This window comes from Lactuca virosa, chromosome 2 (genome assembly GCF_052849685.1).
Source record: "Lactuca virosa cultivar CGN04683 chromosome 2, Lactuca_virosa_CGN04683_v6, whole genome shotgun sequence".
Lineage (NCBI taxonomy): Eukaryota > Viridiplantae > Streptophyta > Magnoliopsida > Asterales > Asteraceae > Lactuca > Lactuca virosa.
This window is the reverse complement of record NC_136427.1, coordinates 36,145,969-36,218,057: the sequence shown is the minus strand read 5'-3', so window position 1 is coordinate 36,218,057 and position 72,089 is coordinate 36,145,969. Positions and strand designations below refer to the sequence as shown.

Sequence of the window (72,089 nt, the reverse complement as noted above, 5' to 3'; positions counted from 1 at the left end):
GGAGGAAGAGAAAGGCTTGAGGAAACAAGTAAAGACGAAGGGAACCCGAGTTTGTGCACCTTCTGCAGCTCATTGAAGGTAAAAAGCTGTAACCTTGCTCATTCATTTGTAAGATCCCTCTTTGAGGTGATTTAGGGCTTTTATAAGCCATTTTTGGTGGCCAACCATGTTTGCAAACTTGGTTGGGGGTTTGAGCTTCTGAATCACGTCATTAAAGGAGTCACAAGACAGATTTGGGTTGCTTTTGCACCCAAGGAAGGCCCCATGCAACAAAAGAACCATTTTAGAGCCTTTTAAGCTCAAAAGTCCCATGCATGCACATAAAGTTTGTAACTTTACGTGCTAGATCGAGTTTAGGGGCTTGGATCTATCATTTGGACAAGTGTTGTACATCAGAAATCAAGGATTTAGAGTATGGACTTGACTGACTCGGCGAGTCCGTTCTTGGGACTCGGCGAGTCCAAGGCCTTGAGTCCCATATCTGTTGAGGGTCAAATGAACTCAGTGGGGTGTTAGAAAGGTTGTAGCAGGACAGAAAGAATGACCCAACACATTGGACTTAGTTTTTGAGCTGGAGTTCATGGGACTCGACGAGTGCTAGAACAGACTCGGCGAGTCCAAGGCAATTTTCTTAAGGATGAAGATGAACTCGTCGAGTTGTTCATCAACTCGGCGAGTCAAGGATAGAACGTGTTCTTCAGATGAAGGTGAACTCGACGAGTTGTTCATCAACTCGGCGAGTCGGATGAGTTTCATGAGATGTTCATGTGAGGGTGGAACTCGTCGAGTTGACGGCCCAACTCGACGAGTCGGGTCATGGATAAGGACGAGTAAAGGGTGAGGGACTCGGCGAGTTGACGGCTCAACTCGGCGAGTCGGGTCAATTTAAAGTTGACTTTGACTAGACGTGGACTGACCCTGTTTAGGGTTGTACTTGCTGTGTGATGACTTGAAGGTTGTCGTGTAGGGATCGAAGAGTCGAAGGGAGTCGACAAGTGCGCCGAGGATAATTCAAACACTGCACGACATTGAGGTGAGTTACCTTCCAGTAGGGGTGGGTCTAAGGCCACAATGTCGGCCCACCAGTAAGGGGTATCTAGAAGATAATGGTCTTTGTGATAATTATCTTGGTTTGTTTATGTGTCGGTTATGAGATTTATTTGGATGATATGTTATGTGTATAGTAGGGATTAGTTTCCCTAATAGAGGTCCGTAGGACCCAAGGGTAGGTCAGTACCCGGATATGCCTGACTGTATGTTTATGTCTATTGATTGTATGCTAGTGATAGGGGGTGAAATAGTCCCCAGTTACCGGTTGAAAGATACCGATGTTGATTACCGGTTGAAAGATACCGATGAAGGTTACCGGTTGAAAGATACCGATGAAGGTTACCGGTTGAAAGATACCGATGAAGGTTACCGGTTGAAAGATACCGACGATATTGTATGGTATGTGGTATGATGGGGGAACTCACTAAGCTTTGTGCTTACAGTTTTGGTTTTGGTTTCAGGTACCTCTTCGCCGAAGGGGAAGGAGCCGGCGGTGTATCAGCGCATCACACACACACATGGTTTCCGCATTGAGCTTCTGGGATTGTACTCTGATTTTTATTACTTTTGATGTCATAACATTATGATTTTGTAAGGCGTTCTTTTATCGACAATGTTTTGGTAAAATGTTTTAATTCAAAAATGAAATTTTCGGGCTTGAATTTTGGGATGTTACAAGTTGGTATCAGAGCCCTGGTTTGAGGGATTCGGACACACCCTCGGGATAGTCTGGACTCAAACTGAGGGACTAAAAGATTTTTACAAAGAAAACGGTTTTCTAAAATCTAAACGGAAGGATTTTGAGAAAGACGAAGTGTGTGATGCATGCGACCGGCCGGGCTCAAGTAAGTTTTCCCCAAGATACCCACACTTGCTATGTTATGTTATATGGTTCTGATTCGGAAAACTGCATGCTAGAATAGGACTAAGGATCTATGAGGATGCCTTGTGTGCCTGATATATGATTCTGAGAATTGCATGCTAGTTAGGGCTAAGGGTCTAGGAAGGATGCCTTATATGCCTGTTGTATGAGCTGTATGCTAGGACTGTTTAGTTAGTAGTAGGATGGCCTGAGTAGCTTATGCCTGATTTTTGGTTACCTAATGCACGAATGCTGCTTGCTTTGTGCTATGGGGGTTCTGGCCATCTTCTACTAACTAAGGAACGGATACGTAACAGTATCCGCAAGCTAGTTAGGGGGAGGTGGTGGAGACTCCTAGTGCAGCTGATGGCAGAGAGTAGGTCGGAGAGTGCCCTAGGGAAGCCTAGGATGAGGTCAGTAGAATGGGTATCGGTAAAAGGGACTTGGCGAAGTCGAAGCAATCCTTGAGGAAAGCACGGGTAGATGTGGAAGGTAGTATGGGCCCGTACTACTGAAAGCAGAGGACCCGTACTCGAATCAAGGAAGGCTGAGACAGAACCGGGAACCTTGGGAAGTGTGTTAGACCTCTCAAGAGTATGTGTGATCCTGACATTTTATGCGTGTATTTTCAGCATGGTGACCACGCGGCATGGAGCAGGAGGTTCCGGATCAGGATCAGGATCAGGCTCGGGTTCAGGATCTGAGCGGGTTGATGACGGGCTGCGCGAGTTCATCGCGTCTGAGATCACGAGAGGCATTCTTGAGTCTGTTGGATTAATGTCTAAGTCCATAACTATAATTGGTAAGACTTGACCCGACCCGACATGGTCCATTTGGGTTGCATGGCATCATGCATTTGGATAGACTATAATGAGAGAAATAACACTTAAGGTTGGTTAATATATTATAAGTTCTAATATATTAATAAGGTTATTTAATTAGTATTGATCAAGAATTAATTTGGAATTAATTAAGTGATCAAAAGGAGACTAATTAAATATATGGGTTGATTGTGTAAATCATTCATTCTTATATATGTGGGCTTGTGATCCAAGATTCCTTATGTTGGACTAAGTCCATGGGGTGACCCATGGATATTCCATGGATGTTAAAATCCATGGAGCATAAGGAATGGGTAAAGTTATGAGTTACATGGTGTAACCCTAATAGCCACCATATAAAAGAATCCCATGGCTCAAGAAATCGTGGACTAATGTGTGAATATGAGGGCTAGACGATTTCAAGGAGTGTTCCATTTCTCTCAAGTCATTCCATGTGAATTTGGTGTTGTGTGAACCATTTGAGGTGTCACACTTGGGGCACTAGGCACTCACGCTTCATGGAGACAAGCTACATCAAACAAAGATATGTATTCTATCCATTTGATTACCCAAGTATCAAGTATTGTATGCTAGATAGGATAATACCTTGGAAAGTTCATAATTGTATGTATAATAGAGAAAACATAGATCCAAGGTATTTAGGGTTGCATGTACACTTAGGAGTGTTAGAATGCTCAAAACCCATCAGTGGTATCAGAGCCAGGTTTTGTTTTCTTGTTATACTTGCAAAATTAGCTGAAAAATCGAATTGTATTAGTTTAAAAGTTATGCTAATTACTTGAAATTTTTTTTCATGTGAATTATCTTTGTTCATATGAGTTTATTAGATTAATAGAAAAGTTAATTGATTATGTGTTTTCAATCCATTTTAATCTAAGAGTTGATTCTAAAATGTGTTTTTGTAACTTGTCCTCAAGTTACATGAAAAGTCACATTTAAGTTTCATAAAACTCATAAAAAGTTGGCAATGGTTACAAAAATGAAGAGTCCTGTCCTCATTAAATGGTTTTATGACTCCATAACTTGTCCTCAAGTTATTGAGGTTCAAGAGTCACTTCATTAAATGATAAAATGTGTAACCTTAATTAGTTCCATAAGTTACAAAAATAAAGAAAAGTTACATTCTTTTATTAGTTTAAAGTCTTCCATAACTTGTCTTCAAGTTATGGAACTTGAAGAGTTTTTTTAATTATAACTACTTTAAACACATAAGTTATGGAATTAATTAGTTTTGAATATTTTCAGAACTTGCCCTCAATTTTTGGAATTTTTAAAGTTTTCCCCATGAATACTTTAATTCCAAGTTAGCCCTTAGAATTTTAAAAGTTAAAATTCAACCCTTATACTTTATAGTATTATAAGTTAATAATAAATATATGTATAAGAGCAAGTCAGTCTTACCGTTAGTAGGCCTCATTCACGAAGCCGGTCTATAAGGGGGGTATAAGGTTACTGCCTATAAAATGGCAGTTTAATGGGTGTCCACTCTCACCCACCGCTTCCTTGACTGGTGCAGGGTCGTTAGCCGAACGGGTACGACAAGGACTATAATTCTCTCTTCACTAAAAGTATTAATGATAAATACTAAGTAACTAAACACTTATAAATTCCCAATCTTAGTTACTTAGGAAAATGTGAATAAGGTGCTAATCCATGAAATTACACTTTGCACTTTGTTTAAACCGTTAGTGGAGCGTGTGTGGTTAACCGGCACACTAACCTGGATTTAACGAAGTAGGCAAAGGGTAACTTAATATTTATCATAGTATCGGTGGAGCTCGTGTGGTTAACCGGCACATCGATTGAGGGGTAAATATTAAGGGTACCAAGTATATTTGCATGGTTACTTCACACCTTGTTTTGTGATCCTCGGCATCCCAGTCACAAAACCTGAAGGGCACACTCGAGATTGAAACATGCCATTGAAAAGTTCAATGAATCTCAAAAGATCTAGGAGTTTCAAATCCAATTAAAAACCTAATTACATTATTTCGTTTTTCATGGTGGAAATTGGTAAATCGTCATTTACCTACCTTCAACTATTTTATAACTCGGATTACGGCATCCCTCTTCCAGTTATAAATAGGTTGTTGGATCCTAGCCTTAATATTTCATATTGGGTGTTATATTAAGGACTTTAGATCAACTATCTTGAATATCTCCCAAAAGATGTCTAGTTCAGACATCTATGATCTTCCCAAATCTCTTGGAACTTTACTTCCTCCACCTCCTCCAATTATTCTCCCTAACCCACAAGTTCAAGGTCACTCAAGCCCTAATGGCAAACAAGGTCTATGTATGATCACATCTTAGAGATGAAGTCACATATTGACAAGCTGGGAGAGTTGGGTGTCAAAGTCTTGAGAAAGTTGGATGTTCAATCACTTTCTAAGTCACATAGTGAGTTCCTTTGGGACTACTATGAAACAGACTATGACATGAACCTTAATGATCATATCTATTTGCTTGGTGCTGCTGAATCAGCAATGATTTGGAACGATAGTAAAGCAAATTTGATTAGAAGATCAACTTCCCAAAAACTTTATGGACAGTGACAATGGTGACACTGGAAATCCAGAAAAAGCATTCTCTTCCCAATGGAAAGGGATTGGCCATAGTCAACTCGGTTGACCAAATGGTAAAGAGAAAGGCTAAGTCTGAGATAGTCCCATTACCAAAGGGTCCATATGTTTATTTTGCCAAAGGAAGGGGCGTTGATTGCAAAGCTGCCAAATTTACCTAAGGATGTTAAAGTCAATAAGTTTGACTCTACATCAGGTAGAGCCCATTATCTAACTCTGTTAAGTTCTATTATGAGATCCTCATTACATGATGTGACTGGGTCACATGTTGATGTTTTAAGAATCAAAGAATAGAGAGAAATCTTAAAGGAAGTATATGTTGATTCTGATCGCGAAGGTGGATTTCGATCGCATCAGAATTTTGAGCAAGGAATAGATAACAACAATTTTCCATGTGGATTGTAAGGATAAGTTTTTCCGCAAAGTTTTAAAATAAAAGAAAATTGTTTAATTTTATTTATTTGAAGTATCCTTACAATGGCATTTGTGGAAAATTGTTGCTTATATGATTCCACTGACAGCAATTTTGGAAAATGGATTTGATTCTTTCATTTGTGGTAGTGTCTAAATTTACCAAATCAGGAAAGTTCCTCATCGCCCAAGTTTCAATTGGACCGAAACTTGGAATCATGCAAGTTGAATAGTATGATGAATGAGAACTTTCAAGCATTGGAAAATCAAGACTAATTACTTGTTCACATGGATGTGTGAGTCAAGTGAAGGACTAAAGGGATCGAGTACACATTCTTGTGCACTGGTCATGTCCACCACAAAAGATCGATAAGACTATTCGTCATAATTTACTATAGCTCAGTAAATATGGTTATACTTACAAGCTTAAGTGTAATTCTGAGACATTGGAAAGGGTTCCAATGTATGGCAGAGCGAATAAGAAGAATCAAATTAGACAGAAAGATAAAAGTTTTCTCAAATCTGAAAAGATGGAATAGTACTTTAGTATCATGTTTTGTGATCATATTAATGATTTAAGAACCACATCACAATTGGTCTTCTAAGGACATCTTAGTGCATTCTTATGACTAAGAAGAGGAGTCATGAATTGTTGAAATGGTTAAATCAAGAAGATGAGTCATACTTCGTTTCAAAACAAGTCTTAGAGTCATACTCCAAGACTATAAGTTGAGTGGCATATCTTAAAGAAAGGTTTATAACACTTGTCAAATGTAAGAGTAAAAGTGTCCTACTCTTGTACATTTGAAGTTGGTAAGTTGTGATGTTTTGGATTAAACAAAGACCAACTAAGGCCAATTGTATGAAGTGCTTGTCTTGATAAAGAATCCGCACTATCTCTTGAATATTTGGCAAGATAGTCTTATATGTCAAGAGGACAGTGGGAGTCTTAAAGATCCTAAAAAGAATTTCAAGAACTAATCAAGAATAAAACTTGAGGTTCTTCACTAGCACACGACTTGAGGTTTATAACCTATCATGTTGACATATTCTGTGCCCATTCCAGTTAAAGTTGGCTTTGCATAGGAGTTCTGAAAGTTCTCAATTGGTTGCATAACAACTTGGAAGCAATGGCAGGCCCTGTACTGCCAGGTGGCAAGAAGTTAAGATTGTATAAGTTCAGTCCATATGAGTTTGGATTTGTCATTATCCTTGTCTTGTGACTATGGTTTTGACGATTCACATGGATAAGAACACATACACCATAAAATCTAAGGGTCATAAGGTTTCTCTCCGATTCATGAAAATGATGGTGAGGAAACACTTCCACCAAGTAGATTTGAAGCAGATGGCAAAAGGTCTAAACAATTGAGACTATGATTACGGCATCCCTTTTCATAGTTCTGAAATTGTTTAGACACACATGCATGCTATCTAAGGAAAGGTGTATGATTTTGATAAAGTTTTATCAAAGCATCTCGTATCAGAAATCTGAACTTTGGTAAGAAAGTCAATAAAGTATTGATTTCTAGAAGTCCAGCTGATTTCTGAGTACATGTCAAAGCTAGTAGGAGCATAAGTGTTATGCTAATAATCATCATGTTAGTGGGAGCATGATAATTATTGTTAGTGTTGCAAGTTAGCAATGTTAATTATAGAAAACAAAAGTTTCAATTCGTGAGGCTGCAGGGATTGAAAAAGTTGTTTTGCTATAATTAAGGGAGAGGATATACTTCATTTCAGTTCTAAAGGCTTAGATTGAGACCTTAATCATCCTTAGTCAAGAATATATATATGAATTTCATGTTGGATTGGTTCAACTTAAGGAAATTCTATATATTGCGTTCTCAAAATTCGATTATGATTACGGCATCCCTCTTCATAGTCAAATTTTGAAAACATGGCAAATAAAAATATTGTAGCAAAAGACTGGTCTAGAATCATGTCTTTATGTGAGACATCATGAATCGTGTACCATTTACTTTGGGTACAGGAACGATTGCATGTGCTATAATATTTGTCATTTCTAAATTTTTCCAAATGCCCAGAGGCATTAAGAAGGGAAAAGGTCTAGAATTGGATATGACTAAAATGATTAAGCAATTGTCGAGGACAATCTGAGGTTTACCAAAGATTGGTTGCTCAGGGACAGTTGGAAGTATAGTGCTAATTTTGGAAGGACCATATTGACATATTCTGAAAAGAGGAATCTCTTATTCAGAAGTGATAGTCAAAATGAGAATATGGAGTTGTCTCCATAGGTGGAAGTTATCTGTGTAAGATTAGAAAACTTAATGCAAGAAGCATGTCCAAAGCAATGTACTTTGAATATGAGACTTAGTTTCCATGGAGTTGATCTCCATTGGAATACCTTATAATGACTGTTGACAAGTCTTTGTGACTTTGTACATATTCATTACAGGAGGGTCAGTGCATATAAGTTTAAAATCTAAACAGATTTCGATAAATGATAGGAATTTGAAATTCTCACATTTTTCGATAAGGATTTGGGAGTGTGAAATTAGAATCATTGAAATTATGTTCAATTGGTTTATTTCACAAAGTAAGGATCATAGACAAACATAGAGTGCATACTTGGTGTATGGCAAAGCTATTGTTTAAGAAAAACATAGTGTACATGCTTGGAGCATGGGACAACTAGTGTTTTTAATTCAAGTATAAAGTTGATAAAACCGAAACAATGAATAATGAGTAATCAGTATGGTGATAAATAAAAGTGTTTATTTATATTCATAGGGTTTGATACCATATTTGATTCATTTATTCTTGAGTTTCACTTTGCATGTTTTGACTTCCAGAATAACTAAGTCGCTCTTCCTGAATGATTAAGTTATTCAAACCATCCACAGTCGGTCATATGTTGGAAGTAGATATGAATCAAGACTGTCATGGGTTGGTTTGTAGAGGTCCAAGTTGGTGGACAAAGTGGTGCTACAACACTCATGAGTGCTCATAAGTTCTGAGTATTGGATTCAACCCGCGCTCATTTGAATCACTTCATGGATTTTATCACGAGTGATCATGAGACGATAATATCTTATATTCTTCAAACCTAGAGATATGAGTTGTTACTATGAGTTGGTTATACATTGATTGCACGAAAACGCATTGGTAACTCGATGTTATAAAACGTGCCTTTGTGTATGATTCAACAAGTAGTAGAACAAGCCATATGAGTCGAAGTTTATCCATTCCTTTTACCTTCGGGATAAAAGCGATATCTGTGGGCCCCTCGATTTTAAAGATGATACATGTGAGTGCTTGGCCAAGCCAGGACTGATTTGATCTGTTCAATCAGTCAGTCATCATGAATTGGAAATCGGGAAACAACAAATGGACAGAGAGAATGATTGATAATCCATGTCTCAGTCCATATGATATCTAGAATGGAGGAATATATGATCCCTTATCTAATGGACAACTCATTGACAAAGGTCAGAGTTCATCGACAAGGTCAGAGTTCGACAAAAGCTTTTGATAGCTACGATTGCTGATCGGTTCCTGAAGTCATACGTAATAATAGTTTTAGACTTATCCAAGTGGGAGACTGTTGGATTAATGTCTAAGTCCATAACTATAATTGGTAAGACTTGACCCGACCCGACATGGTCCATTTGGGTTGCATGGCATCATGCATTTGGATAGACTATAATGAGAGAAATAACACTTAAGGTTGGTTAATATATTATAAGTTCTAATATATTAATAAGGTTATTTAATTAGTATTGATCAAGAATTAATTTGGAATTAATTAAGTGATCAAAAGGAGACTAATTAAATATATGGGTTGATTGTGTAAATCATTCATTCTTATATATGTGGGCTTGTGATCCAAGATTCCTTATGTTGGACTAAGTCCATGGGGTGACCCATGGATATTCCATGGAGGTTAAAATCCATGGAGCATAAGGAATGGGTAAAGTTATGAGTTACATGGTGTAACCCTAATAGCCACCATATAAAAGAATCCCATGGCTCAAGAAATCGTGGACTAATGTGTTAATATGAGGGCTAGACGATTTCAAGGAGTGTTCCATTTCTCTCAAGTCATTCCATGTGCATTTGGTGTTGTGTGAACCATTTGAGGTGTCACACTTAGGGCACTAGGCACTCAAGCTTCATGGAGACAAGCTACATCAAACAAAGGTATGTATTCTATCCATTTGATTACCTAAGTATCAAGTATTGTATGCTAGATAGGGTAATACCTTCGAAAGTTCATAATTTCATGTATAATAGAGAAAACATAGATCCAAGGTATTTAGGGTTGCATGTACACTTAGGAGTGTTAGAATGCTCAAAACCCATCAGAGTCGACCCCTGTCATTTTCGGGTCGATCAAGGAAGGGATTGTTGAGCTGATGGAGGATCGCCTCCGAGCGTTCAGGAGTGACATGGCGTCTAGCCAGGCGGGTACGCGCACGCTGTCCTTCAAGGACTTTCGAGGGAGCGGTGCGCCAGATTTCCATGGGGCGAAGGACCCCATTGCTGCCAGACGATGGATTGCAGACATTGAGTCTGCACAGCTGACTAGCTTCTGTCCCGAGGGATCGAAGGTGAGGTATGCAGCATGATGTTTGAGGGACAGGGCCAGAGATTGGTGGGAGTCGGTTAGTGACTCTCTGGGAGCCTCGGCTGTTGAGGCTATGACATGGCCGGATTTTGTGACCCGGTTCAGGGCTGAGTTCGCACCTGCGGTGGAGCTTCAGCAGTTCGCCAGGGAGTTCCTGGATATGAGACAGACGATTGAGACAGTGGAGGAGATCACCGCCAAGTTCCGGGAGAGGGCGTTATTGGTACCCCAGTATGCGGGAGACGAGGACATGAGGAGGACCCGCTACCATGACATGCTACGAGCTGACATTCGGGAGCATGTTAGTTTCTCAGCTTGCCCTACCCTGGATTCCATGATTGCCAGGGCTAGGGAGAGGGAGATTGATCTGGAGCACATCCAGAAGAGGAAGGCAGTGGAGGGGCTGACGACGGGGGTTTCGGGGAAGAAGCCCAAAGGATCCGATGGTAGGCCGAAAGGCCAGTCAGGGCGGGACTGCTGTGGGAAATGCGGTCGGACACACGAGGGAGCTTGTCGCACTGGGCCGGGTTCAGGCTGCTATAAGTGTGGCAAGGTTGGGCATTTTGGCAGAGATTGTACTACCCTTACTCCTGCGATTCAGATATTTGACCTGATTTGCTTTCATTGCAATCAGAAGGGCCAAAAAAAGGCCAATTGCCCTAGATTGACAGCAGCAGCGGCGCCGGCGGTGGCGCCGACTTCAGCGACAGCACGAGTTGTGGATGGCCGGAAGGCCAAGGTGGAGGCTCCAGTGGTTCGGAGCCGAGCATTTCAGCTGACTGCCGAGGAGGCACGAGCTGCACCCGATGTGGTGACGGGTATGATTTCTTATTTTATGCTTTTATGTTATGTCGCTGTGGTTTTGATATATTATGTGCTTTGCTTAGGATCATTCCATGTGAACGGTATCGCAGTTCAGGTGTTGTTTGATTCGGGTGCCACTCGATCATTTGTCTCTCTTGCGCTCAGCAAGAAGTTTCCGGAGTCATCGGGCATGTTAGATTTCCCTCTAGAGGTCGAGATTGCGGACGACTGGTTGGTACGAGCATCAGAGGTCTACCGGGAGTGTGTTTTCAGGCTGTTCGAGGAACGTTACCTGGTGGACTTGGTTCCCAGACCTTTGCGGGGGAACAAGGTTATTATTGGCATGGATTGGCTGAGCCCCAATGGGGCAGTGATTGACTGCGCGCATCAGTCAGTACAGATTAGGACCCCTAGTGGGGGAGAGCTGGTGGTTCAGGGCGAAGGGCCACAGCGAGGACCAGCTTTATGTTCGGCAGCGAGGGCTAGGCGCTACCTCCAGCAGGGTTGCGCAGGATATGTCGCCTATGTTACGGATACCCGGGAGGCGGGTAGGGCGACGGTGGGCGATGTGCCCGTGGTACGAGAGTTCGCAGACGTATTCCCCGAAGAGTTGCCTGGGATACCTCCGGAGCGACAGGTGGAGTTCAGGATCGACTTGGTCCTTGGTGCGGCTCCGATAGCCAAGGCACCGTATCGGTTGGCTCCTCCTGAGATGCAGGAGTTGTCTATACAGCTGCAGGAGCTGTTAGATAAGGGATTCATTAGACCGAGTAGTTCTCCCTGGGGAGCCCCGATTCTGTTTGTGAAGAAGAACGACGGGTCGCATCGGATGTGTATAGATTATCGGGAGCTGAATAAGGTAACGGTGAAGAACCGTTACCCACTCCCGAGGATTGATGACCTCTTTGACCAGCTACAGGGAGCATCTTGGTTCTCCAAGATTGATTTGCGATCAGGGTATCATCAGATGAGGGTCAGAGAGGAGGATGTATAGAAGACTGCGTTCCGAACGCGCTACGGCCACTATGAGTTTGTGGTGATGCCTTTCGGGCTCACCAATGCTCCTGCCGCGTTCATGGACCTCATGAACCGCGTGTGTAGACCGATGTTAGACCGGTCTGTGATAGTGTTTATTGATGATATCTTGGTTTACTCCAAGACGCGAGAGCAGCATGAGGAGCATCTGCGAGAGGTTCTGGAGACTTTGAGGAGGGAGAGCTTGTATGCCAACTTCTCTAAGTGTGAGTTCTGGTTGCGCGAGGTGCAGTTTCTCGGGCACCTTGTCAACCAAAATGGGATATCGGTGGACCCGGGCAAGGTTGAGGCGGTGATGAGGTGGGAAGTCCCGAGGTCTCCATCTGAGATTCGAAGCTTTCTGGGATTGGCAGGCTACTATCGGAGATTCATTCAGGACTTCTCCAAGATAGCCGTGCCCCTGACCAGGCTGACGAGGAAAGTTGTGGTCTTTCGCTGGGGGCCTGAGCAGCAGGCCGCATTCGAGACATTGAGACAGAGATTGTGCGAGGCACCAATCTTGGCCCTGCCAGAGGGCGTGGAGGATTTTGTGGTATATTGTGATGCATCTATCTCAGGTATGGGCGCGGTGCTGATATAGAGAGGACATGTTATTGCATACGCTTCGAGGCAGCTGAAGCCTCACGAGGTGAATTACCCGACGCACGATTTGGAACTGGGGGCTGTTGTGTTCGCCCTCAAGATTTGGCGTCATTACCTCTATGGGGTTCGTTGTACGATTTACACGGACCACAAGAGCCTGAGGTATCTCATGGACCAGCCAAATCTGAATATGAGGCAGCGTCGGTGGCTTGATGTAGTAAAGGATTATGATTGCGAGATCCTTTATCACCCGGGGAAGGCCAATGTGGTGGCCCACGCGCTTAGCCGCAAGGAGGCGCCGATCAGGGATATTTGTCTGAGGATGACAGTGGTGACTCCGCTGTTGGAGCGGATTCGGGAGGCCCAGCAGGAGGCCATGAAGGAGGAACATCGGAAGAGCGAGCGGACCATCCAGACATTAGAGGATATGCTGCGGGCATATGGTTTAGACTTTGGAGGTAGCTGGGATACCTACCTTCCGTTGGCGGAGTTCTCGTATAATAATAACTATCATGCGAGTATTGACCGTCCTCCCTTCGAGATGTTATATGGGAGAAAGTGCAGGACCCCGATATGTTGGGGTGAGGTTGGCCAGAGGGTCATGGGGAGCACCGAAGTGGTGCTCAAGACGACAGAGAGGATTCAGCAGGTTCGGAGCAGACTTCAGACTGCTCAGAGTCGGCAGAAAAGTTATGCCGACAAAACGCCGATCGGACCTGGAATTTCAGGTCGGGGATATGGTTCTCCTGAAGGTGTCGCCATGGAAGGGCGTCATCTGATTCAGGAAATGGGGCAAGTTGGGTCCCAGGTATATTGGACCTTTCAGGGTTATAGCCCGGGTGGGCAAAGTGGCATATAGGTTGGATCTGCCAGCCGAACTCAGTCAGATTCATAGCACTTTTCACGTCTCCCAGTTACGGAAATGTTTGGCGGACGACTCGGCAGTGGTACCATTAGAGGATATTCAGGTCGATGACAGCCTGAATTACATTGAGCGGCCTGTGGCAATCCTCGACCGGAAGTCGAGGGATCTGAGAAACAAGAAAGTGGAACTCGTGAAGGTGCAATGGCAGCACCGAAAGGGCTCGGAATGGACTTGGGAGCCGATGGACGAGATGATGAAGCACTACCCAGAGCTGTTTCAGGGTCGAGCAACAGACTTCGAGGATGAAGTCTAAAATAAGTGGGGGAGATTTGTAGCACCAGGTTCCTGGTATGTATTTTATTTAAGTATTTGTGCATTTTTGGCCTTGGACTCGACGGGTTGAAGGACCAACTCGCCGAGTAGAAGCAGGACGAGACGCGGGGTTTAAGTGATGGACTCGTCGAGTTGGGTCCCGGACTCGACGAGTAGGCTCTGTCTGGACAAAAACCCTAATCTGAGGGTTTGCACCCTATTTAAACAACCTTATGCAGCCCCCATCGCCCCTTTATGCTTCCAGAAACCCCCTCATAGCAAACCCTAGCCGTTTTTGAGAAGAACTAAGGCATTTTGGTGGATCTTGCTAGTTGTGACCATAAGGAGGAAGAGAAAGGCTTGAGGAAACAAGTAAAGACGAAGGGAACCCGAGTTTGTGCACCTTCTGCAGCTCATTGAAGGTAAAAAGTTGTAACCTTGCTCATTCATTTGTAAGATCCCTCTTTGAGGTGATTTAGGGCTTTTATAAGCCATTTTTGGTGGCCAACCATGTTTGCAAACTTGGTTGGGGGTTTGAGCTTCTGAATCACGTCATTAAAGGAGTCACAAGACAGATTTGGGTTGCTTTTGCACCCAAGGAAGGCCCCATGCAACAAAAGAACCATTTTAGAGCCTTTTAAGCTCAAAAGTCCCATGCATGCACATAAAGTTTGTAACTTTACGTGCTAGATCGAGTTTAGGGGCTTGGATCTATCATTTGGACAAGTGTTGTACATCAGAAATCAAGGATTTAGAGTATGGACTTGACTGACTCGGCGAGTCCGTTCTTGGGACTCGGCGAGTCCAAGGCCTTGAGTCCCATATCTGTTGAGGGTCAAATGAACTCAGTGGGGTGTTAGAAAGGTTGTAGCAGGACAGAAAGAATGACCCAACACATTGGACTTAGTTTTTGAGCTGGAGTTCATGGGACTCGACGAGTGCTAGAACAGACTCGGCGAGTCCAAGGCAATTTTCTTAAGGATGAAGATGAACTCGTCGAGTTGTTCATCAACTCGGCGAGTCAAGGATAGAACGTGTTCTTCAGATGAAGGTGAACTTGACGAGTTGTTCATCAACTCGGCGAGTCGGATGAGTTTCATGAGATGTTCATGTGAGGGTGGAACTCGTCGAGTTGACGGCCCAACTCGACGAGTCGGGTCATGGATAAGGACGAGTAAAGGGTGAGGGACTCGGCGAGTTGACGGCTCAACTCGGCGAGTCGGGTCAATTTAAAGTTGACTTTGACTAGACGTGGACTGACCCTGTTTAGGGTTGTACTTGCTGTGTGATGACTTGAAGGTTGTCGTGTAGGGATCGAAGAGTTGAAGGGAGTCGACAAGTGCGCCGAGGATAATTCAAACACTGCACGACATTGAGGTGAGTTACCTTCCAGTAGGGGTGGGTCTAAGGCCACAATGTCGGCCCACCAGTAAGGGGTATCTAGAAGATAATGGTCTTTGTGATAATTATCTTGGTTTGTTTATGTGTCGGTTATGAGATTTATTTGGATGATATGTTATATGTATAGTAGGGATTAGTTTCCCTAATAGAGGTCCGTAGGACCCAAGGGTAGGTCAGTACCCGGATATGCCTGACTGTATGTTTATGTCTATTGATTGTATGCTAGTGATAGGGGGTGAAATAGTCCCCAGTTACCGGTTGAAAGATACCGATGTTGATTACCGGTTGCAAGATACCGATGTTGGTTACCGGTTGAAAGATACCGATGAAGGTTACCGGTTGAAAGATGCCGAGGAAGGTTACTGGTTGAAAGATACCGATGAAGGTTACCGACTGAAAGATACCGACAATATTGTATGGTATGTGGTATGATGGGGGAACTCACTAAGCTTCGTGCTTACAGTTTTGGTTTTGGTTTCAGGTACCTCTTCGTCGAAGGGGAAGGAGCCGGCGGTGTATCAGCGCATCACACACACACATGGTTTCCGCATTGAGCTTCTGGGATTGTACTCTGATTTTTATTACTTTTGATGTCATAACATTATGATTTTGTAAGGGGTTGTTTTATCGACAATGTTTTGGTAAAATGTTCTAATTCAAAAATGAAATTTTCGGGCTTGAATTTTGGTATGTTACAAGTTGGTATCAGAGCCCTGGTTTGAGGGATTCGGACACACCCTCGGGAGTGTCTGGACTCAAACTGAGGGACTAAAAGATTTTTACAAAGAAAACGGTTTTCTAAAATCTAAACGGAAGGATTTTGAGAAAGACGAAGTGTGTGATGCATGCGACCGGCCGGGCTCAAGTAAGTTTTCCCCAAGATACCCACACTTGCTATGTTATGTTATATGGTTCTGATTCGGAAAACTGCATGCTAGAATAGGACTAAGGATCTAGGAGGATGCCTTGTGTGCCTGATATATGATTCTGAGAATTGCATGCTAGTTAGGGCTAAGGGTCTAGGGAGGATGCCTTATATGCCTGTTGTATGAGCTGTATGCTAGGACTGTTTAGTTAGCAGTAGGATGGCCTGAGTAGGTTATGCCTGATTTTTGGTTGCCTAATGCACGAATGCTGCTTGCTTTGTGCTATGGGGGTTCTGGCCATCTTCTACTAACTAAGGAACGGATATGTAACAGTATCCGCAACCTAGTTAGGGGGAGGTGGTGGAGACTCCTAGTGCAGCTGATGGCAGAGGGTAGGTCGGAGAGTGCCCTAGGGAAGCCTAAGATGAGGTCAGTAGAATGGGTATCTGTAAAAGGGACTTGGCGAAGTCGAAGCAATCCTTGAGGAAAGCACGGGTAGATGTGGAAGGTAGTATGGGCCCGTACTACTGAAAGCAGAGGACCCGTACTCGAATCAAGGAAGGCTGAGACAGAACCGAGAACCTTGGGAAGTGTGTTAGACCTCTCAAGAGTATGTGTGATCCTGACATTTTATGCGTGTATTTTCAGCATGGTGACCACGCGGCATGGAGCAGGAGGTTCCGGATCAGGATCAGGATCAGGCTCGGGTTCAGGATCTGAGCGGGTTGATGACGGGCTGCGCAGTTCATCGCGTCTGAGATCACGAGAGGCATTCTTGAGTCGACCCCTGTCATTTTCGGGTCGATCAAGGAAGGGATTGTTGAGCTGATGGAGGATCGCCTCTGAGCGTTCAGGAGTGACATGGCGTCTTGCCAGGCGGGTACGCGCACGCTGTCCTTCAAGGACTTTCGAGGGAGCGGTGCGCCAGGTTTCCATGGGGCGAAGGACCCCATTGCTGCCAGACGATGGATTGCAGACATTGAGTCTGCACAGCTGACTAGCTTCTGTCCCGAGGGATCGAAGGTGAGGTATGCAGCAGGATGCTTGAGGGACAGGGCCAGAGATTCTAGGATTGTACTCTGATTTTTATTACTTTTGATGTCATAACATTATGATTTTGTAAGGGGTTGTTTTATCGACAATGTTTTGGTAAAATGTTTTAATTCAAAAATGAAATTTCCGGGCTTGAATTTTGGGATGTTACATATCAGTTTTTCTCGATCCACATTTCCGCATGCATCAATGTGATTCGATTTCATTTTTTTTAATCTAATTCTCGCATCCTTTTAATTCAATCTCATCTTCTCTGTTCTTATTTGATTCATTTTCTTCTTCAATTTATCTCGATTTCATAGTTTTTTCTTCGTGAATCATGGTTGTTGATCGATTCTACAACATATTCTAGTTGGTATAGAGTTAACTCCATGGTGATCACCTAGCTGTTGAATTGTCTTCATCGCAATATTGTTGAGAGTGTTTTTTTCCACTGCTTCAGAAATATGGAAAGAATTCAACCATCAATATGAGCAAACTGCTGGTGCTCTCATCTATTAGATACAACAACAACTGTATTCTCTTTCCCAAGGATCTTATGATTTCTCAACTTATTTTTACCAAATTAATGAAAAATTGGGATGAACTTCATATTGTTCAAGATCTTCCCGCATGCTTATGTAATGCTACTACATGTATTCGTGGATACCTTGAATTCAACATAAAATCCAGCTTCTTATGGGACATAATGACTCTTATAAATCTTTTTGAGGACAAGTTCTCATGATGTAACCACTTCCTAGTGTTGTTTCTGTAACATCCCAAAATTTAGGACCAAAAATTTTGTTTTTGATATAACAATTTAGAAAACATTTATAAGAAACATCATTAAGTCACATCATTTCATAAAACCATAATCTCACGTCTTAAAGTCGTATTATAAAATAGTAACAATGTCAGAGTACAATCCCAAGAAATCTCATAGTGCAGAATCCTGCGTGTGTGTGTAACGTGTCGTTACCACGCCGACTTTTTCCCCTTCGCTGAGGAGATACCTGAAACAAAACTGAAAACTGTAAGCACGAAGCTTAGTGAGTTCCCCCATCATACCACATACCATACAATCATATAGCATACAAACTGCCAGGCATATCTGGGTGCCTGACCTACCCCTTCGGCCCTCTCGACCGGTGACCTTGCCTAGCATATCTGGGTGCTGGTCTACCCCTTCGGTCCTTTCGACCGGTCTCGGGGGATTATCCCCCCTTACTACTATCACATATTATCATATAATCATACTCTGTCTAGCATGGCTGGGTACTAACTACCCCCTTCGACCCTATCAGCCGGTAACTTGGGGACTATCTCCCCCTACTGCTGCAATTATATAACATCATAACATGTTAACACATAAACATATCAAGTAACAGTAAACACAGACAATTATAACAAAGAAAATTGTATAACATACACTCCTACTAGTGGGCCGACATTGTGGCCGTAGACCCACCGCTACTGAAAGGTAACTCACCTCGTGATACCGCGTGTCTAATCCCGTGGAAAGTAGTCTGTAACAGCTGCTCCGATGAGTCCCAGCTATCATGGTCATATTAACACTAAATCAGCATCTATAACAATACGCGGGGTAAAATGACCATTTTACCCCTTGGTCCAATTTGAGAACATTCATAAGACCCCACTCTAGCGCATTAAATCCAACGCACCCGTGGCCCCCAAGACTCCCTAAAGGTCCACTAATGGCCCAATTTTCCAAATTGGGCCCAACCCTTCAAATGGGCCTTTTCACAATTTTTAATAAGTCTGTAGCCCCAAACAAAATAATCCTAAATGGCCCAATATGGCCCAATACTTCTGATTCCAGATTCCCAGGTCCAAATTATGCTTTATAGTGGGCTATGAGGCCCAACAGTCCAAGACCAACCCTCTAAGGCCCTAAAGCCCAAATGAATCAACTTTGCATGCGTACGCGAGGCGTACTTGGCATGCACGCCCGACGTACGCTGGCCTTGACCTCATACGGGAAGTTGACCCAGTACGCGCGGTGTACCAGGGAGTACACCCAACATACTAGCCAACTTCCTTGGGACTTCAATCATGACTTAATCCATTAAGCCTTTACGTCTAAAATGTAGATCCAGGTCCTTTGAGACCTCCTAAACCATAAAGTCACGAACTTTATGTGCTTGCATGCATGGTTGGGGTCCAATATGGTTTTGGGTCCTTTTAACAAACTTTAAAACCCACTAACACTTTCATGGTCGTGGCTTAACCATCAAGGTCTGATTTTTATGACTCTTAGTGTCTCTAAGAGTCCAAAAGGACAACTATTAAGGTCTGAAATCGTTAAGATGCAAGAAGCCTCAATAATGGAGTCCAAAAGTAACCTTAAACACCCCCTATTAGCAATCTAAGAATGTAATGACCAAGTTTGGGACTTGATACCTTAAATGGGGCAGAAATGATGCTAATCTTCTGGATCTACAAGTTCTTGGTGGATCCTAGCTCCTTCTTCAAGTTCCTTTCCCTTCTAAAGCACCAAAATCACACCAAAATGCACTCAAATGGTGTCACACCCCCAAACTGGAACAGCGGAAACGTTCGGGGGCGGAGGACGTCATGCGTAGTATCACAACAGTTGTATCATAACAAGCATAGTAAACACAACCAAACATTGAATACATATATGAAAAAGGTTTACATTGTTTTAGTACATAGTTTTGTTCATAACAAAAGTAAAATCTAAAGACGTGACTCTAACGCGCCAACTTCTCCAAAAGCCTGGAAGTACCTGTCTACTAAATCCCTGAGAATACAAGCAGTTTTGAAAGAATATCAGCATAAAGCTGGTGAGTTCATAAGCATTTAGTTTTTGGTGGAAAAAGGTTTCTTTGATCCTTTTGAAAGTGTTCCTCAAGAAAATCCTATATTTTCTTATGAAAAGCGTGTTTGAAAACCCATGCCTTCCATGACTTCCAGATTCATACAAGATATGTACAATCCAATGAGTCGTGGAATGAATATGAATATCCGTAGGTTGTAAAACAATCTGTTTTGAATAGCCGGTTTATCCCGGAAAATCCTATATTTTCCCTAAAGGTGATTTGTTGATTATCCGTTTTAAACTGAGGTTTGCAAGTATCTACCATACTCGTGTATATAAAAGCAGTTTTCTTTTAAAAACCCTGGTTACACCCAGAGAGGTATATTAGTCTTAAAAACTAAATAAAAGAAAAAAACGTGATGAACTAAGTCCTGAAGATATTATTATTAATACCCTCCAGTAATCTATCGGTCATTACTTTGAGGTTAGTTCACTTGATTCATTATTACAAAAGTAAATCTTTGTTACCTAGGTTTTGAGTTTCATGACCATAACTGACTGGATATAGCCCGCAACGGCCTGTATCCTTAATGACTTTGTCACCCGCAGACCTGCCGGTCCGACTGTAGCTAGCAGTGAGGTGCGGGATTGTCAGTCCCGTATAGATCTATACACAACAGTCACGCTCTCCCTACAAGAGACTCTGGTCACAAGTGCTAGTCCTACACTCTGATTCTGTGGGAGTGTTACCAAGGACGTGTCTCAAACTTAGCCTAACAAGTTTACAAGTAATAATACAGGAAATCCTGTTTATGGTTTGCATGAATCCTTTATAAAATAATACATTTTACTACATGATTCACAAGTTCGTTGTTCTAGTTTTGAAAACTGTTTCTACATGTTGATTTCTTAATCGGTTGGTAAGATTGTTTTCCGTGTTAAAAGCATACTGAAAATATAATTATCTTAAACAAAATAATATATTTGATCACAAGTTTCCTTGTACTTTTGCTTGTATTCCCCCCTGAAAACATGAAAAACTCGGAAAAAGTGTAGGGGTATGAACTCACCGTTGACGTGGGATCTGGGTGTATGATCGGTTACGAATGCTGAGTGTCAACCGATGTTTCGTACGCAAGTGGATCCTATTAACATGTGATAACACATATGTGTGTTAGAATTAGGGTGTTTCATGGCTAAATATGACGGGAAACCACCCTAAAGACTTGGAAATGCTTGTCGGGGCCCTATATGATCAAACAAGGGAGGTGTATGGTCATTAGGGTGTGTGTGCAGCCAGGGTGTGCGGCCAAGCTGTGTGTGCGGTTGCACACAGGAGTGTGCGGCCGTACAGGGGGTGTGTGCGGCCGTACACAGGAGTGTGCGGCCGTACACTCCTCATTTGTGCCCGAAATGTCGATTTTGAGGTGTTCTTGTGCTAATACCAAGTCCTACTAGTGAATGAAGACCAAACTCTTCACTTTGGAGAGCTTTAAGGTGTGTACGGCCACCTTATGAAGGTGTGCGGCCGTACACCTTCATGTGATGAAGAACATGATGAACTTTGGTGGTTAAGGGCTTAGATCAATGGGTCCTTCATGTATGATAAGCTAGGTGATGGAAAACTCACGTTTTTGAGGCCTTGAGAGCGTTCTTGGATGAAGTTCTTAGAGAGAGAAAGTAGAGAGAGAAAGTAGAGTGCAGCCAAATGAAAGGAATGAGTGAAGGGGTCATTCTATATAAATAGGGATGAGTGTGCGGCTGGAGGATGGGCGTGTGGCCGGAGGATGGGTGTGTGGCCGCACATGCGTGTGTGTGGCCGCACACTCGTGTGTGTGGCCGCACACTCGGGTGTGTGGCCGCACACTCGTGTGTGTGGCTGCACACTCGGGTGTGTGCGGTTGGGATGAGCGTGTGTAGCCGCACACCCATGTGTGCGGCCACACATTCCATATGTTGAAGTGTTTGGCTCAATTGCAAGGTGTAGAACTCATATACACTCATCCCAAGACCCATATCTTGATTTTACTAGGCTTAGAACACCCGAATAGAATCTAAACAAGGCTAAAAGATAGCGAAAATGAGTCTAACTTTGATGGAAAAAATGTCGACACACGATGTAAATTCCGGGTTGTCACATCATCCCCTGTTAGAGGAAATTTCGTCCCGAAATTCAAGGATAAGAATATAACTCGTGGTCTTGGAAAAGATGGAGGTACTTAGGGTTCATGGGACTCTCGTGCTCCCAAGTGAGTCCAAGTTCCTGTTTGACATTCTAGCGGACCTTCACTATCGAGATGTGACGTTATTTCGTTCGCTTGAATCCTCGATCCGTGAGCTCGGATGATTCTCTCACAAAGTGTAGACTCTCGTCTAACTCGAGGCTGTCGAGGGGAAATCGTAGGCGTCTCATCGGACGGACACTCATTTTGGTTCGACACGAGGAAGGAGGAATGGACTTTGTTGAGTTCTCGGGGTAACTAGAGTTTGTATGCTTATGGGACCGATCCCAGCAAGGATCTTGGATCGTCCCACATATCCTGATTTTAGCTTTCAACGCCTTCTGAAGCGTATCAAGCCTTTTCCAGGGCGAGACCTGCAAAAGACATGTCCACCAATCTGGAACTCCAATGGTTTTTGTCTCTCATCGGCGTAGCCCTTTCGTACGATCCTTTCAGTCGTATTACGGATGATTTTAGGACTCGTGCGAGTGTTGTCGGGGACTTGACTCTTGACTACTTGCGTGTCGCCCACCTTAGCCCAGCACAAAGGGGATCTGTAGTTACGACCATAGAGGGCTTCGAACGGTGCAACCTCGATACTGGGAAGGCCACCATCGTTTGCAAGAAGTTCAATTAAAGGTGGATGAGTGTCCCACGACGCATCTTCAATCGTATGAATCGCCTTCTTACTCTGTCCATCTCTCTGTGGATGATACTCTTCACATGAATACTTTCGGGTTTCGAAGAGAAATGAATTCTCCGAAGTACGCATCTAGTTTGTCGTCACGAGCGAAGGGAGTTTTGCGTTCGAACGTTTTAAAACAAAAGGATTCCTACTAGATCTTCATATGATTGCTTGGAGTATACAAGTCATGTATAAACACAACTGACTCCGGTGTATACACTAGGCTACCATAATTTACCCATTAGGGCATCAACTTTTAAAAGTGAGTTGTGATCTAATTTGGACGGGAAAGAAATCACGATTATGAATAATTATTGAAGTTTTTTTTTTTTTGAAAACGTACCAAAACATGGTAGGGTTCTTTGATGCTTCCCATTTTCTGAGGTCAGACTCCCCCTGTCTCCTCATCGTTCTTCTCTGTTGGGCAGTCTCTTTTGAAATGCCAAATTTTGCCACATGCACCGCACACTTGAACTATGCTAGCATCGGTAGTGGAAGTGATGTATTGAGTCCGGGTCTTCGCGAAGCGAGCTTCCTTGCCATCCTTAGCCCTTCGGCAATTTCTTTTGAAATGCCCTACACTAACACAGAGGTAACATGTTGGACTATCCCCAACACTGGTATTTAGAGTGACGAACTTGACTAGGGTCCTACATCTGCTGGAGGTGTGCCCCTTCCTGTTGCATCTGGTGCAATGCAGCACTCGACAGACTCCATGATGATGGTAGTTGCATTTGCATGAATCCTTTATAAAATAATACATTTTACTACATGATTCACAAGTTCATTGTTCTAGTTTTGAAAACTGTTTCTACGTGTTGATTTCTTAATCGGTTGGTAAGATTGTTTTCCGTGTTAAAAGCATACTGAAAATATAATTATCTTAAACAAAATAATATATTTGAGCACAAGTTTCCTTGTACTTTTGCTTGTATTCCCCCCTGAAAACATGAAAAACTCGGAAAAAGTGTAGGGGTATGAACTCACCGTTGACGTGGGATCTGGGTGTATGATCGGTTACGAATGCTGGGTGTCGACCGATGTTTCGTACGCAAGTGGATCCTATTAACATGTGATAACACATATGTGTGTTAGAATTAGGGTGTTTCATGGATAAACATGACGGGAAACCACCCTAAAGACTTGGAAATGCTTGTCGGGACCCTATATGATCAAACAAGGGAGGTGTATGGCCATTAGGGTGTGTGTGCGGCCAGGGTGTGCGGCCAGACTGTATGTGCGGTTGCACACAGGAGTGTGCGGCCGTACAGGGGGTGTGTGCGGCCGTACACTCCTCATTTATGCCCGAAATGTCGATTTTGAGGTGTTCTTGTGCTAATACCAAGTCCTACTAGTGAATGAAGGCCAAACTCTTCACTTTGGTGAGCTTTAATGTGTGTACGGCCACCTTATGAAGGTGTGCGGCCGTACACCTTCATGTGATGAAGAACATGATGAACTTTGGTGGTTAAGGGCTTAGATCAATGGGTCCTTCATGTATGATAATCTAGGTGATGGAAAACTCACGTTTTTGAGGCCTTGAGAGCGTTCTTGGATGAAGTTCTTAGAGAGAGAAAGTAGAGAGAGAAAGTAGAGTGCAGCTAAATGAAAGGAATGAGTGAAGGGGTCACCCTATATAAATAGGGATGAGTGTGCGGCTGGAGGATGGGTGTGTGGCCGCACACTCGTGTGTGTGGCCGCACACTCGTGTATGTGGCCGCACACTCGGGTGTGTGGCCGCAGACTCGGGTGTGTGGCCGCACACTCGTGTGTGTGGCTGCACACTCGGGTGTGTGCGTTTGGGATGAGCGTGTGTGGCCGCACACCCATGTGTGCGGCCACACATTCCATATGTTGGAGTGTTTGGCTCAATTGCAAGGTGTAGAACTCATATACACTCATCCCAAGACCCATATCTTGATTTTACTAGGCTTAGAACACCCGAATAGAATCTAAACAAGGCTAAAATATAGCAAAAATGAGTCTAACTTTGATGTAAAAGAATGTCGACACACGATATAAATTCCGGGTTGTCACAAATGGCCTCCAAATAACTAAGACACACCTAAGTGGGTTAGGGTCTTCGCGGTGATTGCTTAAGGGTGAAGGGAGGCTAAACAAACAGGGATAATGTTCTTTATATAGGGAGTAAACCCTAAGTTTTAGGGTTTAAAGGGCTGCACATGTATGATGGGCGTACTCCTGGTACGCTGGGCGTACATGCTTGGCTCCCGCGCTTCCTTTCCACGAGTACGCTGGGCGTACATGGCAATGTACGCCCCGCGTACGCTGCTTCCTCAGCCCATTAGCAAGGCCTAAAGGTCAATGCCTAACCAAACCACTCTACACTTCAATTAGGATGAATAATAATAATAATACCTGGAAAATCTCGGATGCTACAAATCTCCTCCACTTGAATTAGACTTCGTCCTCGAAGTCTGTTGCAACCACTGAAAATAACTCGGGGTAATGCTCTCTCATCTCATGCTCCGGCTCCCAAGTCCATTCCGAGCCTTTGCGGTGCTGCCACTGCACCTTCACTAGCTCTACTTCCTTGTTCCTCAGCGCCTTCCTCTTCCTATCTAAAATGGCTATCGGTCGCTCGATGTAGTTCAAGATATCATCTACCTGAATATCCTCGAGGGGTACCACTGCAGAGTCGTCTACTAAGCATTTCCGCAGCTGGGAGACGTGAAAGGTGCTATGAATCTGACTAAGCTCGGCTGGAAGATCCAGCCTATATGCCACCTTGCCCACCCGGGCAATGGCCCTGAAAGGACCGATGTACCTGGGGCCCAACTTTCCCCGCTTCCTGAACCGGATGACACCTTTCCAAGGTGACACCTTCAGGAGGACCATATCCCCGACCTGGAATTCCAGGTCTGAACGACGCTTGTCGGCATAACTTTTCTGCCGACTCTGAGCAGTCTGAAGCCTACTTCGGACCTGTTGGATCCTCTTCGTTGTCTTGAGTACCACTTCGATACTCCCCATGACTCTCTGCCCAACCTCACCCCAACAAATCGGGGTCCTGCACTTCCTCCCGTATAACATCTAGAAGGGAGGACGATCAATACTCGCATGATAACTGTTGTTGTAGGAGAACTCGGCTGATGGAAGGTAGGTATCCCAGATACCACCGAAGTCTAGAACGCATGCCCGCAACATATCCTCCAGAGTCTGGATAGTTCGCTCGCTCTGGCCATCTGTCTGCGGGTGAAAAGCGGTGCTAAAGTGTAGACGAGTACCAAACTCGTCATGGAATTTCTTCCAGAATTTGGATGTAAACCGCACATCTCTGTCAGAAATCACTGAGACTGGCACTCCATGTCGGGCCACAACCTCCCGAATGTAAATGTCGGCCAGCTTCTCGGCCGATATGCTCTCCTGGATCGGTATGAAATGGGCACTCTTGGTCAATCGATCCACGATGACCCATATGGAATCCACTCCCCGTGCAGTCCTGGGAGGTTTGGTGATGAAATCCATAGTAATATCTTCTCATTTCCACATGGGGATATCTAGTGGCTGCATCTTTCTGTGTGGCCTCTGGTGCTCGGCCTTGACCTTCCTGCAGGTCAAGCACCGCTCTACATACCATGCTACATTCCGCTTCATGCAGGGCCACCAGTAATCTAGACGAAGATCCCTGTACATCTTTGTCGCCCCCAGCATGGATAGAAAACATGGATTTGTGCGCCTCTTCCATCAATACCTAGCGCACACCTCCATGATATGGGACCCACACCCTCCGGTGAAGAGTCAACAATCCACGACTGTCATAGTCGAATGAGGAAACCTGACCCACAATACGCTCGCTCTTGCGATGTTCCTCCTTCATGGCCTCCTGTTGGGCCTCCCGAATCTGCTCCAACAGTGGAGTCACAACCGTCATCCTCATACAGATATCCCTGATCGGCGCTGCCTTGCGGCTAAGCGCATCGGCCATGACATTGGCCTTCCCCTGGTGGTAGAGGATCTCACAATCATAATCCTTTACCACATCAAGCCATCGACGCTGCCTCATATTCAGATTTGGCTGATCCATGAGGTACCTCAGGCTCTTGTGGTCCGTGTAAATGGTACAACGAACCCCATAGAGGTAATGACGCCAAATCCTGAGGGCAAAGACAACCGCCCCCAACTCCAAATCATGCGTCGGATAGTTCGCCTCGTGAGGCTTCAACTGCCTCGAAGCGTAGGCGATAACATGCCCTCTCTGCATCAGTACCGCACCCAAACCCGAGATGGACGCATCGCAATATACTACAAAATCATCCATGCCCTCTGGCAGGGCTAAGATTGGCGCCTCGCACAATCTCTGTCTCAATGTCTCAAATGCGGCCTGCTGCTCAGCCCCCCAACGAAAGACTACGACTTTCCTCGTCAACCAGGTCAGGGGTACGGCTATCTTGGAGAAGTCCTGAATGAATCTTCGATAATATCCTGCCAGTCCCTGAAAGCTCTGAATCTCAGATGGAGACCTCGGAACCTCCCACCTCATCACGGCCTCCACCTTGGCCGATCGACTAAAATCCCGTTCTGGTTGACAAGGTGCCCAAGGAACTGCACCTCGCGCAACCAGAACTCGCACTTGGAGAACTTAGCATACAAGCTCTCCCTCCTCAAAGTATCCAGAACGTCCCGCAAGTGCTCCTCATGCTACTCCTGCGTCTTGGAATAAATCAAGATGTCATCGATGAAAACTATCACAGACCAGTCTAACATTGGTCTTCACATGCGGTTCATGAGATCCATGAACGCGGCAGGAGCATTGGTGAGCGCGAAAGGCATCACCACGAACTCATAGTGACCATAATGCGTCCGAAAAGCAGTCTTCTGCACATCCTCCTCTCTGACCCTCATCTGCACATCCTCCTCTCTGACCCTCATCTGATGATAACCCTTATTGGTCTTCACATGTGTGTGTATTATCGAGTTGTACATTGTAATGGTATCAAAATAATAATAGAAATCTCGAAACCACCACCGTGAGGTGGTGGCTGCCACCTCCTGCCGCCACCGGCCGCCGTGTCGGATGGCGGTGTGCCTCGTTGTATGGTGACTTGTTTGTGGTGTTTGGACAAGGGACATAAACCCTAATGGGCCCAATGAAGCCCTAATTGACATTAAAGCCTAAACACGTGTCTAATGGGTTTAATGGACCCTAATGGATCTAAGGACTTAGCTAATGGGCCTATTGGGCTAAGTTGGGTTGGAAACCCTAAATAGGGTTTGGAAAACCCTAATGCCATGAAACCCTAATTTGGGGTTTATCGGGATCGCATCGGGATTAATTAATGAACTCATAATATTAATTAATAATCATTGCAATCAACCTAAGTCAACATTGGACTTAATGGATTAAGAAGGAAACTTAACCCTAATCACCATTTTATGAGAAACCCTAATTTCACTTGGGTCTATAATTGGGCCATAGTTGGGCCTTAATGATTATATGATGTTGGGCCTTAGAATAAGAGCATGTATAGGCCTGGGCCCAATTTGGAAAATTGGGCCATATGTTGGGCTTTGATTTCTAATTGACTTTGGGCCTATGGCTTGGGCCTTAGGCTTGAATAAGCCAAGCTAGGGGTAATGTAGTTATTACTCAAAGAATGTACTTATGGTTATGTAGTGGAACCCAATTATTAATTGGGTGATGTTTGATGTTGACAGTTCGGGAATCTGTCAGCCAGCAGCTGGGGTTGAGTCTGCGGGACTTCAGCAGTGTGGGATTGTGCCTACGGGACTTCAGCAGTGTGAGGTGACTTACCTTCCAGTAGGGGTGGGTCTAAGGCAACAATGCCGGCCCACCAACATGGGTAGTTGGTAGATAATTGTCTTTGTGATAATTATCTTGGTATGTTTATGAGATATGCTTATGTGATGTGCTTATGAGATATGTTTATGTGATATGCTATGTGTGTTAGTGGTAGTAGCAGGGAATACTTTTTCCCTGACTCGGTCGTTAGGATCGACGGATAGGTCAGTACCCCATAAATGCCTGACTGTATGATTATATCATGATATTACATGATAGTGGTAGGGGGTGAAATAGTCCCCGGTTACCGGTTGAAAGATACCGATGGCGGATACCGGTTGAAAGATACCGATGGCGGATACCTGTTGAAAGATACCGATGGCAGATACCGGTTGAAAGATACCAATGGCAGTTACCGGTTGAAAGATACCGAAGGGGTATACAGAACCTATGCAATGCTTATATGTATGTTTATGATATGTTAGTATGTGATCAATATGTTTTATGATATGTTAGTATGTGATTAGCATGTTTACGATGTTAGTACGTGATCAATATGTTTATGACATATTATTATGTGATAGTGGTAGGGGTGAAATAGTCCCCGGTTACCGGTTGAAAGATACCGATGGCAGTTACCGATTGAGAGATACCGATGGTATTATGTGGTATGTGGTATGATGGGGGAACTCACTAAGCTTCGTGCTTACGGTTTACTGTTTTGGTTTCAGGTGCTTTGTTTCAAAGGAAAGGAGCTGGCTTGGTCGCAGCGCATCACACTATGTTTTCCGCACACGAGATCCTTGGGATTATTCTCTGATATGGTTTCATAATATTATATTTTGATTATTCACACTTTGGTTTTATGTAATAACCTAATTAAAAATGAAATTTTTGGCCTTGAATTTTGGGATGTTACAAGTTGGTATCAGAGCCTTGGTTTGAGGGATTCAGGCACACTCTCGAGTGTTTCTGGACTCAAACTGAGGGCTTGGTATGAAAATTGTCAAAAGAAAATCATTTTATAAAAAGAATTTGAAAAGAATTTGGACGGAGAAAAGAACTTTGAAAAGAACAAGGTGTGTGATGCGTGCAATCAGCCGAGCTCAAGTAAGTTTTCCCCAAAATACGCATACATGTTATGTTATGATATGATATGATTATGAGAACTGCATTCTAGATTAGGGCTAAGGATCTAGGGAGGATGCCTTACATGCCTACTGTATGTGCTTGTTGAGCTGCATGATAGTACTGATCAATTAGTGATAGGATGGCCTGTTTAGGTTATGCATGATTGCGTGAGCCTTAGAATTGCATGCTATTATAGATCCCTGACAAGAGGATAGATTGATTTGATTGGAATATGTTGGTTAGATTTTTTTCATTGTCCGAATGCTGCTTGCTTTGTGCTTTGTGGAACTCTTAAGTGATGGGGGTCAGCTACTAAGTGGATGTGACGACATCCAGGAGGTAGATGACTGGCGTCGTGGAGAGTTCTTCAGCAGCTGATGGCAGGACGAGATCAAGAACCTAGGGAAGCCTAGGATATGATTCAGTGGGTTAGTAGTGAGGCTCAGTGAGACTTGGGTGTACCAATTAAGGAAGTGACTTGGCGGATCCAGGAGGATTACTGAGGAAAGTATGGATAGGTGTGGAAGGTAGTATTGGGCCCGTACTACTGAAAGTACAGGATCCATACTCGAATCAGTGAGAGTCTTGGAGAATCTAAGAAGCTTCAGGGAAGAGTTTGTGACCTAGTGTGGGGACAGAGGATGTTCCAGCTGTTGCAGCTTAGCCATTGGCAAGCGAGCTAGTGAGCGTGACAGGGTGTCAGACCCTGAAGGATATGATTTCCAAGAGGTTGCAAATGCGAGATCGATTTAGAGCACTTTAAGAAGAGAGGTTCGTGCTAGGTGCCTATAGTAGAAGGTCCCGGGAAGAGACCCATGACTTCTGATCATCGGGTGAAAGGCCAACAGGGCCTGAGTCAGTGCACCACGTACATGATAGTGCACAAGGGAGTTTGTCGCTCCAAGGGTTTAGGCTACTACAGGTGTGGCAGGGTTGATCATGTCAGCTGAAGGTGATCAGTATTCCTCCAGATGTTGCGGGTATGTCGTCTTCTACTGCTGCTAGATGGATGTTGGGAATACGTATCGCTTTGGAATTGTGAGTGAGTTTGGATAAGTCAGATCTCGGGATGGTTTTCTGCTAGTGTTTGGGTTATCAAGGATCATATATGCCATCCTGCATGCCGAAAGGTCCTTGATGAACCCACAGAGGGACGCATCTTGCGGAGTGGGTTCCGTGCGTACCATTATCATTCCAGATCTTTGTCGGGATCTATGCAGGAGTATTATTTAAAGGATACTCGGTTAGGGTTGGAGTGATAGTTCCCCAGTGAAGTCAACGTTCAGGGGTTCTATCCTGGTTCAGGTATGGTCGGTAATTGTCTATGGATGAACTTTGGAGTTCAAGGCACTACTGTTGCTAGGACAGGACTGGTAACATGAAGAGGGTAGTGTCAGTTGCGGGTGCTAGGCGCATAAGTGGTTGGTCATCGGATGTTCAAGAGAATTGTATTTTTGCATGGGATGTGTTCGGTTAGAGTTCAGTGCTACTGCAAGATTGGAAGTGGGAACGAGGATTCGTCAGCCGGAGTAAAGATTGAGACCTTCAATTGACAGCATGGGAGATGGATTGAGGTGTCAGATTGGACCAGATTTCAAGAGTACTCTTCAAGATTTCAGAGGATGGGCGATCTTAAGGTTTAATCGGTGATTAAACACTAGCATTGGTAAGCACAGGTCGTCATCAGTGGGATATTAGAAAGCGAGACGGATTGGGAATCCTTCAATTCTCGCATGCCGTGAAGACTTAGTCGAATCTAAGTAGGGGAGAGACTTTTTATAAAGTTCTCCAACTGTGAGTTCTGGTTGCGCAAGGTGCAATCTCTTGGGCACCTTGTCAACCAGAAGGGTATTCTGGTCGATCCGGCCAAGATAGAGGCCGCGATGCAGTGGGAGATTCCGAGATCTCCAACTGAGATTTGGAGCTTCCCGGGTCTAGCGGGATATTACCGGAGATTTATACGGGATTTCTCCGAGATTTAGGTACCTTTGACCCGACTGACCAAGAAGTCGGTGGCCTTTAGTTGGGGGCCTGAGCAGCAAGCAACCTTCAAGACTCTCAGACAGTAGTTATGCGAGGCATCGATTCTCACCCGGCCAGAGGGTGTAGATGATTTCGTGGTTTACTGTGACGCTTTGATCACAGGCATGGGTACGGTACTGATACAATGGGGTCACGAGATAGCAGGTTTCAGGAACCAGGTTAGAGTTCCGGTTAGGACTCAAGTTCAGTTGTGTGTTAGGTCGAGTGCGTGTTCGACCCACTATGGAAAGTGTTGTAAGACTACGGGGGTAGCCATAGCATTCACTAGTAGTCAGATAGTTTGAAAAGTGTTGTAAGACTACGGGGGTAGCCGTAGCATTCACTAGCAGTCAGATAGTTTGGAAAGTGTTGTAAGACTACGGGGGTAGCCGTAGCATTCACTAGCAGTCAGATAGTATTAGAGTGTTGTAAGTCTGCGGGTGTAGCCGTAGCATTCACTAGGTTGGTAGTTAGCATGAGTGCGTTGTTAGGACGCGAAAGGAACGAGAGTACACACCAGTTCGGGTGCAGCAGTGAGGATATGGAAATCCACGGATTGGATTTTGGGATTACCCAATGGATTAGATCTGGTTGAGCCAACGATATGACAGTTGGAACGTCACTACAGTTATGAGATCAGGGAAGCAATGTATTGCTTAGGTTCGTGTATGATATAAGGCTACCGATGTTCATGGAGCCATCACTTTTAGCCTTGGGTTTGGTGACGTCAGGATTCGACGCATGGAACCGATCGGTTAGATCATAAGTTGTTAGAGTCACAGTGGCAGGATAACTAGTGGCAACTAGTTCTAGAGAAGGATATCGTTTGGAAGTCGTGTGAGACGACTAAGTGGGAGCCATTTGGTTCCGCAGCCGGGCCAGAACCCGGAATTTCAGATGATTGGTGAATAAATTGAGACCAGGGAGGTCTTGATAGGTTTTGGCAAGCGGCCAAGAGGCAAAATACTGCTTCAGGCAGTTTAGTGTTCGGGCAGTTTCAGCACTTGTGCAATGTTAGTATTTGTGTTTTAGGTTGCAAATACAGACGTAATAGCTGGTTGATTGGGAAGTGACAAGTCACTCACAGCGAGATCAGCTGAGCCTTGACCAAGTATGAGTTATATGCAAGGGTATTTGGATCTGTGACCCTGTTTTATAGTGGGAACCGCGAGTACTCAGAAGTTAAGTATTCAGTTGTGGGATAAACAGACTGGACTCATCGATGATGATTCAGTATGAGTGGTCTGTCAGGGAATCAGACCATCTCGAGATAGTAGATTCAAACGAAGTGGATGTGATCCTGTTGCGAGGAATTCGTTCATATGAGGATATTAGGGCTTTGCGAAGATTGGTCACAATTACCCTGGGAAGGCTAGGGTGGGCCCGAGACGGTGATCATGCTACTAGAAGTGGTTTGGCATATAAGAAATAGTAAGGAGTGATTTCGAGGACGAAATCTAATTTAAGTGGGGGAGAGTTGTAACACCCGTTTATTTATTAGTTAAATAAATAAATAATTATATATGCAGTGTGTTGGGTTCGAGGAGTTAATTGTCACATTTTTAGAAGTCGGGGGTTAAAAGCGTGAGTTTAGGACTCACTTTATAAATATTTATGAGGGCAAGGGCTCCGTGGTAATGATCGAGATTTATTTTAAAAAGAAATGAGGTGGAAGGGCTGAATATGTTATAATTAAGACATTGGGGGACTGTTTGGTAACTTGTGTACCTAAGTTGTAAGGGATTTTTATGGTGAGGGTTCAAAGGGTAATTAATGGATTTATTTTGAAAGGAAATCGGATGGGAGGGACCTATCCTGCCATTATGAAAATATGTTTGTGTGTGTCGGGTATATATATGTGCTAAGAAACCCTAACCTTAAGGAATACCATTCAGCCGCCACCTTCATGTTAACCCGGCTGCCACCCTCCTTCACTTCCGATAACCGCCACTACCAATGGAACCCTCTCCGGCCACCGATTCCACCACCGAATCCGACCACTGTGCCTCCTCCTACTGCTCGAGAATTCATTGGCAACCAAATCCGGGACGAGGAACGTTAGCATGAGGGCTGTGAAACCTCCTCAGTCGCTGTCCCGCTACCTGATGCCGCCTGTGACGCTGTGAATGGCCGGAGAACCCCACCGAAACCAAAGTGTAACCCGTGAACGGCCAAGAGGACTACCAGGTTCGTAACCACCGCCATGGCGTGCGCTACTGATGTTGCGTTTCGACGACGACGAGACTGCCTCCTGCTGCCTTGGTATTGAGCGCCTTCGCAGTGGGGTTGTCGGGGGCGTAACCAAATCGTAAAGGTGTCGCCGCCACCTCCTTCTTTCCTGTTGCGTCGTCACAGGTCTACTGTCGCCGTTAGCTGCTTTTGTGACACCTTCGAGCTCCATCCGTTGCTGCCATCAATGATTGTATGTGCTACCGTCGCTGTCGGCCGCCATACGCCACCAAGAGGGTGGCTGGGTTATTTTTGCAACCGGGTGAGTGTATGTAGCTGTATTTCCACTGTTGGTGTGTGATGTGTGTACTTGGGAGGTTTGTTTCGCCGGAAAGCAAGTGCACCACCATGGCAGCCAACCATGGTGGTTGCCGCCGGTTATAACTTTTCTGCCACCACCGACCACCATAGGGATGGCTGTGTGTATGCGCGTGTGTTATTTTTAGTGTGTATGTGTGTGTCTATTATCGAGTTGTACATTGTAATGGTGTCAAAATGATAATAGAAATCTCGAAACCACCACCGTGAGGTGGTGGCTGCCGCCTCCTGCCGCCACCGGCCGCCGTGTCGGGTGGCGGTGTGCCTCGTTGTATGGTGACTCGTTTGTGGTGTTTGGACAAGGGACATAAACCCTAATGGGCCCAATGAAGCCCTAATTGACATTAAAGCCCAAACACGTGTCTAATGGGTTTAATGGACCCTAATGGATCTAAGGACTTAGCTAATGGGCCTATTGGGCTAAGTTGGGTTGGAAACCCTAAATAGGGTTTGGAAAACCCTAATGCCATGAAACCCTAATTTGGGGTTTATCGGGATCGCATCGGGATTAATTAATGAACTCATAATATTAATTAAAAATCATTGCAATCAACCTCAGTCAACATTGGACTTAATGGATTAAGTAGGAAACTTAACCCTAATCACCATTTTATGAGAAACCCTAATTTCACTTGGGTCTATAATTGGGCCATAGTTGGGCCTTAATGATTATATGATGTTGGGCCTTAGAATAAGAGCATGTATAGGCCTGGGCCCAATTTGGAAAATTGGGCCATATGTTGGTCTTTGATTTCTAATTGACTTTGGGCCTATGGCTTGGGCCTTGGGCTTGAATAAGCCAAGTTAGGGGTAATGTAGTTATTACCCAAAGAATGTACTTATGGTTATGTAGTGGAACCCAATTATTAATTGGGTGATGTTTGATGTTGACAGTTCGGGAATCTGTCAGCCAGCAGTTGGGGTTGAGTCTGCGGGACTTCAGCAGTGTGGGATTGTGCCTACGGGACTTCAGCAGTGTGAGGTGAGTTACCTTCCAGTAGGGGTGGGTCTAAGGCCACAATGCCGACCCACCAATAGGGGTAGTTGGTAGATAATTGTCTTTGTGATAATTATCTTGGTATGTTTATGAGATATGCTTATGTGATGTGCTTATGAGATATGTTTATGTGATATGCTATGTGTGTTAGTGGTAGTAGCAGGGAATAGTTTTTCCCTGACTCGGTCGTTAGGATCGAAGGGTAGGTCAGTACCCCATAAATGCCTGACTGTATGATTATATCATGATATTATATGATAGTGGTAGGGGGTGAAATAGTCCTCGAATACCGGTTAAAAGATACCGATGGCGGATACCGGTTGAAAGATACCGATGGCAGTTACCGGTTGAAAGATACCGAAGGGGTATACAGAACCCATGCAATGCTTATCTGTATGTTTATGATATGTTAGTATGTGATAAGTATGTTTTATGATATGTTAGTATGTGATTAGCATGTTTATGATGTTAGTACGTGATCAGTATGTTTATGACATATTATTATGTGATAGTGGTAGAGGTGAAATAGTCCCCGGTTACCGGTTGAAAGATACCGATGGCAGTTGTCGGTTGAGAGATACCGATGGTATTATGTGGTATGTGGTATGATGGGGGAACTCACTAAGCTTCGTGCTTACGGTTTACAGTTTTGGTTTCAGGTACTTTGTTTCAAAGGAAAGGAGTCGGCTTGGTCGCAGCGCATCACACTATGTTTTCCGCACACGAGATCCTTGGGATTATTCTCTTATATGGTTTCATAATATTATATTTTGATTATTCACACTTTGGTTTTATGTAATAACCTAATTAAAAATGAAATTTTTGGCCTTGAATTTTGGGATGTTACACGAAGACTCAGGGAACCTCTTGCTGAGTGCAAGAGAAACAAATGATCGAGTGGCACCTGAATCGAACAACACCTGTACTGGGATACCGTTCGCATGGAACGATCCTAAACAAACATACAATATTACATATCAATATCATAAACCACATATAATAAAATCTAGAGAGAAGAAATCATTGTTGGGTTATGAGCATTCTAACACTCCTATGGTGTACATGCAACCCTAGAAACCTTGGATCTATGTTTTATCTATAAAACATGCAAAATTGATGTTCCAAGGTTCTTAACCAATCTAGCATAAAAAGGAACTTTTTAATCATAAAAGATAGTAAGAAAACATACCTTGTAGTGATTTGGATTCCTTGAAAACCTTGTGAGCCTAGCACCCCAAGTGTGATGCCTCAAATGTCTCACACAACACCAAATGCACTTGGAATAAACCTTGAGAGAAATGTCACACTCTTGAAATTGGTTAGCCCTCTTCTTACTTGCTTAAGTTCCGATTTTGGTGATCAACATATTGCTTATATAGTGTGTCATAATTAGGGTTACACCATGTAAACCCTAATTTGACATGGCTCTTCATTTCCATGATCCATGGGTTCAAAGACACCATGAAGCATCCTATGGGTTTTAGCCCAACTTGATAATCCATGGAGCATAAGCCCACTATACAAGTATGGATGATTTACACAATCAACCCATATATTTAATTAGTCTTCTTTTGATCACTTAATTAATTCCAAATTAATTCTTGATCAATACTAATTAAATAATCCTATTAATATATTAGAACTTATAATATATTAATAAACCATAAGTGTTATTTCTCTCATTTTAGTCTATCCAAATGCATGATGCCATGCAACCCAAATGGACCATGCTGATCGGGTCAAGTACATCCCATAATAGTTATGAACTTAGACACCTAATCCAACAGTCTCCCACTTGGATAAGTCTAATAACTATATCTGCAAGAATAACTTCAGAAACCGATCAACAATCGTAGCTCTTTCAAGGTCTCGCGGAACTGAGTTGACGATGATATTCCATTTAAGATAAGTGATCATATAATCCTCTGTTCTAGATATCAGCCGGACAAATACATGGAACAATGTCTTACTTATTGTCCAGCAGTTTGTTTCCCGATTTCCTATTTGTTTCACATAGAACTTAAGTGAACAGATCAACTTAGTTCTGACCGGGCCCGGTACATGGGTCAACACAAAATCATTGAGGGGGCCAGATATCGCTTCTAATCCAAGAAGGAGCAGATAAACTTCGACTCATATGCTTGTTCTTCTACTTGATGAATCATACACAAAGGTACGTTTTATAACATCGAGTTACCAATGCGTTTTCGTACGATCAATGTATAACCAACTCATAGGCAACAAGTTATATCTTTAGGTTTGAAGATTTATATGATATTACCATCTCACGATCACTCAAGATAAATTCCATGAAGTGATACCAGTGAGCGTGGGTTGAATCCAATACTCAGAACTTATGAGCACCCATGAGTGTTGTAGCACCACTTTGTCCAACATCTTAGACCTCTACAAGCCAACCCATGACAGTCTTGATTCATATCTACTTCCAATATATGACCGACTGTGGATGATTTGAATAACTTAGTCATTCTTGAAGAGTGACTTAGTTATTCTGGAAGTCAAAACATGCAAAGTGAAACACAAGAATAATCGAATCCAATATGGTCTCAGAACTTATGAATATAAATAAAACATCTTTTATTTATCACCATATTGATTACCCATCATTCATTGCATACTGTTTCAAACTATCAACTTTATACTTGAATTAAAAAACAATAGTTGTCTCATGCTCCGAGAATGTACACTATGTTTTTCCTATGATCTTTACTCTGTGAAATAGATCAATTGAACATGATTCCAGTGATACTCATTTCACAATCCCAAATCTTTACCGCAAATGAAAGAATTCCAAATTCCTGCCATTTACCTAAATCTGTTAGATTCTAAACTTATATGCATTCGTCCTCTTATTTGTTTTATTGACTATTAACTTTTTTTTATTGACCACTAAATTTCATTGAAATATAACTTATTTGTTTTCTATAGACCAATGACCATACAATATAATATATTTTGAGTGACCAAATATATTTTTATGTTATGGGCAATTAAACTGCTATTTATTAATCATATTTCATTTTAGCCCTTTAATTATATTTTATTTTAAATATTTTTTATTTATTTACTAATCAACTATTTCTATCAAATACATAATGACATTTTATTTATGAAACATAAATTTATAACGATTGTATATTACTTTTAAATCTATTTTATAACTATGACATATTAATTACTTCATATTAATTTTTCCGAACGATGTATTGTAAAATATTCCTTCGAAACAATATATTGTAATATTTCTAATTATTTAAAATAAGATGTGTTTAAAAAATAACTAATTAAAATGATGCGAATTTTGTAGAACATTTTAAATAGATATGAATAAATTAGTAAGGTATTGTGGTTAAAAAGCTAAAAAAGTTTCAAAAATAAATTAGATTTTATATTTTTAAAATATTCTTTTTGAATCTAATAAAAAACTATTTTGAGTTTGCTGAATATTTTTTCACTAGTTGGTTTTTTAGTTTGAAAAATACTTTTTTTTTACTAAGTGGACTTATTGGTTTTTCAAAATAATAAGTTTTTTAAAACGGAGATGCTCTTTAAATCATATTAGTAGACAATGACTTGACAACTCACATATGCACAGACAAGAAGCATCGTACGCATTCGTTTGTAGCGAAACCACACACATCCACTCCTACACACACCGACACTCAATTTATACATATAATCATACATCAGATAATGTTTCACCATCATAGCATACTCTAAAGTCTAAAGGTACGTAACAGTTCGATGACATTAGCTCTTTTTGTTCTTTTGACTAGCAACACTATACCTTTAATTTCCTGAAACCTTTAATGGCGTCTTCATCTTCATCATCTGCTATACCAACTAGAATATGGACACATGATGTATTCCTAAGCTTTAGGGGAGAAGACACTCGCAACAGCTTTGTAGATCATCTTTATACGGCTCTAGATCAAAGAGGAATAAACATGTTCAAAGACGATCTGGCGCTCGATAAAGGGAAACCGATCTCCAGGGAGCTGCTGAAAGCCATTGAAGAATCGAGGTTTGCTGTGGTTGTTTTCTCTAAAAACTATGCGGACTCTTCATGGTGTTTGGATGAGCTTGTCAAAATCATGGAATGCCAAGATCAGATGGGACAGATGGTGTTACCGGTGTTCTATCACACAGATCCATCCGATGTGCGTGGAGTGAAAAGAGACTTCCACACTGCCTTTCAGAAACACCAGGGCAGGTTTAAAGGAGATATGGATAGAGTGAACAAGTGGAGGAAAGCTTTAGCTGCAGCTGCTGGTTTATCTGGCTGGCATATCAAGGAAACAGGCAATTATCAGTAAGTTTTCCTAGATCTGTTGCTTGACTTACTCACAGGAACTTATGAACACAGTATCTATCATTTTACCAGGTTACTGTGCTACCAATGACAAGGATCTTCTGCAAAACCATTTGTTATCCAACTGTATTATGTGCTAATTTCTTTCAACCGATTGAATTGCGATTTCATATATTTACAATTCTAGTCTTTCTGTAGTGGCGAATCTTGCTAGATCTACAGCTTCGTTACATACATGGACCTGTTGACATAGTTTATTATGTTCTATTAGATTATTAACGATAAGGATTTTGTTCAAAACCATTTGTGATCCAGCTGTAGGATGGACTAATTTTTATTAACCAATTTAGTTCGTTTTCATCTATTTAGCATGCTAACCTTAATTTCAAACCTGTACAGGGGAGAATCTGCCATCGTCATCGAGATTGTGGAAAAGATCTTATATGGTACACGACCATGTGATATGGAGAAAAATTTTAATTGGTATCAAGTCTCGTATAGAGGAATTATATTCATTATTGTGTATGGAAGCAGCAAAAAAGGTGCGCTTTATAGGGATATTGGGAATGGGAGGAATTGGTAAGACAACTATCGCTCAAGCTTTATTTCGAAGAATTGCTCATAAGTTTTAGGGTTGTAGCTTTGTTGAAGATGTCAGAGAAAATAGTTCTGGTAAAAAAGGTGTACGTGACTTACAAGAACAGATTCTAAGAGATACTTTAGTGACAGGTCGCCATGATTTTCCGAAGGGTCCTGAGCATGGAGCCAATGTGATACGAAGACGACTTTGCAAAAAAAAGGTTCTTCTAGTTCTTGATGATGTGGATGATGTTGAGCAGTTAGAGTTCCTAGCTGCAACACATGAGTGGTTTGGTCCTGGAAGTAGAATCATTATAACCACTAGAGATGAGCGTTTACTATTAGATGCAAATGTCATTTACATGTTGGAATAATTCAGAAATTAGTTTTTAAAATTAGTTTATGTCATGTTTTTGTGTTTTGAATAATTCAAAGTCATGTGGGCTATTGAATCCGAGTCTTATGCCACTAGGGGTAGTTGGAGTCTTTTTAGCTTTTTTTTAGTTTAAATAGCTTTGCAGTATGTACGTTGAGGTGATCTCTCCAAATTTCAATTCAGTAAACATAAAGCTTTCAGCTTTAACCATTGTGCTCTGTTTTTTCTTTTCTTGCCCTGTTACTGTTCCATTGTTAAACAAAGGTTGCAGGCTTGTGAGAAGCCTTCATTTGGTATCAGAGCATACCTGGTACATGCCCAAGTATCAACCTAGAAAAGAAGAAATGGCAGGCAGTGGCAGCAATGGGAATGGTGACAAAGACGGGCAAATCACCTTGCACTACCCGATGTTGACAAGAAGCAATTCCAGCGCATGGGCAATCAAGATGAGGGTCTTTATGTTGGCCCAGGGTGTTTCGGATGCAGTAGAACCCAGAACAGCCAACACTCTTGTTGAAGCAAAGAAGGACAATATGGCCTTGGCTGCCATTTATCAGGGGATACCTGAGGATTTGCTCATGACATTGGCGGAGAAGAAGACTGCCAAAGAAGCCTGGGAAGCTCTCAAAGTTATGTTTGTAGGGGCAGATAGGGTGAAGGTTGCAAGGATTCAAACACTCAAGGCTGAATTAGAAGCCATGAGCATGAAGGAAACGGAAAGTGTTGATGACTTCACCGGAAAAGTCATCAACACAGTCAGCACATTACGAACCTTGGGAGATAAGGTAGAAGAATCTCAAGTTGTGAAGAAGTTACTGAGGGCAGTATCGTCCAAATTTCTTCAGATTGCCTCGACACACGAGCAATTTGGAGACTTGGAATCAATGTCCGTTGAAGAGGTGATCAGGAGACTCAAAGCATATGAAGAACGCATGAAGAGCACGGGTGAAAGTGATGATCGGAAGCTCCTGTTAACTCATAAAGAATGGTCCGATAGAAATAAAAAGAAGTCAGATGGTGACTCAAAGCAAAGATCAAACCGTGGTGGATCGGGTGGAACACGTGGCGGTCGTGGCAGAGGTAGAGGAAGAAACGGAGGAGGACGTGGTGGTCGCGGTGGAAGAGGCGGAACATATCACCACAAGGATGGCAATCCCGGTGCATCAAGTAGTCGTGACAAAAGTGACATTCAGTGCTATAATTGCCAAGACTATGGGTATTATGCATCTGAATGTAAGAACCCACGAAAAGAACGAAGCCATGAAACAAACCTGATTCGAGAACACGGTGATAATGAGCCTGCACTACTGCTGTCATGCTGTGACAATGATGGAGAAATTGGTCAGGTGTTTTTAAATGAAGAAAAAATAACTCCAGAACTAAGGAAACAAGGAGATGATGTGAGAAGATCAAGTATATGGTATCTAGATACAGGAGCAAGTAATCACATGACGGGAGATAAACACAAGTTTAGAACTCTAAATGAAACAGTCCAGGGATATGTGAAGTTTGGCAATGAAGCAAGAGTTAGAATTGAAGGAAAAGGCTCAATTGTGTTTCAATGCAAGGATGGTGGGCAACGAAAATTGAATGAGGTATATTATATACCTGATTTATGCAGTAACATAATTAGTCTGGGCCAATTAGCGGAAGGCGAAGATGAAATCAGAATCAAGGATCCATACTTATGGGTCCATGATCCAGTTGGAAAGTTGTTAATGAAAGTTCGAAGAGCACATAATCGTCTTTACAAGATAGAGATGGAAGAAACAGGTGGGATGTGCTTAACTACTCAAGTTGATGATACTGTATGGCTGTGGCACAAGAGATTGGGCCATATCAACTTTAATTCGATGAAGAACATGGTGGATAAGAAGATGATTGAAGGAATGCCGGAGATAAAAGTTCCTTCACAACCTTGTGAAGGGTGCTTGGTTGGGAAACAAACGAGAAGTCCATTTCCTACACACACCAATTACAAAGCCAAGAAGAGGCTTTAACTCCTTCACGATGACTTATGTGGGCCAGTCACACCACCTACACCCTCAGGTTACAAGTACTTCATGTTATTAGTTGATGACTATAGCAGAGTAATGTGGGTTTACTTATTGAGATCAAAGGATGAAGCCCTGCAAATCTTCAAGAACTTTAGGGAGAAGGTAGAAATTGAAACTGGGGAAAAAGTGAAAGCTTTGAGAACAGATCGTGGAGGAGAATTCCTTTCTAATGAGTTCACCATGTACTGCAACAAAACCGGGTTGGAGAGACACTACACAGCTCCATACTCCCCACAACAAAATGGGGTAGTGGAGAGGCGAAATCGAACGGTTCTAGAGATAGTGAGGTGTAATTTGAAGACTATGGAGATGCCAGACGTATTATGGGGAGAAGCTGTGACACACTCTGTCTATGTTCTGAACAGAGCACACACCAAAGCGTTAAAGAAGGAAACCCCATACGAGATATGGACCGGGAGAAAACCACACATCGAACACCTCAGAGTATTCGGATGTGTCGCTCACATGAAGATCGCGAAAAGTCATTTGAAGAAGCTGGAAGACAGAAGCGTTTGTCTGGTTCATCTAGGAATCGAAAAAGGATCGAAAGCCTATAGGCTATTGGACCCAGATACTGGGAAATTGTATGTGAGTCGTGATGTAGTCTTTGAAGAACAAATAAGTTGGAGGTGGGAGAAAAGCGCAAAGATCAGAACAACGCCTGGCATGATCTTTACCGTCGAAGGTTTTGACTTTGACGAGGAGATATATGATGATGAAGGCGAGTGGGACGGTGAAGGAGAATGGGTCCCGGATACTCCAGATCAGCAAATTGGGTCATCATCGTCTAATTGGGCCGACGGTGTGCAGTCCAATGTATTGGGTCAATCACAAATAAGCCCATCGGGTAGTCCGATACCATCAAATACCCCAGTCGCACAGAATACTCCCATCACGATCGATTCATCGACTCAATCAGCGACTCCGAGCACCGATTCTAGCTCGACGGGTGGTGGTGCTCCAAAGCGATTCAGGTTACTTACAGACCTGTACGATAGCACCCAGGAAATTCATGTACCTCCTGAAGATTTGATGTTGATTCGAAACAATGAAGAACCCACATCATACCTGGAGGCTAGTAAGAAAAAGGAATGGCGAGATGCAATGGATGCAGAATTAGCATCGATTGAAAGAAACAAAACATGGAGGCTGGTCGATCTTCCAAAGAATCATAAGGCTATTGGCTTGAAGTGGGTCTTCAAATTGAAAAAGGATCCAAGTGGAAGAAATGTCAAGCACAAAGCCAGGATTGTAGCGAAGGGGTATGTCCAAAGGCACGGGATCGATTACGATGAGGTATTTGCCCCTGTAGCTAGAATTGATACAATACGCCTCATTTTAGCCCTAGCAGGTTCAAACGGATGGAAGGTTCACCATCTGGATGTCAAATCGGCATTCCTGAATGGAAACCTAGAAGAGGAAGTCTATGTTAGTCAACCTGATGGTTATCAGAAGAAAGGCTCAGAAGAAAGGCCAAGGACACAAGGTGTATAAGCTATCCAAAGCCCTTTACGGGCTCAAACAAGCCCCTAGGGCTTGGAATGCTTGCCTGGATCGACATATGAAGAACATGGGTTTCACAAGATGTGCCCATGAGTACTCTGTCTATACCAAGAGGTATGATAAACATGTCCTGATTATAGGGGTATATGTAGATGACTTAATTGTCACAGGGAGTTGCCCTAAAAGTGTTCAGATGTTTAAGAAGGAGATGAACACTAAGTTTGAAATGAGTGACCTGGGACTTTTGACTCACTACTTGGGGATTGAAGTGAGTCAAAAGGAAGATGGGATTACCTTAAAACAGGAGTCATATGCCAAAAACTTGCTTATCAAAACTGGTATGCAAGAATGTAATTCCACAAAGACCCCTATGGAACACAAGCTTAAGCTCTGGAAAGAAGATGAATCTGAATTGGTAAATCCCACAGAATACCGAAGTATAGTGGGTGGACTGAGGTACCTAACACATACCAGGCCAGACATAACTTTTGCAGTGGGAATTGTAAGTCGGTTCATGGAGAAGCCAACTATGAAGCACCTACAAGCAGTGAAGGGCATTTTGAGGTACATAAAGGGCACTCTAAACTTTGGTTTGAAGTACTCAAAAGGGAAGGAAAATGTCACACTAAAAGGGTACACAGACAGTGATTTGGCAAATGACGTCAATGATCGAAGAAGCACAGGAGGCATGGTATTCTACATGAATGAGAACTTGATCACTTGGGCTTCACAAAAGTAGAGGTGTGTGGCACTCTCCACCTGTGAAGCAGAATTTATGGCTGCCACCATGGCAGCCTGTCAAGGAATTTGGCTCAGGAGATTGCTCAGTGAGATAACCGGACAGAAGTTGCCATCTGTTGAACTGAAGGTTGACAACAAATCCTCACTATATTTAATGAAAAACCCTGTCTTCCACGGGAGGAGCAAGCACATAGATATCCGGTTCCACTTTATCCGAGAATGTGTTGAGAATGGGGACATTTTGGTCTCTCATATTTGCAGCAAGGAGCAGAAAGCAGATGTCCTGACCAAGTCACTGGGAAAACTAAAGTTTGAGGAGATGCGAAGTCTCCTTGGAATAATGGAGGTATGATTTCTGAATTAGGGAGGAGAATGTTGGAATAATTCAGAAATTAGTTTTTAAAATTAGTTTATGTCATGTTTTTGTGTTTTGAATAATTCAAAGCCATGTAGGCTATTGAATCCGAGTCTTATGCCACTAGGGGTAGTTGGAGTCTTTTTAGTTTTTTTTTTAGTTTAAATAGCTTTGCAGTATGTACGTTGAGGTGATCTCTCCAAATTTCAATTCAGTAAACATAAAGCTTTCAGCTTTAACATTGTGCTCTGTTTTTTCTTTTCTTTCCCTGTTACTGTTCCATTGTTAAACAAAGGTTGCAGGCTTGTGAGAAGCCTTCATTACAGACCTGATTTTTTATGTAAGAGTGAAGTTGTAGAGCTCTTCTGTAGGCATGCTTTTCGGAAAAGTAGCCCTCCTGAAGGGTATGAGGTTCTCTCAGAACGCGTAATACGATATGCCGGCTGCCTTCCTTTAGCCCTGAAAGTGTTAGGTGCATTCTTCCGTGGAGGAGAAGTAAGTGTGTGGGAAAGTGCTTTAGATAGATTAGCCGAAGTACCAGATGGTAAGATTCTTGACAAACTGAAGTTAAGTTTTGATGGGCTGCATGTTCTTGAGAAACAAATATTCCTAGACATTGCATGTTTCTTCAAAGGGAAAGAGTTAGAACATGTAACTAGAGTACTCGATAGTTTTGGTTATCACCCGGGGAAGGGGGTTAGTGTTCTTATTGAAAAATGGCTTACAACCGTTTCAAATAAAAAGCTAGATATGCATGATCTCATACAGGAAATGGGTTGGCAAATAGTTCTTGAGAGTTTCCTGGATAGCAGGTTATGGAAACTTGATCAGATCCATGATTTTATCAAGGGAAAGAAGGTAAAATTAATTACTGTCTTTAAAAGTTGTTTTCTTCGTTTCTATTCATTTATGTTTCTAGAATGGACTGGGCACATGGATTTGATCATAGCTAGTTCTTTGTAGCAGAAGCGAAAAACAATTGAAGCCATAATGATGATGGACAATGAATACCTTGTTGATGACTATGATGGAAACTTGGCTACTCGTGCTGATGTTTTTGCAAATATGAAAAATCTTCGGCTTCTTAATATTGATGGGAAATTCACTTCTACCATACCTTCCTTTCTCCCCGACGAGTTGCGATGGCTTCGTTGGACTGAGTACCCATTCTTGACTCTGTCGTTAGCAGATAGGTGGAAGCTTGTTGGGCTTGAAATGGCGGAAGGAGACCTCAAATATTTACGGAAGGGGGAAAAGGTATTTGGCTTTCTATTTGTATTGATTATGAAACGACCTCAATATTAAGTTTTTTTTTTTCAATTTTTGTTTTACTCGTCAGATTCTACCAAACTTGAAATTCGTTCACCTCGAATGGTTGTCCGGCCTCACATCATTTCCAGATGTATCTGGGGCCCCAAATATTGAGAGGTTAATCTTGTCAAACTGTTGGAAATTGGAGGATGTTCACGAGTCTCTTGGATCTCACAGAAGGCTTGTTTACTTGGATATGAATGGTTGCAGTAGGCTCATGCGTCTTCCATCCAGGCTTGAGATGGAATCCTTGGAGACTCTAATTCTCTCTGGATGCAAGAGTCTTGAAAGATTCCCGGAAGTCTCCCCATGTGCGGTTAAACTATCAGAAATAAATCTTGATTATTGCTCTAACATAATAGAGTTGCCGTCATCAATAAGATACTTGTCTGGATTAAGATTCTTAACTCTCGCAAACTGTGTGAAGCTTAGCAACATACCAAACTCAATTTGTGGCTTAAAATATCTCAAGTGCCTTCGTCTTCACAACTGCGTAAAATTGAAAAATCTTCCAAAGAAGCTTCAAAAAATGAAATTGTTAGAAGAGCTCTGGTTAGGATTTGATGACTTTAATAGGCCAGAGACGTGTGTTGGTTTTCATATTTTCAGAGCTTTGTCGTCGTTAAGAAAATTAGATCTCAGTCGGAGGCAAATTGGAGAGGAAAGTTTCCCTGAAAATCCTGATGCATTTTCCTCCTTAGAAGAATTATATTTAAGTGGCAACTCTAAATTAGTCCAGTTACCATCAATCATTAGCCATCTCTCACGTCTTAAACGCCTAGAGTTGAATCGGCACAACCAATATGAAATTTTGGGTATGCTTCCATCAACCATACAAGTGTTGAAAGCAAATGATTGTACCTCATTGAGAAAGATCGGAGATATATCAATAGTGCATAAATGGTTGTATAAGATATGGATAACTAATTGCAAGAAACTCCTAGAGGATGAAGAAAATCATAGGTATCTTACTAAGATGTCGCAACTATCTTTCATTATGGTGATTCCTCTATCCCTCTTATCCCATTTGATTTATTAAGGCTGCATTTATTACATGGACTCGACCGGATTGAACTGGACGAGACTAGACAAGCTTTGTACTGCATTTATTACATGGACTCGACCGGATTGAACTGGACGAGACTAGACAAGCTTTGTACGGCTCGTTTCTATATATATATATATATATATATATATATATATATATATATATATATATATATATATATATATATTCTGTTGAGATTCTGAAAAAATATTGATCTTGAGATTGAACCTCAACCATATATTTCTCATTTACCTCAACCACTCTACCAGTTGGGCTAGAAGATCCATATATATATATATATATATATATATATATATATATATATATATATATATATATATATATATATATATATGCTCTGATACCATTTACTTTGTTAGTAACATATCATTTTTCTATGACATAAATATTATATTTAGAAAACAAATAGTTTTGTTTTTAAATAACGTATTTGTTTGTAACGAATTTTAATACTAGCTGTTATGATCCATCTAGCATCATGAATATGATTATTGTTTAAAATCGTACCTAGATTAGTAGGTTTGTAAGAATCCTTGAGATTTTGCTCAGAATTATTTATGGATTCTTGGATTTGTTGTATTCTTAAAAGAATATCTCTATTAGGAATACAATTCATCAAGATTTTGTTAGACATAATTAAATAATTTAAGCATGAATTTGATTAATTTGATTATTAAAAACGAGTACTATTTTAACAAAAATTTCAAATCTTGTAGAATTAATAGTTAAAATAACTCGAAATGAAATTATCATTGGGAAATAAATTTAACAACAATACAACAATTGAATAAAATCTTTTAGATAGTACCTTCTTGAATTAAGCTTGAATTACAATCAATACATACATCTGGAGAAAGAATTATCTGAAAATCTAGAGACTTTGAACATCTACTAGTAGAAAGAGAGACTCTTGGAGATTTTTTAGACATGAGATGAACATTTTTAGAGAATGAATATTTTTGCTTGCTTCCTTCTACTGACATATGATGTCTATTTATATTGATCTTGAAGTCTTCAAAGCCTTGAAATCTTGTAGTGAAATTTGTCGTATGATTCAATGGCCAATCAATTACTTGTAAGTGGTTGTCACTCATCTTTTGAAGAAATTGTCGTTTGTAATCAATAAATATCACATTTTGATAAAGCATTTCATCATAGAGCATCTTCTAAAGTTTTTTGTCTTCATATTATCCATCATAGAGCATCTGCTAAAGTTTTTTGTCTTCATATTATTATTGATGATAAGAACAAATAATTTTGATAATAAATTTGATAATATTTGTTTTATACACTATAAATACATATATAGTGTATATTTACACAGTTTATACACACTCGTATTTGAAAATAATAATTTTGATAAATAGAAGAAACGAAATACCCTACATTGAAGGTATTACACCAAATTTATTGATAAGAATTTCTTATTCTTCATAAGGGTCATTAAAAGGGTCTTGAGCGTCTTGAAATAAACTATTCTTTATAGATTTTGGAGAATCGTCAGAAACCGATTGAGTTTGGCGAATTTCTTGAAGTAAGCTTTGAAGTTCTTCAGGAGAAGAGGTAGCAGCATCTTTAATTCTTGAAATTAGATCCATGTCTCTTTGAGGAAGACTTTTGATAAAATTGGCTTCAACCTCTGGTTTTTGAATATATATTTCTTGATAATGTTTAATTACTGCTTGTTCACTGGCTTGAGAAATCTTCATTTTATCCCACCATTTTAAACGAAGTTGTCGATTAAGCCAGGGAGGAGAGGAATCCTTTGCTTCTTGATAATGAAAAGTCCAAGACATCATCCATGGAAGTTTGAATAACATAGTGAATTGTAGCATATATTCAAATTCTGGAATTTGTTGAATAAATAATTCCTTAAATTTGAGGTATCCATCGTGAATTTCTTTTGGTAAACAATTTGGAAGAATTCCCATATATTTGTACCAATTGATAAACCATCTTGGGTATTCACAATTGAAGTTCAAATCAAAGAAGATAAACCATGAGTGTGAATAATTCCGAATAAAGAACGCCTTAGTCCAGGCATCTTGATAATCATAGTAAGAAAATCTGGGATAAGCAGGATAACGTATAAGAGGTTTTTCAGAATGAAGGTTTGGAACCCAACTTTCTGGAGAAATGATTTTGATAATATGAGCTTTGCTAAAATCAATGTTTCCCTCTTTTGAATTAGAACGATGAACAAAATTAACCGAACCAGATTCTTGCAAAATAGCTTGATAATATTCTCTAGTTTTATATGAATCAACATAAAAGGTTTTCCCTTGACCAAAGAGATGATTTGTGAGAATATGAAAACCTTGATGTAACTTATGGATTTGAAAATCTTCAAGAATTTGAACTCTTAAGAAATTTGGATTAAGAACATAAGGAGTTTTTGTAGAAGGGCTAGGAGTTACAGAATTTTGAGTTTGAGGAGTGATAGGTTTTACAAAAGGGCTTATCGGGTTTGTTGAAGTAACTTTTGGAGTAACAAGTTTTGACTGAAGGATATTAGAATAAAGTTGTGAATTCTTAGAAGTAGGAGTTAAAGGAGAAAAACGATTTTGATTTTGAAATGGAACAAGCTTTTGAGAGAAGGGCTTCTTGTCATCATGTTTGGAAGAAGACGACGAACTCATTTTCCCTGTAAAAATTCTCGAGAAAGAAAGTCGGGAAGCGAATTATTTTCTCCCTTTATGAATTCTATTTCAAAATCAAAGTTACCTAAGAGGGCTTGCCATCGAGCAAAATTTGCTTGAAAATAATATTTTTCACATCTTTTTTTCTAAAATAGTTTTTGTAGATTGACAATCTATTCTTAATAAAAAACTTTTCATAAATAAATCATCTTCAAATTTTTTAATACATAAAACAATGCTTAAAATTTCCTTTTTGACAGTTGAATATTTTTTATGTGTATCGTTCCATGCACCAGAGTAATATCGAACCAATTGTTCTTCTTTTGAGTTAACAAATTTTTGTTTTAGAATTCCTCCGAATCCAATATCACTAGCATCGGTTTCAACTATGATATTGGCGTTGGGATGAGGTAAATTTAAACATGGCAAAGTAGGAACCTTTTGTTTTATATATTTAATTATATCTGTATGTTTTTTAGTCCATGGTTCAGGATTATCTTTTAATCTGTTATAAAGTGGTTTACATATAATCCCTAAATCTTTGAAAAAATCATGGATATAATTTAAGCATCCTAAAAATTTTTGAAGTTGCTTATTATCCTTGATTTCATCAGGAAATTTAGTAGAAAACTGCAAACTTCTTGTAATAGGTCTAATAGTGTTTTTGATAATATCATGTCCTAAAAAACGAATTTCATCTTTAAATAAATGCATTTTTGCTGCAGAGACAGCTAAACCATTTTGATAAATTAAATCATGAAATTGATTTAAATGTTTGAAATGTTGATCAATTGATTTTGAAAAAATTAGGACATCGTCAATATAAGCAATAGCAAAACTACTAATAGGAGTTATGATATCATTCATAATATTTTGGAATTCGGATGGTGCATTTTTTAATCCAAAATGCATTACATTCCATTCAAAATGCCCGAAGGGAACATTAAAACCAGTTTTGTATTTATCTTCTTCATGAAGTTGTATTTGCCAAAATCCTGATTTCATATCAAACTTCGAAAATATGTTTGAATCATAAAGTTTTTTTTAGCAAATTTCGTTTATTAGGAATAGGATAACGAATCCATTCTAAAACTTTGTTTAAAGGTTTATAATTAATAACTAATCTTGGTGATCCTCTTTCTAATTCTGCGGCATTCATAACATAAAATGTTGAACAAGACCATGGTGATTTAGAGGGTCTTATGAGTTTTTTATTTATTAAATCTTGAATTTCATTTTTACAATGACTTTCTAGTTCACCATTCATGTGAATGGCTCTAGATTTTGAAGGAATGTCTTTTTCATCAAAAAAATTTATATACGGTAATTTTACAATATGTTGTTTTCTATTCCAAAAGGCATTAGGAATATTAGAACAGACATTTTTTTCAAATTTTAATTTTAAACTTATTATTTTATTTTGAATATTATTATCATTTAATTGATTAGTTATTCGAACATTATTTATTTCGTTAATAAGATATTTGGCTTGTTGTGTTTTATAATTAAGGACATTAATCGTTGAATATAGAGGAGGTTCACAAAATTTAAATATAATTTCTTTTCCAAAAACATTAGTTCTTATACCATCATCATGAACCATAAAAGGATATAGTTTTGTAATGAAAGATGTTCCTAGAATTAAAGGAGAAGACAGATCTTTTACTAAAATTAGGTGAGTTTTATAACAGTAATCTTGGTTATTACAAATATGAACATCAGAAACTTTATAATTTACAATTAATTTTGTACCTCCGGCACCAGTAAGTCTAGATGCAGTTTTTTCATAGAACTGTGTAGGAAAAATTCCTTCTTGAATACAATTCATATCAGCACCACTATCAATTAAAGCAGTTAGGTTGATTTTAAAATTATCCTTGACTAAAGTAATTTGAGTGTTCTATTTTTGAGAAACTTGATTATTTATAATTTTATCAATAGTTACATTTTCAATTTTATTTTCTTCTTCGTTATTAATTTCTATATTTTTGTTTTTAAAAGTAGTAGGTTTTTCTTTTTCTAAAATTAAAATTTTTATTTTTATTTCTTTTATTTCTTGTTTTACTATTTTTAATTCTTCTTAAAGTTCTTGCATAGAAATTGGCTTTGCTTCAGTAAATCTTTCATATATATGTTTTAAACTAAAATTTTCATTATTAGCAGGAGTTATGTTATTAGTTTTATTAAGCATCTGCTTTATTAATAATTCTTGGATATTTTTATCTTTTATAGAATCAAGAGAGTTTAAAAGATCTTTATCATCTTGTCAAAGAACGTTAACAGAACTACTAGTAATTACATTGATTAGATTTTTACAATGACATTTACCAATACATTCGCAAACATCAGAAACTTCTGAACTTGAAGTAGTATTTTCGAGAATATTTAAATCATTTGTTTGAAAATCAGAAATACTTTCATCGGAATCTGAGTCAGTGTTTAAAATAATTTTTCTTATTTGTTTTTTTAAATCATCAGAAACATTTAACTCATTTATTTTTGTCTTAGCATAACAATTATTAGCTGTATGACCATTACGCCCACATTTATGACAAATAATAATATCTTTTGATTTTCTTTTAGATTTTTTATAATTTGGTTTATAAGGTTTTTTAGATTTTGACGCATAATCTTGGCCTTTTTTATGATTTTCTGGAAGATTATAATTCTTTTTTCTGAAATATTTTGAAGATTTTTTCTTATATACTTTAGATTTTGAAGTAGACGAACCATTCAAGGGCTGATAACCATATTGTTGGCAAAAATTTCCCAATTCATTTTTACTGTTAATTGTATCCTTTTTGAGCTTTTCTTTAAACCTAAGATCAGCACAAACTGCTAATCCCTCTTTATTAATGTAGTTTATTAGATCTCCATAAGTTAAATTTTGATAAGGGATGGTATTATTAAAATTTTGTCTTAATTTTTGTCTAACTCTTTCTGCAAAGAGTTTTGGAAGGCCAGCAATAAAACGCTCTTTCCAATAAGACTCTTTACAATCAGGTCTCGAAAAAACTTTAACAAGATAATTATCTTTATACCATCTAAAATCAGTAAGTTTTCTGCAATGTAAATTCATTAAAATTTCTGAAGTTTTTTCTTGAAAAGTAGTAGGATCTCCTACAAAGTTTTTGATAATAGCAAAAATTAAAGTGTTAACCATATCATCTTCAAACGTTTGTATTTGTTGATTATTTTCTTGTTTTATAATAGTTTTCTTAGCAGATAAAATATAATCTTTTTCTTCTTGTGAAATATAGAAATCCCACCATCCTTTAAGACTGCCAGTAAAACCAGAAGTAATAATATTAACAATTTGAAGTTGAGTATTATTATGAGCTTTATAAGCATTAGCAGCCATAGTCATTTCTTGTACAATATTCATAATTTGATGTTCAGAATGGCCATCAACATTCCATTCATAAACAGAATTACCATCATATTGAGAACGATCAAATTGAAAAGTTCGTTCTTCTAGTTGAACATCTGGAAGAGAGGGCCTATTCCAATAATTTCTTATGGTTGGTTTTGGATTCTTTCCGAAAGTACTTATTTTTGATTAATGAATTTTATTAAGATTTGAAAAGTCATTAGTAAGTTGACTAATATCATCATTTGAATTAACAAATTGTTGAGTAAGAGTTTCAAAATTTGTTTCACTATTAATATCACTCTTTTCAGATTCATCATTTGTAAGAGTATTAATATTGTTAGTGTTTGAGATATGAAGTTTTGAAAGTCTTTTTTCTAACTCGTTAATTAAATCCGTATTTCCTAGATTAAAATTACCATCGATTTGACAAGGAAAAAAACTTATATTGCTAGTGCTTGCCATATCTTGCTTATTATCATTCTTGTCTTTGAAAATTTTTTCTTCAATTTTAACTAAATGCTCGGTAATACTAGATAAGGTTTCGTTTGCATAATTATTTTGGTAAATAATTTTTTGAAGACCCTTTTCAGTAGTTAATTGATTTGGGGCTTGAACTAAAGGAGTCGCAATGAACATATCGTTAATAATAATTTCTCCTTTTGGTGGAAAATTAGCAATAATTTCTTTATTATAAATAATATCTTTATATTTTTTCTCTAAAATGGGAGTGATAGTATCATTTTTAAATGGGTAATTTATTTTATGTTTAGGGGCATAAATTAACTCAAACCATTGAAAAAAAGGAGAATAAATTTTGTTTGATAAAACATAATCTTCCCAAAGGCCTAAATGGAGAAATCTTAAGTAGTATGAAAAATTTTCTTCGTGTCAAGCTCTTTTTTTATTATTGTAATCTTTATAATACTCAATATTTTTTAAGTAATCAAAGTCAACTTGATATTCTAAATTCGAGAAATTCATTTTAACAGGTTGTTTTTGTTAGGATTGAAGAAATATGTTTTATTCATTCTAAATTATGACTTCGTGATTTTTCGTATTTTTTTATTCCTATCGTTAGCCTAGAAATTTTTTCTATTTGTTTATTATATTTATTAGTATATGGAAGTATTTTATATAAATTATAATCTTCACGAGTTCTAGTATCTTCTAAATGTTGAATCGTTTTGCATATATTAGAATTTATCTTCCAATGTCTTTTTAACATATTAGCCTAAAGCTTATTATTGTTTGAACAATTAATTTGTACTTTAGAACTCATATTTGTTGTTTAAAATTTTGAAGTTCATCAATAAAATCTGATTTAGTAGGACTAGGAAGACTATTTTCACTATTTTGATCATCTTGATATAATGGTTTGGGAATAGAATTAGAATAGTCAACGGTTTTTAGTCTTAAAGATCTTGACTTTGATAACGAAGATTTTGAAGAGCTTGTTTCTGGGATAAAAGAAGTTGATAATCTGGATGATGAAATATATAAGGAAGAAAAATTTATATCTACAGAACCATCATTATATTCTATAATATTTGAGATTTGTTTTGAAGAGTCTAGTGGTTTTGGATCGATAACATTTTGTAAATTCCAATTACATGATTGAGTTATATCAGACCATTTTAACCTTTTTGTTGTGTGGACTTTGGTATGGTTAGTATTTGCTTCAAAAATAATTGTTTCATTTTTAGGACTTGATAAACGTGTTTTTGGTTCAAGTGTAGTTGTCATAGTTTTGTAACAGACACGATAAATTATTGCTAAAGGCTTTGTATCATCTTTAAATTCTAAATTTTTTGTTTCTACAGTTAACACTAAAGTATCTAAAATATTTTTATCAAATAATCCTACAGAAAAATGTGGATAACAATTGAAATAAATAGGTCCGTTAGCAATATTTGTTTCAGCCATAGCTAAAATAGAATTTTGAACATCTTTATGTCTCTTGTCCCTTAAAATAAGGAGAACAGGGGCATCTATTCCAAGTCTGAATAAAGGCTTGATAGCAATTTGGACTAGACCGACATGTAAAAATTTATATTTCATTCTATGTTCTAGAATAGATCGTGATGATAACAAATGTAAATTTTGTTGGTTTTGACCAATAGACAAAGTTTGTTCTGTCATTTTAATAGAATAACCTTGAAAATAGTCAAAAGTTCATATTCTATATATTGTATTAACATTAGTTTTAGGTATTGTCCAATCATTCAAACTTTGTTCTATGCCATTAACGGTTTCTTCAATATAATTTATTTGGTTATCATAATCTTGTTCATTGTCGATATTTTTACCTGGAATATATCTTTTGGATAGTATGCGTGAAAGTTTACTCATATTTAATTAATTTTGCTTTAAAATTCTATAAGAAAACTTACTTGTTTTAATATCGATGAACAGAGGCGAATCGTCCCGACGAAGATTGTGGTCCGGCACCGCGACTTACGTCCTTATCTGCGCATTTTACGATAATCCGACCAATCACTGGTCTTGTCTCTGAATCATACTTATTAAAACTTATAAATTTCTTAGAGAATATTAAAGCCAAATTAAATAAATTTGAAATAAATATATCAGTCATAACCACCCCAAAAAATTTTCTTGGCTCTGATACCATTTTCTATGTTAGTAACATATCATTTTTCTATGACATAAATATTATAGTTCAACAGGGGCATCTATTCCAAGTCTGAATACTACTTCAACAGGGGCATTTATCCCAGATTTTAATGTTAATGTTAGTGACATATCATTTGTTGAACTATATTAATGTTACTGACATATCATTTGTTGTATTCTAAAATAGAATTTTGAAAATCTTTATGTCTCTTGTCCCTTAAAATAAGGAGAACAGGGGCATCTATTCCAAGTCTGAATAAAGGCTTGATAGCAATTTGGACTAGACCGACATGTAAAAATTTATATTTCATTCTATGTTCTAGAATAGATCGTGATGATAACAAATGTAAATTTTGTTGGTTTTGACCAATAGACAAAGTTTGTTCTGTCATTTTAATAGAATAACCTTGAAAATAGTCAAAAGTTCCTATTCTATATATTGTATTAACATTAGTTTTAGGTATTGTCCAATCATTCAAACTTTGTTCTATGCCATTAACGGTTTCTTCAATATAATTTATTTGGTTATCATAATCTTGTTCATTGTCGATATTTTTACCTGGAATATATCTTTTGGATAGTATGCGTGAAAGTTTACTCATATTTAATTAATTTTGCTTTAAAATTCTATAAGAAAACTTACTTGTTTTAATATCGATGAACAGAGGCGAATCGTCCCGATTTACTATGTTAGTGACATATCATTTTTCTATGACATAAATATTATATTTAGAAAACAAATAGTTTTGTTTTTAAATAACGTATTTGTTTGTAACGAATTTTAATACTAGCTCTTATGAGCCAGCTAACATCATGAATATGATTGTTGTTTAAAATCGTACCTAAATTAGTAGGTTTGTAAGAATCCTTGATATAAAATCATTCTAAAACTACGAAAATATGTTTGAATCATAAAGTTTTTTTAGCAAATTTCGTTTATTAGGAATAGGATAACGAATCCATTCTAAAACTTTGTTTAAAGGATTCTTACAAACCTACTAATCTAGGTTCGAAAATATGTTTGAATCATAAAGTTCGAAAATATGTTTGAATCATAAAGTTCGAAAATAGGCCAAAATCTTGATTTCATATCAAGCTTCGAAAATATGTTTGAATCATAAATTTTTTTTAGCAAATTTCGTTTATTAGGAATAGGATAACGAATCCATTCTAAAACTTTGTTTAAAGGATTCTTACAAACCTACTAATCTAGGTACGATTTTAAACAATAATCATATTCATGATGCTAGATGGCTCATAAGAGCTAGTATTAAAATTCGTTACAAACAAATACGTTATTTAAAAACAAAACTATTTGTTTTCTAAATATAATATTTATGTCATAGAAAAATGATATGTCACTAACATAGTAAACCGGGACGATTCGCCTCTGTTCATCGATATTAAAACAAGTAAGTTTTCTTATAGAATTTTAAAGCAAAATTAATTAAATATGAGTAAACTTTCACGCATACTATCCAAAAGATATATTCCTAGTAAAAATATCGACAATGAACAAGATTATGATTACCAAATAAATTCTATTGAAGAAACCGTTAATGGCATAGAACAAAGTTTGAATGATTGGACAATACCTAAAACTAATGTTAATACAATATATAGAATATGAACTTTTGACTATTTTCAAGGTTATTCTATTAAAATGACAGAAAAAACTTTGTCTATTGGTCAAAACCAACAAAATTTACATTTGTTATCATCACGATCTATTCTAGAACATAGAATGAAATATAAATTTTTACATGTCGGTCTAGTCCAAATTGCTATCAAGCCTTTATTCAGACTTGGAATAGATGCCCCTGTTCTCCTTATTTTAAGGGACAAGAGACATAAAGATTTTCAAAATTCTATTTTAGAATACAACAAATGATATGTCAGTAACATTAATATAGTTCAACAAATGATATGTCACTAACATTAACATTAAAATCTGGGATAAATGCCCCTGTTAAAGTAGTATTCAGACTTGGAATAGATGCCCCTGTTGAACTATAATATTTATGTCATAGAAAAATGATATGTTACTAACATAGAAAATGGTATCAGAGCCAAGAAAATTTTTTGGGGTGGTTATGACTGATATATTTATTTCAAATTTATTTAATTTGGCTTTAATATTCTCTAAGAAATTTATAAGTTTTAATAAGTATGATTCAGAGACAAGACCAGTGATTGGTTGGATTAGCGTAAAACGCGCAGATAAGGACGTAAGTCGTGGTGCCGGACCACAATCTTCGTCGGGACGATTCGCCTCTGTTCATCGATATTAAAACAAGTAAGTTTTCTTATAGAATTTTAAAGCAAAATTAATTAAATATGAGTAAACTTTCACGCATACTATCCAAAAGATATATTCCAGGTAAAAATATCGACAATGAACAAGATTATGATAACCAAATAAATTATATTGAAGAAACCGTTAATGGCATAGAACAAAGTTTGAATGATTGGACAATACCTAAAACTAATGTTAATACAATATATAGAATATGAACTTTTGACTATTTTCAAGGTTATTCTATTAAAATGACAGAACAAACTTTGTCTATTGGTCAAAACCAACAAAATTTACATTTGTTATCATCACGATCTATTCTAGAACATAGAATGAAATATAAATTTTTACATGTCGGTCTAGTCCAAATTGCTATCAAGCCTTTATTCAGACTTGGAATAGATGCCCCTGTTCTCCTTATTTTAAGGGACAAGAGACATAAAGATTTTCAAAATTCTATTTTAGAATACAACAAATGATATGTCACTAACATTAATATAGTTCAACAAATGATATGTCACTAACATTAACATTAAAATCTGGGATAAATGCCCCTGTTGAAGTAGTATTCAGACTTGGAATAGATGCCCCTGTTGAACTATAATATTTATGTCATAGAAAAATGATATGTTACTAACATAGAAAACGGTATCAGAGCCAAGAAAATTTTTTGGGGTGGTTATGACTGATATATTTATTTCAAATTTATTTAATTTGGCTTTAATATTCTCTAAGAAATTTATAAGTTTTAATAAGTATGATTCAGAGACAAGACCAGTGATTTGTTGGATTAGCGTAAAACGCGCAGATAAGGACGTAAGTCGTGGTGCCGGACCACAATCTTCGTCGGGACGATTCACCTCTGTTCATCGATATTAAAACAAGTAAGTTTTCTTATAGAATTTTAAAGCAAAATTAGTTAAATATGAGTAAACTTTCACGCATACTATCCAAAAGATATATTCCTAGTAAAAATATCGACAATGAACAAGATTATGATAACCAAATAAATTCTATTGAAGAAACCGTTAATGGCATAGAACAAAGTTTGAATGATTGGACAATACCTAAAACTAATGTTAATACAATATATAGAATATGAACTTTTGACTATTTTCAAGGTTATTCTATTAAAATGACAGAACAAACTTTGTCTATTGGTCAAAACCAACAAAATTTACATTTGTTATCATCACGATCTATTCTAGAACATAGAATGAAATATAAATTTTTACATGTCGGTCTAGTCCAAATTGCTATCAAGCCTTTATTCAGACTTGGAATAGATGCCCCTGTTCTCCTTATTTTAAGGGACAAGAGACATAAAGATGTTCAAAATTCTATTTTAGCTATGGCTGAAACAAATATTGCTAACGGACCTATTTATTTCAATTGTTATCCAAATTTTTCTGTAGGATTATTTGATAAAAATATTTTAGATACTTTAGTGTTAACTGTAGAAACAAAAAATTTAGAATTTAAAGATGATACAAAGCCTTTAGCAATAATTTATCGTGTCTGTTACAAAACTACGACAACTACACTTGAACCAAAAACACGTTTATCAAGTCCTAAAAATGAAACAATTATTTTTGAAGCAAATACTAACCATACCAAAGTCCACACACCAAAAAGGTTAAAATGGTCTGATATAACCCAATCATGTAATTGGAATTTACAAAATGTTATCGATCCAAAACCACTAGACTCTTCAAAACAAATCTCAAATATTAGAGAATATAATGATGGTTTAGTAGATATAAATTTTTCTTCCTTATATATTTCATCATCCAGATTATCAACTTCTTTTATCCCAGAAACAAGCTCTTCAAAATCTTCGTTATCAAAGTCAAGATCTTTAAGACTAAAAACTATTGACTATTCTAATTCTATTCCCAAACCATTATATCAAGATGATCAAAATAGTGAAAATAGTCTTCCTAGTCCTACTAAATCAGATTTTATTGATGTACTTCAAAATTTTAAACAACAAATATGAGTTCTAAAGTACAAATTAATTGTTCAAACAATAATAAGCTTTGGACTAATATGTTAAAAAGACATTGAAAGATAAATTCTAATATATGCAAAACGATTCAACATTTAGAAGATACTAGAACTTGTGAAGATTATAATTTATATAAAATACTTCCATATACTAATAAATATAATAAACAAATAGAAAAAATTTCTAGGCTAACGATAGGAATAAAAAAATACGAAAAATCACGAAGTCATAATTTAGAATGAATAAAACATATTTCTTCAATCCTAACAAAAACAACCTGTTAAAATGAATTTCTCGAATTTAGAATATCAAGTTGACTTTGATTACTTAAAAAATATTGAGTATTATAAAGATTACAATAATAAAAAAAGAGCTTGGCACGAAGAAAATTTTTCATACTACTTAAGATTTCTTCATTTAGGCCTTTGGGAAGATTATGTTTTATCAAACAAAATTTATTCTCCTTTTTTTCAATGGTTTGAGTTAATTTATGCCCCTAAACATAAAATAAATTACCCATTTAAAAATGATACTATCACTCCCATTTTAGAGAAAAAATATAAAGATATTATTTCTAATAAAGAAATTATTGCTAATTTTCCACCAAAAGGAGAAATTATTATTAACGATATGTTCATTGCGACTCCTTTAGTTCAAGCCCCAAATCAATTAACTACTGAAAAGGGTCTTCAAAAAATTATTTACCAAAATAATTATGCAAACGAAACCTTATCTAGTATTACCGAGCATTTAGTTAAAATTGAAGAAAAAATTTTCAAAGACAAGAATGATAATAAGCAAGATATGGCAAGCACTAGCAATATAAGTTTTTTTCCTTGTCAAATCGATAGTAATTTTAATCTAGGAAATACGGATTTAATTAACGAGTTAGACAAAAATTAAGACAAAATTTTAATAATACCATCCCTTATCAAAATTTAACTTATGGAGATCTAATAAACTACATTAATAAAGAGGGATTAGCAGTTTGTGCTGATCTTAGGTTTAAAGAAAAGCTCAAAAAGGATACAATTAACAGTAAAAATGAATTTGGAAATTTTTGCCAACAATATGGTTATCAGCCCTTGAATGGTCCGTCTACTTCAAAATCTAAAGTATATAAGAAAAAATCTTCAAAATATTTCAGAAAAAAGAATTATAATCTTCCAGAAAATCATAAAAAAGGCCAAGATTATGCGTCAAAATCTAAAAAACCTTATAAACCAAATTATAAAAAATCTAAAAGAAAATCAAAAGATATTATTATTTGTCATAAATGTGGGCGTAATGGTCATACAGCTAATAATTGTTATGCTAAGACAAAAATAAATGAGTTAAATGTTTCTGATGATTTAAAAAAAACAAATAAGAAAAATTATTTTAAACACTGACTCAGATTCCGATGAAAGTATTTCTGATTTTCAAACAAATGATTTAAATATTCTCGAAAATACTACTTCAAGTTCAGAAGTTTCTGATGTTTGCGAATGTATTGGTATATGTCATTGTAAAAATCTAATCAATGTAATTACTAGTAGTTCTATTAACGTTCTTTCACAAGATGATAAAGATCTTTTAAACTCTCTTGATTCTATAAAAGATAAAAATATCCAAGAATTAATAAAACTAATAACATAACTCCTGCTAATAATGAAAATTTTAATTTAAAACATATATATGAAAGATTTACTGAAGCAAAGCCAATTTCTATGCAAGAACTTCAAGAAGAATTAAAAATAGTAAAACAAGAAATAAAAGAAATAAAAAATAAAATTTTAATTTTAGAAAAAGAAAAACCTACTACTTTTAAAAACAAAAATATAGAAATTAATAACGAAGAAGAAAATAAAATTGAAAATGTAACTATTGATAAAATTATAAATAATCAAGTTTTTCAAAAATGGAACACTCAAATTACTTTAGTCAAGGATAATTTTAAAATCAACCTAACTGCTTTAATTGATAGTGGTGCTTATATGAATTGTATTCAAGAAGGAATTTTTCCTACACAATTCTATGAAAAAACTGCATCTAGACTTACTGGTGCCGGAGGTACAAAATTAATTGTAAATTATAAAGTTTCCGATGTTCATATTTGTAATAACCAAGATTACTGTTATAAAACTCACCTAATTTTAGTAAAAGATATGTCTTCTCCTTTAATTCTAGGAACACCTTTCATTACAAAACTATATCTTTTTATGGTTCATGATGATGGTATAAGAACTAATGTTTTTGGAAAAGAAATTATATTTAAATTTTGTGAACCTCCTCTATATTCAACGATTAATGTCCTTAATTATAAAACACAACAAGCCAAATATCTTATTAACGAAATAAATAATGTTCGAATAACTAATCAATTAAATGATAATAATATTCAAAATAAAATAATAAGTTTAAAATTAAAATTTGAAAAAAATGTATGTTCTAATATTCCTAATGCCTTTTGGAATAGAAAACAACATATTGTAAAATTACCGTATATAAATTTTTTTGATGAAAAAGACATTCCTTCAAAATCTAGATCCATTCACATGAATGGTGAACTAGAAAGTCATTGTAAAAATGAAATTCAAGATTTAATAAATAAAACACTCATAAGACCCTCTAAATCACCATGGTCTTGTTCAGCATTTTTTGTTATGAATGCCGCAGAATTAGAAAGAGGATCACCAAGATTAGTTATTAATTATAAACCTTTAAACAAAGTTTTAGAATGGATTCGTTATCCTATTCCTAATAAACGAAATTTGCTAAAAAAACTTTATGATTCAAACATATTTTCGAAGTTTGATATGAAATCAGGATTTTGGCAAATACAACTTCATGAAGAAGATAAATACAAAACTGGTTTTAATGTTCCCTTTGGGCATTTTGAATGGAATGTAATGCATTTTGGATTAAAAAATGCACCTTCCGAATTCCAAAATATTATGAATGATATCATAACTCCTATTAGTAGTTTTGCTATTGCTTATATTGACGATGTCCTAATTTTTTCAAAATCAATTGATCAACATTTCAAACATTTAAATCAATTTCATGATTTAATTTATCAAAATGGTTTAGCTGTCTCTGCAGCAAAAATGCATTTATTTAAAGATGAAATTCGTTTTTTAGGACATGATATTGTCAAAAACACTATTAGACCTATTACAAGAAGTTTGCAGTTTTCTACTAAATTTCCTGATGAAATCAAGGATAAAAAGCAACTTCAAAGATTTTTAGGATGCTTAAATTATATCCATGATTTTTTCAAAGATTTAGGGATTATATGTAAACCACTTTATAACAGATTAAAAGATAATCCTGAACCATGGACTAAAAAACATACAGATATAATTAAATATATAAAACAAAAGGTTCCCACTTTGCCATGTTTAAATTTACCTCATCCCAACGCCAATATCATAGTTGAAACCGATGCTAGTGATATTGGATTCGGAGGAATTCTAAAACAAAAATTTGTTAACTCAAAAGAAGAACAATTGGTTCGATATTACTCTGGTGCATGGAATGATACACAAAAAAAATATTCAACTGTCAAAAAGGAAATTTTAAGCATTGTTTTATGTATTAAAAAATTTGAAGATGATTTATTTATGAAAAGTTTTTTATTAAGAATAGATTGTCAATCTGCAAAAACTATTTTAGAAAAAGATGTGAAAAATATTATTTCCAAGCAAATTTTTGCTCGATGGCAAGCCCTCTTATGTAACTTTGATTTTGAAATAGAATTCATAAAGGGAGAAAATAATTCGCTTCCCGACTTTCTTTCTCGAGAATTTTTACAGGGAAAATGAGTTCGTCGTCTTCTTCCAAACATGATGACAAGAAGCCCTTCTCTCAAAAGCTTGTTCCATTTCAAAATCAAAATCGTTTTTCTCCTTTAACTCCTACTTCTAAGAATTCACAACTTTATTCTAATATCTTTCAGTCAAAACTTGTTACTCCAAAAGTTACTTCAACAAACCCGATAAGCCCTTTTGTAAAACCTATCACTCCTCAAACTCAAAATTCTGTAACTCCTAGCCCTTCTACAAAAACTCCTTATGTTCTTAATCCAAATTTCTTAAGAGTTCAAATTCTTGAAGATTTTCAAATCCATAAGTTACATCAAGGTTTTCATATTCTCACAAATCATCTCTTTGGTCAAGGGAAAACCTTTTATGTTGATTCATATAAAACTCGAGAATATTATCAAGCTATTTTGCAAGAATCTGGTTCGGTTAATTTTGTTCATCGTTCTAATTCAAAAGAGGGAAACATTGATTTTAGCAAAGCTCATATTATCAAAATCATTTCTCCAGAAAGTTGGGTTCCAAACCTTCATTCTGAAAAACCTCTTATAAGTTATCCTGCTTATCCCAGATTTTCTTACTATGATTATCAAGATGCCTGGACTAAGGCGTTCTTTATTCGGAATTATTCACACTCATGGTTTATCTTCTTTGATTTGAACTTCAATTGTGAATACCCAAGATGGTTTATCAATTGGTACAAATATATGGGAATTCTTCCAAATTGTTTACCAAAAGAAATTCACGATGGATACCTCAAATTTAAGGAATTGTTTATTCAACAAATTCCAGAATTTGAATATATGCTACAATTCACTATGTTATTCAAACTTCCATGGATAATGTCTTGGACTTTTCATTATCAAGAAGCAAAGGATTCCTCTCCTCCCTGGCTTAATCGACAACTTCGTTCAAAATGGTGGGATAAAATGAAGATTTCTCAAGCCAGTGAACAAGCAGTAATTAAACATTATTAAGAAATATATATTCGAAAACCAGAGGTTGAAGCCAATTTTATCAAAAGTCTTCCTCAAAGAGACATGGATCTAATTTCAAGAATTAAAGATGCTGCTACCTCTTCTCCTGAAGAACTTCAAAGCTTACTTCAAGAAATTCGCCAAACTCAATCGGTTTCTGACGATTCTCCAAAATCTATAAAGAATAGTTTATTTCAAGACGCTCAAGACCCTTTTAATGATCCTTATGAAGAATAAGAAATTCTTATCTATAAATTTGGTGTAATACCTTCAATGTAGGGTATTTCGTTTCTTCTATTTATCAAAATTATTATTTTCAAATACGAGTGTGTATAAATTGTGTGAGTATACACTATATATGTATTTATAGTGTATAAAACAAATATTGTCAAATTTATTATCAAAATTATTCGTTCTTATCATCAATAATAATATGAAGACAAAAAACTTTAGAAGATGCTCTATTATGGATAATATGAAGACAAAAAACTTTAGAAGATGCTCTATGATGACATGTTTTATCAAAAGGTGATATTTATTGATTACAAACGACAATTTCTTCAAAAGATGAGTGACAACCACTTACAAGTAATTGATTGGCCATTGAATCATACGGCAAATTTCACTACAAGATTTCAAGGCTTTGAAGACTTCAAGATCAATATAAATAGACATCATATGTCAGTAGAAGGAAGCAAGCAAAAATATTCATTCTCTAAAAATGTTCATCTCATGTCTAAAAAATCTCCAAGAGTCTCTCTTTCTACTAGTAGATGTTCAAAGTCTCTAGATTTTCAGATAATTCTTTCTCCAGATGTATGTATTGATTGTAATTCAAGCTTAATTCAAGAAGGTACTATCTAAAATATTTTATTCAATTGTTGTATTGTTGTTAAATTTATTTCCCAATGATAATTTCATTTCGAGTTATTTTAACTATTAATTCTACAAGATTTGAAATTTTTGTTAAAATAGTACTCGTTTTTAATAATCAAATTAATCAAATTCATGCTTAAATTATTTAATTATGTCTAACAAAATCTTGATGAATTGTATTCCTAATAGAGATATTCTTTTAAGAATACAACAAATCCAAGAATCCATAAATAATTCTGAGCAAAATCTCAAGGATTCTTACAAACCTACTAATCTAGGTACGATTTTAAACAATAATCATATTCATGATGCTAGATGGCTCATAAAAGCTAGTATTAAAATTCGTTACAAACAAATACGTTATTTAAAAACAAAACTATTTGTTTTCTAAATATAATATTTATGTCATAGAAAAATGATATGTCACTAACAAAGTAAATGGTATCAGAGCATATATATATATATATATATATATATATATATATATATATATATATATATATATATATATATATATATATATATATATATATATATATATGGATCTTCTAGCCCAACTGGTAGAGTGGTTGAGACCCCGTTTCGAATCTCTCACCCTTCATTTAGCCATAGAATTCATTTTTTAATGATAAAGAAGATGGCATGCCATGTCAGCACACCTGGCCAGCTGCTGACCGGCTGAAAAGGTTAAACTGAAGGATTTTCCTGGTTTTCTGGATTTAAAAAAAAAATAGGATTTTTTGAAACTTTTTCCAAAAATTTGGGACTTTTTTGAAGATTTCTCTATCTCTTGAGCAACTTTTGTAATGTTTTTCATTGATTATAGAAATGTGCTGTTGTAAATCATCGTTTAAGTATTGCTATTCCTGGAAACAAGATTCCAAGCTGGATCAAACAAAAAAAGAATGGGTATAGAATAGCTTTGAAGTTACCTCACAAATGGCATACCCAGGTTATAGGTTTCGTGGTGTGTGGTATGTTTCTAAGGTATTTAGCTTGTCCTCGCATCACCTTCAGCATTTTAAGTAATGGATTAGCAATGTCTATGCCTGAGTCAATGATTAGTATGATGTTTACCCCTGAAGAAGTAGAGAATAGCAATGTATGGATTAGCTATATGCCGTTGGGTTTCTTTCAGCAGATGTATCATGATCTTCAACCTAAAGATTGGTCTCATATTGAAGGTAATCTTAATATAACTGTAATGTTAGCAAATGGCACACCATCCCAGAGATGTGGGGCGCACGTTATCTACAAAGAAGATGTCCAACAAATTACAACTTGTATCTCTGATTACGGGAATATGGTGCATGTTGATGATGAGGATCTTGGATATAATGAAAGTATATCTGGAAACACTTACGTCTATGAAGAAAAGTTTGATGAGAAGAGCTTGATGCCTTTAAAAAGTAGAACCTCAACAATGCGCCCCACGAAGCACATATGTATTGCCATGTACTATAGTGGTTGGAATAGGGATCTTATTGATGATGAAGTCTGAAATGGTTTTGTTCCAAGGTTACCTCTTTTTTCATCGACGGATGTTTAGCATAATTCCCGGTCTTTGAAGATTACAGATTACAGGCCTTGCACTAGGGGCCCAAAGTTACCCCAAAGTCCTAATATGGCCTTGCTGATCAGAAAATTGAAGCCACTCCAAATCCCCGAACTCTGTGTGTAGTTTAATTGTGCTCTGATTTTAAGATTGAGATCGTTTTCCTGTATCGTGATTCTTGGTTTCTTAGACTATCAAGTTTGTGTATCAGGTTAATCAGGTTTGTATCTCACTGATTTTTTGTTTGTATATCAGGATTAATTAGAAGTTTTGCTTGTTTAATAAGGACTTTCTCATTGTTGTTTGTATGCTCAGATTTTTTTTGTTTGTATGTTGTATTGAAAATCACCTTTGGGCTTTTTTTTGTTTGTATGTTGTATGCAAACTGAATTTGACTTACGAAGTTTTAAGAAAATGCTTTGTTGTAAAATATGTAGTGGTTGTAACTTTATAGGAACCATCCAAAACCTAGAAATTTATTTGGATAACGTTTCTTATATCAATATACTACCTCCTCCAGCTTAGCCTTTTAGTAATTAATAAAAAACTAGAATTATACTCTTAAAGCAAACACCATGAACGTAAAATGAGATCTTCAATTTCGCCTTTGGTATTTGATTTTCTTTTTTCTTTCTTTATCGGTCATTCTGTTGTCTTCTCATATGACATGTACCCGGTTGATACATAATTCAAGCTTATAGATTTTAGACTAATTGCTAGAAATTGTTAGCCAGCTAATTCAAGTTAGTTAAGAGTTTGTTAGCTCTAAGGGTATTTGAGTACATTTACGTGATTAGGGTTATTTATTCTGTTTCTTGTTATTGTATATAAGTAGTGTGCTTGTATGAATCAGTTAGTAATAATGAACAGATAGAAAAGTTGAAGCTTTCTCTCTCTTTCGTATAAATGATTACATGGTATCAGTTTTTCTCGATCCACATTTCCGCATGCATCAATGTGATTCAATTTCATTTTTTTAATCTAATTCTCGCATCCTATTAATTCAATCTCATCTTCTCTGTTCTTATTTGATTCATTTTCATCTTCAATTTCTCTCGATTTCATAGTTTTTTCTTTGTGAATCATGGTTGTTGATCGATTCTACAACATATTCTAGATGGTATAGAGTTAACTTCATGGTGATCACCTAGCTATTGAATTGTCTTCATCACAATATTGTTGAGAGTGTTTTTTTTTCCACTGCTTCAGAAATATGGAAAGAATTCAACCATCAATATGAGCAAACCGCTGGTGCTCTCATCTATTAGATACAACAATAATTGTATTCTCTTTCCCAAGGATCTTATGATTTCTCAACTTATTTTTACCAAATTAATGAAAAATTGGGATGAACTTCATATTGTTCAAGATCTTCCTGCATGCACATGTAATGCTACTACATGTATTCGTGGATACCTTAAATTCAACATAAAATGCAGCTTCTTATGGGACATAATGACTCTTATAAATATTTTTGAGGACAAGTTCTCATGATGTAACCACTTCCTAGTGTTGTTTCTGTAACACCCCAAAATTTAGGACCAAAAATTTTGTTTTTGATATAACAATTTAGAAAACATTTATAAGAAACATCATTAAGTCACATCATTTCATAAAACCATAATCTCATGTCTTAAAGTCGTATTATAAAATAGTAACAATGTCAGAGTACAATCCCAAGAAATCTCATAGTGCGGAATCCTGCATGTGTGTGTAACGTGTCGTTACCACGCCGACTCTTTCCCATTCGCTTAGGAGATACCTGAAACAAAACTGAAAACTATAAGCACGAAGCTTAGTGAGTTCCCCCACCATACCACATACCATACAATCATATAGCATACAAACTGCCACGCATATCTGGGTGCCTGACCTACCCCTTCGGCCCTCTCGACCGGTGACCTTGCCTAGCATACCTGGGTGCTGGCCTACCCCTTCGGTCATTTCGACCGGTATCGGGGGATTATCCCCCCTTACTATTATCACATATTATCATATAATCATACTCTGTCTAGCATGGCTGGGTACTAACTACCCCCTTCGGCCCTATCAGCCGGTAACTTGGGGACTATCTCCCCCTACTGCTATAATCATATAACATCATAACACAAACATATCAAGTAACAGTAAACACAGACAATTATAACAAAGACAATTGTCTAACATACACTCCTACTAGTGGGCCGGCATTGTGGCCGTAGACCCACCGCTACTGAAAGGTAACTCACCTCGTGATACTGCGTGTCTAATCCCGTGGAAAGTAGTCTCTAACAGCTGCTCCGATGAGTCCCGACTATCATGGTCATATTAACACTAAATCAGAATCTATAACATTACTTGGGGTAAAATGACCATTTTACCCCTTGGTCCAATTTGAGAACATTCATAAGACCCCACTCTAGCGCATTAAATCCAACGCACCCGTGACCCCCAAGACTCCCTAAAGGTCCACTAATGGCACAATTTTCCAAATTGGGCCCAACCCTTCAAATGGGCCTTTTCACAATTTTTAATAAGTCTTTAGGCCCAAACAAAATAATCCCAAATGGCCCAATATGGCCCAATACTTCCGATTCCAGATTCCCAGGTCCAAATTATGCTTTACAGTTGGCTTTGAGGCCCAACAGTCCAGGCCCAACCCTCTAAGGCCCTAAAGCCCAAATAAATCCACTCTGCATGCGTACGCGAGACGTACTTGGCATGCACGCCCGATGTACGCTGGCCTTGACCTCATACGGGAAGTTGACCCAGTACGCGCGGCGTACCCGGGAGTACACCCAACGCACTGGCCAGCTTCCTTAGGACTTCAATCATGACTTAATCCATTAAGCCTTTACGTCTAAAATGTAGATCCAGGTCCTTTGAGACCTCCTAAACCGTAAAGTCACGAACTTTATGTGCTTGCATGCATGGTTGGGGTCAAATATGGTTTTGGGTCCTTTTAACAAACTTTAAAACCCACTAACACTTTCATGGTTGTGGCTTAACCATCAATGTCTGATTTCTATGACTCTTAGTGTCTCTAAGAGTCCAAAAGGACAACTATTAAGGTCTGAAATGGTTAAGATGCAAGAAGCCTCAATAATGGAGTCTAAAATTAACCTTAAACACCCCCTATTAGCAATCTAAGAATGTAATGACCAAGTTTGGGACTTGATACCTCAAATGGGGCAGAAATGATGCTAATCTTCTGGATCTACAAGTTCTTGGTGGGTCCTATCTCCTTCTTCAAGTTCCTTTCTCTTCTAAAGCACCAAAATCACACCAAAATGCACTCAAATGGCCTCCAAATAACTAAGCCACACTAAAGTGGGTTAGGGTTTTCGTGGTGATTGCTTAAGGGTGAAGGGAGGCTGAACAAACAGGGATAATGTTCTTTATATAGGGAGTAAACCCTAAGTTTTAGGGTTTAAAGGGCTGCACATGTATGCTTGGCGTACTCCTGGTACGCTGGGCGTACATGCTTGGCTCCCGCGCTCCCTTTCCACGAGTACGCTGGGCGTACATGGCAATATACGCCCAACGTACGCTGCTTCCTCAGCCCATTAGCAAGGCCTAAAGGTCAAAGCCCAACCAAACCACTCTACACTTCAATTAGGATGAATAATAATAATACCTGGAAAATCCTGGATGCTACAAATCTCCCCCACTTGAATTAGACTTCGTCCTCGAAGTCTGTTGCCGTCACTGAAAATAACCCGGGGTAATGCTCTCTCATCTCATGCTCCGGCTCCCAAGTCCATTCCAAGCCTTTGCGGTGCTACCACCGCACCTTCACCAGATCTACTTCCTTGTTCCTCAGCGCCTTCGTCTTCCTATCTAAAATGGCTATCGATCGCTCGATGTAGTTCAGGCTATCATCCACGTGAATATCCTCGAGAGGTACCACTGCAGAGTCGTCTACTAAGCATTTCCGCAGCTGGGAGACGTGAAAGGTGCTATGAATTTTACTAAGCTCGGCTGGAAGATCCCGCCTATATACCACCTTGCCCACCCGGGCAACGACCTAGAAAGAACCAATGTACCTGGGGCCCAACTTTCCCCGCTTCCTGAACCGGATGACACCTTTCCAAGGTGACACCTTCAGGAGGACCATATCCCCGACCTGGAATTCCAGGTCTAAACGACGCTTGTTGGCATAACTTTTCTGCCGACTCTGAGCAGTCTGAAGCCTGCTTCGGACCTGTTGGATCCTTTC

At 38.4% G+C, this 72,089-nt stretch overlaps 1 pseudogene across 1 annotated transcript; it reads left to right on the top strand.

The window, feature by feature from the left end:
* Window positions 1-39,016: 39,016 nt before the first annotated feature.
* On the top strand, window positions 39,017-67,837 carry LOC145157371 (TMV resistance protein N-like; annotated as a pseudogene). Its single transcript, XR_013737183.1, has 6 exons — window positions 39,017-39,742; window positions 40,142-40,685; window positions 45,680-46,211; window positions 46,320-46,610; window positions 46,693-47,664; window positions 67,163-67,837. The product of XR_013737183.1 is annotated as a TMV resistance protein N-like (transcript).
* Window positions 67,838-72,089: the final 4,252 nt, after the last annotated feature.